The 71,446-nt window shown below is 37.4% G+C and overlaps 4 protein-coding genes across 6 annotated transcripts; 2 read left to right on the forward strand and 2 right to left on the reverse strand.

Moving 5' to 3' along the window:
* Positions 1 to 11,963: 11,963 nt before the first annotated feature.
* Positions 11,964 to 15,026, reverse strand: LOC109242730. The gene is made up of 5 exons (XM_019409579.1): positions 14,829 to 15,026; positions 14,652 to 14,744; positions 14,439 to 14,540; positions 13,255 to 13,578; positions 11,964 to 12,047 (listed from the first exon to the last, which is right to left on the reverse strand). The coding sequence occupies exons 1-5, from the start codon at positions 15,024 to 15,026 to the stop codon at positions 11,964 to 11,966; spliced, it is 801 nt and encodes a 266-aa protein (XP_019265124.1).
* Positions 15,027 to 31,656: 16,630 nt separating this feature from the next.
* Positions 31,657 to 44,314, forward strand: LOC109242733 (lysine-specific histone demethylase 1 homolog 3). 3 transcript variants are annotated; one of them, XM_019409584.1, is made up of 9 exons: positions 31,657 to 31,832; positions 32,096 to 34,451; positions 37,605 to 37,746; positions 37,917 to 40,283; positions 40,369 to 40,462; positions 40,849 to 41,255; positions 41,529 to 42,242; positions 42,374 to 42,448; positions 43,647 to 44,314. In XM_019409584.1, exons 2-9 carry the CDS (start codon positions 32,191 to 32,193, stop codon positions 43,710 to 43,712), a joined length of 6,126 nt encoding a protein of 2,041 aa, XP_019265129.1. In that variant the 5' UTR covers positions 31,657 to 31,832; positions 32,096 to 32,190; the 3' UTR covers positions 43,713 to 44,314. The 3 variants fall into 3 exon arrangements, with proteins under 3 accessions (XP_019265129.1, XP_019265130.1, XP_019265128.1); XM_019409585.1 differs by having other exon boundaries at positions 32,144 to 34,451; XM_019409583.1 differs by having other exon boundaries at positions 31,657 to 34,451.
* Positions 44,315 to 47,711: 3,397 nt separating this feature from the next.
* LOC109242734 (V-type proton ATPase subunit c2) lies at positions 47,712 to 51,323 on the forward strand. Its single transcript, XM_019409586.1, has 3 exons — positions 47,712 to 47,894; positions 47,997 to 48,282; positions 50,894 to 51,323. Exons 1-3 carry the CDS (start codon positions 47,816 to 47,818, stop codon positions 51,024 to 51,026), a joined length of 498 nt encoding a protein of 165 aa, XP_019265131.1. The 5' UTR covers positions 47,712 to 47,815; the 3' UTR covers positions 51,027 to 51,323.
* A 5,431-nt stretch (positions 51,324 to 56,754) lies between these two features.
* LOC109242735 (probable LRR receptor-like serine/threonine-protein kinase At4g36180) lies at positions 56,755 to 60,485 on the reverse strand. Its single transcript, XM_019409587.1, has one exon. The coding sequence runs from the start codon at positions 60,351 to 60,353 to the stop codon at positions 56,919 to 56,921; it is 3,435 nt and encodes a 1,144-aa protein (XP_019265132.1). The 5' UTR covers positions 60,354 to 60,485; the 3' UTR covers positions 56,755 to 56,918.
* Between the last annotated feature and the right edge of the window lie 10,961 nt (positions 60,486 to 71,446).

Raw genomic sequence — 71,446 nt, forward strand, 5'->3', positions numbered from 1 at the left:
ACATAAGAACAAGAAATCAGTTACAATTGAAGCCCATAATGCATGCTTAAACATAATTAGAAGTTGCAGGAAAATATTGTCAGAAGGGGTAGTGTGGACCGCACAATAGTGAGTGCGGCCGCAGACTGCCATTGCAGACCGCACAAAAATGAGTGCGGCCGCATATTGCCCATTGCGGACCGCACAAAAATGAGTGCGGCCACAGAGCCCTAAGTTCAGACTACTGGGGTCTCTGAAGTTCCATCACTGCGGACCGCACAAAAATGAGTGCGGCCGCACAAGTCCATTGTGGACTGCACAATTTTGATTGCGGCCGCACAAGTCAGGCACAAAATATTCCTAACTCTGAGGGCTGCTGACCGTACAAAAGTGAGTGCGGCTACACAGTCTCTACTGCGGACCACACAAAAATGTGTGCGGTCGCATAATTCGAACTTCACTGGCACTAACCTAGGGTTCATGCAGTTTTGTTCAAAAATGGTCATGGTTTTAGCAATCAAACATCCTTAGCTACTTACCCAGACCCTAATTAATGTTTAAGATGCTACCCAAATGATTCTAAGCAAAAACAACTAAGCATTGTCATTTTTAGGCATGTGATTAACCCTAAGTCAAAGAACAAAAGCAAACAAAAGATAAAGAATCTAATGAAGAAATTAACATACCGGCAATGAAGATACAGGTGATGAAAAGAGGGAACAATTTGAGAGCAAACGGGAAAGTTACTGTGCAAGCTTGGCTTTAGGGCTCAAAAGATCGAAAAGTTTTAAAAAAATGCAAGAAGCCCAATTTATACTTTTACCCGTGGGACCCAGCTTTTTGACGGAGTTCGGCCGCATAATTTTGATGCGGTCCGCACTCCTTACCTGCCTGTTGAGAAGTCTCGATGCAGACGACACAAAAATGAGTGTGGCCGCAACATTAGTGCGGACCACACAAAAATGTGTGCGGCCGCAATTCCTTAAGCAATTTTGACAGGCCAACATTAGAGACTATGCATTTTGACACTTAGCCAAATTTTTCATGCACGGTCCCTGCAATGCACACCCATTCCTGCATACACTTCAAAACTGGTTAGTACAAAACAATGTCTATCTAATCTAAAGAAGAAAAATAAAAGAAAGAAAAAGATACATGGGTTGCCTCCCAAGAAGCGCCTGATTTAACGTCGCGGCACGATGCAAATTACCAATCACTTGAAATGAAGAACTGCCACAATGTGACCATCATCAACCTTGCCAAGATAATGTTTAACCCGGTGCCCATTGACTCTAAAAATCTCATCATTCTTATTTTTCAAATCTAGAGCACCAAAGGGGATTACATTCACTACTTCAAAAGGCCCACTCCATTTTGATTTTAACTTGCCCGGAAACATCCTTAACCTAGAATTGAACAATAGCACCAGATCTCCTTCTTTGAACTCCTTGTTGTGGATATACTTGTCATGGAGGTACTTCATCTTCTCCTTGTAAAGAGAGGAACTTGTGTAGGCATGATACCGGAATTCATCAAGCTCATTCAAATGTGCCACTCTTAGGTTTGCAGTGACATCCCACTCAAGGTTCAGCTTTTTCAAAGCCCACATGGCCTTATGCTCAAGTTCTACTGGAAGATGACACGCCTTCCCAAACACCAATCGATATGGAGACATCCCAATCGGCATCTTGTAAGCCGTCCTATAAGCCCAAAGAGCATCATCAAGTTTTCTTGACCAATCCGTTTGGTTGGCATTCACAGTCTTTGACAAAATACTCATGATCTCCCGGTTGGAGACTTCAACCTGTCCGCTTGCTTGAGGATGGTAGGGGGTGGAGATTTTATGAGTGACACCATACTTGGTGAGTAATGTATCAAAAGCCCGGTTACAAAAATGCGAACTCCGATCACTAATAATGGTCCTCGGAGTACCAAACCTTATGAATATGTTCTTTTTCGAGAATGCCACCACACTTCGAGCTCCATTTTTGGGTAAAGCCACGACTTCAACCCATTTTGACACATAGTCCACAGCTACCAAAATGTAACTATTCCCATAAGAGCTTACGAACGGTCCCATGAAATCAATACCCCAAACATCAAAGATATCAATCTCTAGAATGGTGGTGAGGGGCATCTTGTTCTTCTTAGAAATCCTACCGGCCTTTTGGCACTCATCACAACGCTTGACAAGCCGACTAGCGTCCTTGTAGAGGGCAGGTCAATAGAATCCACAAGTCAAAACCTTTGTAGCCGTTCTAGCTCCACCATGGTGACCACCATATGGTGAAGAGTGGCAAGCCTCAAGAATACCCATTTGTTCTTCTTCCGGCACACATCGCCGGATCACACCATCAGTACATATCCGGAAAAGATACAACTCATACCAATAATAATCCAAGCCATCCCGTTTGAGCTTCTTCCTTTGGTTTGAAGAGACTCATTCGGTACAATGTCGCTCACAAGATAATTGGCTAAATTGGCGAACCATGGCATCACGGTCATTGAAACGGATAGGAGTTGCTCGTTGGGAAATGAATCATTGATCTCAAGGCCATCATTTGGCCTCCCCTCCTCCTCCAAGCGAGACAAGTGGTCCGCCACTTGATTCTCACTACCCTTGCGGTCTTAAATCTCTAGATCAAACTCTTGTGAAAGAGGCACCCACCGCATCAACCTTGCATTAGAATCTTTGTTGCTCATCAAATATCGAAGTGCCACATGGTCGGTGTGAATAATCACCTTAGTACACATCAAATACGGCCGGAACTTCTCCATGGCAAAAACGATAGCAAGTAGCTCCTTTTCGGTCACAGTGTAGTTGACTTAGGCATCATTCATGGTCTTGCTAGCATAGTAGACCAGGTGGAAGATTTTGTTGATTCTTTGCCCCAACACCACTCCAATCGCAACATCACTAGCTTCACACATGAGCTCAAAAGGTAAGCTCCAATCCGGTGCGGTGATAATAGGAGTAGTAGTCAAGTTGAACTTCAGCAACTCGAATGCCTTTATACAATCTTCATTGAAATGGAACTTGGCATCCTTCTCCAAAAGTTTGCACAATGGGTTCACCACCTTGGAAAAGTCCTTGATGAATCGGCGATAGAAACCCGCATGTCCAAGAAGCTCCTCACTCCCTTTACGGATGTAGGAGGAGGGAGTTTGGAGATCACCTCAATTTTGGCTTGGTCAACCTCAATACTATGTTTTGAAATTTTATGGCCGAGGACAATGCCTTCCTCAACCATGAAGTGGCACTTCTCCCAATTCAGCACCAACTTTGTCTCCTCACATCTAGCCAATACCCTATCCAAATTTTTCAAACAACATTCAAACGAATTCCCAACCACAGAAAAATTATCCATAAAGACCTCAGAATGTCCTCCACCATGTCGGTGAAAGTAACCATCATACACCGTTAAAAAGTCGCCGGTGCATTACACAACCCAAAAGGCATCCTTGAAAACGAGAAAGTACCATAAGGACATGTGAAAGTGGTCTTTTCTTGGTCCTCGGGAGCAATAAGAATTTGATTGTAGCCGGAGTATCCATCAAGGAAGTAATAAAAAACACGTCCGGCCAACCTATCAAGCATTTGGTCAAGAAATGGAAGCGGCAAATGATCTTTCCGAGTGCACTTATTGAGTTTCCTATAGTCCATGGACACTCTCCACCCGGTAATGGTCCTTGTCGGGATCAATTCATTCTTGTCATTTGTTACCACAGTCATTCCCCATTTCTTTGGGACACATTGCACCGGAGAGGCCCACGAGCTATAGGAAATGGGGTAGACAACCCTCGCATCTAACCACTTGATTATCTTCTTCTTCACCACCTCTTGCATTGCTTCATTTAATCTTCTTTAGATGTTCAACGGAGGGTTTGGCACCCTCCTCCAAAATAATCTTGTGCATGCAAAAGGCGGGGCTTATGCCCCGGATATCCGCCAAAGTCCAACCGATTGCTCTTTTCCTCCTTTGTAGCACCTCCTATGTGGACTCTACCTGCATGTTAGTTAAGCACGAAGAAAGAATAACCGGTAACGTAGAAGAAGAGCCAAGGAATTCATACCTGAGGTGCGGGGGCAATGGCTTTAGCTCCAAGGTAAGAGGCTCCTCGATTGAGGGCCTTGTTGGAGGAGTCTTTCGGTTTTCAAGATCCAAAGATAGCTTTTGGGGCTCATAAGTGTATGACCCCATGCCTCGCAATGCATTTACACACTCTACATAGCCATCACTCTCCTCATCATCATCTAGGTTGAGCAAAAGGGCTTCCAATTTTTCCTCAACATTCATTGTTGCACTAGTATCATCAAGTACCCCGTTGGTGACCAAATCCACAAATGAATAAACTTTATTACTATTCGGTTGCCTCATTGATTTGCATACATGGAAGACCACCTTTTCATCACCCACCCGAAAAGTGAGCTCACCGGCCTCCACATCAACAAGAGCCTTTCCCGTAGCAAGGAAAGGTCTACCCAAAATGATAGGCACCTCATAGTCCACCTCACAATCAAGGATAACGAAGTCTGCTAGGAGGATGAACTTGTCAACTCTAACCAATACATCATCAATAAGAAAGGCCTCTTCATTGTCCGATCCGCCATTTGGAACCTCATGGATGTTGGTCTTGGTTGCCCAATTCCCAAAGTTTTGAACACTGAGTAGGGCATCAAGTTAATACTTGCCCCGAGATCACATAACGCTTTGGCAAAATCAGCGCTCCCAATAGTGCAAGGGATTGTGAAATCGCCCGGATCTTCAAACTTTGGAGCTATTGAGTGCACAATAGCCCTCACTTGATGAGTCATCTTGATGGTCTCAGAATTCATTGATCTTTTCTTGGTTACCAAGTCCTTCATGAATTTTGCATATCCCAGCATTTGTTCCAATGCCTCAACAATGGCACATCTATGGACAAACTCTTCATCATATCAATAAACATTTTGAATTGGTTCTCACTGTTTTGCTTTGCAAGCCTTTGAGGGTATGGAGAAGGAGGCCTTGGCATTGGTGCCTTAGCCTTTGGCACTACCGGTTCCGGCATGTCAATCACGTGTTGCCTAGACGGGTTCACCTCTTCTTGTGTCTCCTCTACACTTTCATCTATATCAATTCTCACTTCTTCATTAGCTCGAACCATATTTCTTGGGATTTCATCCTCTTAAAGCACAACATCTTCATCCACAATCCTTCTTTGATTTGAGGTGGTTGCATCTCCACCTTTTCCACTTCTAGTAGTCACAGCCAAAGCATGTCCCGTATTATTCCCACCATTCGGGTTTATCCCCGTATCACTAGGTAGTTCCCCATTAGGACGAGTGTTCAACGCTTGTGAGATTTGGCCTAGTTTAACATCCAAATTCTGAATAGAAGTGTTGTGCGAGGCTATTTGAGCATCAGAGTCGGAATTCTTATCCATCATCTGTTTAAACATGTTTTCAATTCTACCCATCTCATTAGAAGAAGATCTCGGGCCTTGAGAAGGATAGGGAGGTGGATGTCTTGGTTGTTGGAACATCGGAGGCCTTTGAAAACTCGGCCCCCGGTTGTTGTTGATGTTCCACCCTCCTTGATTATTGCCTCCCCAATTCCCTTGATTACTCCAATTGCCTTGTTTCCTTGATTGTTCCAATTGCTTTGATTAGAATTGCCACCACTCCAATTTCCTTGATGGTTTTGGTTGTTCCAATTACCTTGGTTCCCTTATGACCTCCATTGTTGTTGATTTTGTCCTTGAGCATTGTTTCTTTGACCTTGATAATTTTTGACCTATTGAACTTCTTCGTTTTGCTCACTAAATGAATCACCTTGATCATAACCACTATCATCTTGATAAATTGTTTCGGACGGCTTTGCATTTGTTGACCTTGTTGTCGTCTTTTGTTTACCATCATATTCACACCTTCCATTGCATGCACTTGTTTGGCCCTTTAACTTGTTGAATAACATTAGGGTCACCTTGCGGTACATTGGCTCTACTTTGCCATGCCGAAGAGGTATCCGCCATCTTATCAAGAATTTCACAAGCTTCGGCATATGTCATGTTCATAAGTTCCCCCCGGCGAGTTGATTAACCACACATTGATTAGTTGTGTTGATCCCCTTGTAGAAGGTCTGTTGGATCATGGCCTCAGTCGTATCATTGTTCAGACGCTCTTTAACCATGGTATGATATCTTTCCCAAATCTTGTGCAATGGCTCATTGGTTCTTGCTAGAAAGCAAGAATCTAATCCCGAAGCGTTGTCATATATCCGGGAGAGAAGAATTTGGAAATGAATTTTTTTGCCAACTCATCCCAAGTGTGGATGGAATGGTTGGGAAACCTCTCTAACCAGTCCAAAGGTTTTACCCGTAGAGAAAACGGAAATAGCCTTAACCTCAGCACATCCTCAGAAACATTTGTTTGCTTGCTCCCCCAACAAGTATCGACGAACCCCTTGAGATGCTTGTAGCTATTTTGATTCGAAGCCCCGGTGAAGAAACCTTGTTGCTCCAGTAGTGTAAGCATCACATTGGTAATTTGGAAGTTGTCCGCCCTAATGCGGGGCGGGACTATAGCACTTGCACAACCCTCGTTTGGCAAATGTCAGTGGGTTGCCGCTCTTGGTGAAGGTGGGGGAGGGGCAGGCACATTATCGTTAGGCGGGTGGCCTCATCTATTAGCTTGAGGTTCAAGAGGAACCTCATCCATTGCATCATCGTCCACATCCTCCCCCAATGGCACATTTCCAATGGACTCGTTGTTGAGAGCCATTTTCGTACCTAAAATCAATTCAAACACAAAATTAGTAACTCGGAAGGAAAGAAAGACAAAAAACACAAAAACCTAGATATATAGCTAAATCCATTTAACTCCCTGGTAACAGAGCCATTGATCTCGCCCAAACGCATACCACAATTAGGTAGTGAGGCGGTCGAAGCAATAATAAATCCCAACACAGATCGGGGTCGATTCTTCAAGGAGTTAGATATGGGATTAGGTATATAACTAGAGTAGGTGTATGATGTGCCTCAATTTGTACTTCCACATATTCATTGGTTGTTTCTATTTCTACTTTTAACTAATGATTGCAAGTAATAAACTAGAAGACAATATTTTTGGTTTTAATTATTTTTCAAATGATAAAGGAATCTAGGGTTGTGACTTCCACCTAGGTGGCTACCTAACGTGTTGTAAACTATATGGCAAGTTTGATTTATCGGGGTCGTGGTATAGCAATCACACACAATTGCTCACTCTATACCTCTCGGTAGTTTGAGTAATTTTGCCCAATTTGGCTTTCTCAAGCCCAAATGGGTATTTCACAAATTAAGTGATATATGCTCAAATCGGGTCTTACTATCTCTAGATTTGACCCTTTCATTGAGGCTATCAATTTCTTGAGTTCACCCCAATTCCTTGTTAGCCAAGTTTTCCCAAACCTAGTTTCTCTTTCTCAAGCAAAGACTAGGTCAAAAGGCATGAACCAATGTTTGCAACCATTAATTCTATAATTTAAGCATAAACAAGGCTAAATATCACTAACCCAATCTCAAACAAGCCCTAAAATTAAATACCCAGTAAGTATCCACACTAGGGTTGAGCCACAACCCTAGCTAAAGATTAGCTACTCATGAAAAATAAAGAAATACAAGAAGAAATTAAGATAGAATGCATAATCATTGATTAAACAAAGAAAATCTAATGTTAAGAAGTCAATCTAATACAAAATTACTCAAAGAAGTAAAAAAAACCGCTCAGGTGCACCTCTGCAAACTAAACTTAACCTAAAAATGACAAAAAGTTCTATTTATAGTATGTTGAAAATATCTGACAAAAATGCCTCTGCGAAGGTTGTGCGGCCGCATAATTCTGGTGCGGCCCGCACAATGGCTTTCTGCGGCCGCACAAAAGTGCTGCGGCCCGTAGTTTTGTGAATATGGGCTTTGCACTTCAGGCTTCTGCTGTCCGCATAAAAGTGTGTGTGGCCGCACTTAGGATTATGCGGCCGTGCAAAAGTGCTGCGGTCCGCACTCCTTTACTTTCCAGCTCCCTGAATCTTCAATCTTGCGGACCGCATAATAATGCATGCGGCCGCACATATTTAGTGCGGTCTGCACTGCCAGCTATTTTGCCCTATTTTGGTTGTTGTTTACTTTAGACTCCTTTATGAGTTTGATTTGTACTACCAGTTCTTGGGTTAATATGTAAAAGTTCAGATAATTCTTTACTATTCTTCCTATAATTATATTTGGTTTGGTACTGTCTATTAGTTGACTTACCTAGCGTGTCGTGTTAGGTGCCATCACGACTAGTAAATATGGGCCGTGACAATTTTGGGGCAAACGACAGAGCCCTGCGGAAGTCCATGTTTGCACAAAGACAAAAGGAAGAAGAACTTAGTTTACCATGATTTTTGGCCTTCCACTCATATTTACGGGATATTTCCTTCCACTGGATGAATTCCAGTGTCGTGACTTTCAGAATTTTTTGAACCAATTGACTTGAACCCGTGGTGGTTCCCATTAGATAGCTGGAAGAAAAGAAACAAGAAGATCAACAACAATGGGAAAAAATATTTTCATAAAGGAAGGAAATAAATAATTGACAAACTTACGAAGGTGGTTCCACGACTTAAGAAAAGATGGAGTTTTGGTCAGAATGATGCCCCTGGTAGTGAGGACGAATCGCTCCATCCACCAGTATCGTTATCATCATCCACGCCGGTGAGAAGAGCGTGGTGGCCACTTTTGCTGAAGTTTATTACTCTCAATAGAGAACTTTGGGAGAGTAAAGATTCATCATGTGTGCAAGGGGTAGAGTTTCCTTGGTCTCCGTGCACAGCTGGCAAAGGCAAGTCAACGTCCGTCATATCGATGGGCTTACTTATGCTAAGTAGACCGGGTAATGGTGGCAAAACTCCAAAATTATGGGTCAAGCCCTACATTCAACCCCACGGAGAATGGACCCAAGTAAAGTGATACGTATAGACATACGTAAAACCCTCCTTGGTGAAGCTAATCCGCTCTATCAAATCCGGAGCAAGGATTTCAAGATTGGGCAGTTGCAGTCCTCCTTCACAGTTAAGAAACTAGAAGGGAGAATGGAAGAGCGATATCTACTAATAGGCTAAGTCCGCAAAGATGCAGAAGTGGCCTTCTCTTGAAAGTCGTTGGCAGTGCTAAGATGTTGCGGTACGATGGTGCTTACAATGGGAGATTTAGAATCAACATCGGCTTCTTTATCCTTATTTTTCTTCGGGTTTCCACTGGGGAAAGACCAGTGTTTCAAGGACAGTAAAAGTTTTGTTAAGGAAATTAAAGGAGATGAAAAAGTTTCTAAGCAAATGCAAGGAAGAAGAAAGACATATGAAAATTTTGAAAGTAAAGAAGTAAAAATAATGAATAGAAGGGGAGTTATAGATGGCAAAAATCGTGATCATGATTACCTCGAGAACCGGAGAAAATATTTGGTCATTCGTGGGGCAACACGTGTTCGGGGTATTAAATGCGAGAAGACGTGCGTTCTTTCATAAGTCAGAGACTGCTCAGGAACTTTCTCGCCAAGACAGAAATCTTCACCAACTTTTCAGTAACACTAAGATGTGGTAGCGGAAAGTAGGGGGACTATCTGTATGGGATAAGATTGGTTTATAACAGATGCTCAAATGGTAGCGTGACACGTGGAACTGAAGGTGAAAAAAAATGCAAGTCAAGCAAACGACCAATACCGTACACGACGAATGTAATCGACACCCGAAAAATCCCGAAGGAAGCATATTTAACAGGAGGAGATCAATGGTTTGCCATCAGATAGCATTCAATTAAGGAATATTCTCTAACATTAAATGACCGACCGTTGCAGAGAATATTTGGATTCATAGCCTGCCGTTACATATTCATCAATGACTCTTTTATTATCAGTTAAGAGGAGCTTGATCCTTGGATCTTGTTTTCCTAGGTAAAGCTATAAATAGCAGGCCCAGCAGCCATTGTAAGGACACGAAATTCTTTGCAAACATAAGCTGTATTTTATTTTTTCTCTCAATTAAACAACTTTACTTCTCTTTATCATTGCTTTCACTTTTGTCCTCGGAGGCATTGCTCTCGGAGCCAGGCTTGTCATTTTTTTCAATTTCAATTGCTAAATCTCATTTTTAATCTTATCTTGATCATTTTTGGATCAAATTATTTCGCTTGTCTATAAATCACATATCAAATTTAACTGTACTATTTTAGGGGCAAACACAAACTAGATGAACGTCCCATTTATGTATAAGTAAGTGAAGTACATAGGTCGCTTTATATAATCTTTGAAATATAGGAATATCAAGTAACTTCTAATAATATGAGCTCTAGTGGTAGTGGAATAATATGAGCTCTAGTGGTCATAGACCTTATTGTAGATGTTATAAACTGGGAGGGGAACTAAATAGACAATATATTGATGTTTTTTTTCTTTTTGCTTCCCAAAACTATGCTGGTTTGAATAAATTATGCTGAGTTTAGTTATGCTAGTGTTAATTATACTGGGATAAGTTATGCTTGAATTAGTTATCTCGTATTATTTTTTATTGACTATTTGCTATGTTGTATTAATTCTAGAATTGTCCATTTTCCTGCTTTTATCCTAGGATTACTGTTCCACCCTCTAACAAGTATAAGTTATCCCTGTACTATTTTTAATCCTGAGATAACTTATCCCACAATTAGTAACCAAACAAGGGATAATGCGGTACTAATTTTTATCCTAAAATTATTTTTGCTTATCCATCATACCAATTACCAAACGATCCTGAGGGACTACTCAGCGATTTTTTTCTTTCTTCTTTGTGCTGCGTGGAAATGAGATGTTGTACGCATTGGATAGGAATAATCTGCAGATCAAGAACAAAGAGCAAGCTAGATTTTTTCATCTGAGACCAAAATTTTTGTATATTTAGGGGGTCATGGTTCCGTAAAATGATCTAGAAGCTTACAAAAAACTAAAACAAATGACGTATGGATAAATATATAGATTCTAATTCTGTATGTTTTCCGCACCAAACCGATTCTTAAGTCTATTTAGTGTTGTGTTGGCAACAAATTACAATCACATGAAACAATCAATCAAGATTCTCTTAATACAAAAATAACCTGCCAATGATTTGCTTATTTTAATTGCAAAATATCAAGCTTGATTTGATCGACCAAAATTAATAAAATGGATAATGTTATATGTTGAATTGATATCCACATTTTTCTTCGTTGGTTACAATGCCGCATTAGCTCAAATTAAATAACTCCTAGAAAATAATTCAGTTGATATTTACAAGGCGTAATAGGTTGGAGAAATTTTATATATTTAAATTCAAACTATAAATTAGAAAAATGGAACCATATACTATGGGCACTACAAAAAAACGGGTAAATTGCGGAGGTTAAAATTGCAGTTTGCGGGGGTTAGGAACCTCCGCTATTTGCTGTCACGGCGGTTGAGCAAGCCCCCGCAGTATGCATCGCCGCTATTAATTTGCGGCAGACAAATGCGGGGGTTTCCCGAACCGCCGTGACAGCAAATAGCGGAGGTTTTTAACCTCTGCAAATTGTAATTTTTAACCTCCGCAATTTCATGCGCGAATATAAATTTTTATTTTTAAAATTTAATTTTTTTTTGTAGTGTGGGGGTTGTAAACCCCGGCAATTTCTTATGTGTACACATCAGGATATATTCAATTTCTCTTTTGGACTTCTAATTATCCCTATCTATTTTTAAATATATTGTAGAATTGATTTTTTATATCATCAATTTGCCATACCATTTCCCTAATATCAATTGAAATATTTATGGTTAAACCAAAATATTAAAATTAAGAAATATCAACATTTCATTAACCGTGAAAAACACTATGACAGAGTATATCATATGTCATCAAGCTAAATTAGAACATAGTTAACCGTCTATATTAGCTAGCTATTACATTGTTCTAATACATCCACGTCAGTTAAAATGAATTTCAATGGCTGTCACTGGGATTACTAGCGCCAGAAGACCTTCTTGCATCCGTCGGTGAAACGGGTCCACTAGCTGCATCACTTGGCTGCAGCAAAAAGTAAAAATAAAATAAAAATACAAGTATTAAGAGGAGTATCAGGAAACAAGTTATTGAGATAAAATAATGTTCAGCAGTGTTGTCTAAAAGGAAAAGGAGATTGCAATGATACTTTTTCTATTTTTGGATAACCGTGATGTTCGGGCCAGCTTGTGCACACCTCGACTAATTCTACGGGATACCTGCTAATCTACATTAAATTTATTTTCTTGAATTGCTTTGTCTACCATGTGCACTTCAACACCACAAGCTTGTCTTTTTCAGTTCTTTGCACTGTGCATAAGTCCATCTTACAAATTTCAAATATTGAAATACAGTTCTAGAATCATTCCATTAACTATCTTGAAATAAATTTTTGTAATAGGAAATCTTTCAATCCAATAAATGTAACCACTTTACCTCTCCCAAAAAGTTTCCTACTTAGCACCCCAATATGCAGCCTTGAGAATACAAATACACAACGAAATAGAAATCTGAGTTCATGCCCTAAATCATCACTGTAATGCTCATTCCCTCCGAGACGATTAGAAATCTGAATCAGTAGTAATTAGTTCCCCACTCAACCACTAAATTCTCTCATTTGACACCTATGATCACTAACCATACATCAGCAAGCGCACCCTGATATTGAGCAATAAATTTAAGATTAAACCACTAAACCAACAAAAAAGAATGAAACAGGACAAGGTACGAAGCCTCTAGTGATACAACACTTATGGCAGAATTCATGTATATATTACTTCTTCCTTTTGAATTATATCCTCTAATTTCGACCAGAATGTTCTGTTATACATAATTGTAAGAATGTTATACACTTATGATAGATTTTAGGTCATGATCTTGTTTGTCACTGGACTTAATCTTCATGAAAAGTTCAACTAATCCTAATAAGTCAGTGACGAATGTGGGAACTGGCATTTTAAATGTCTTAAAAGGAAAAGCACCACCAGTACATCAGAATAAAGATGCAATTAGTCCAACATTATTCGAGACTAAGAATTTAGCTATTGTTTCTACGAATTTAAGGCATTCAACATATCTTTTGAACAAAGAAATATGAATCATTTGGTTTTCTGCAGGTTTGGGGGCTGACTTGAAGTAAAATTGTGTAATACTAGCTGGTTTTAGAGCTGAAATTGACAAGTATAAAATATAAAATTGCACAATACACCAAAAAAAAGAACTTAGCATTTACCGTTGTAGGAGGAGATGCAAAGATCCCAGCAAATTGTTCTGGTATTGACCCTTCCTTCATTATCATGTATGCTTTGAGAGTATTCATCAATTGATTATACTTCTCTTGACATCCAGAAGAAGAACATCCAACATTATTACTCACAATTCTAATATTACCAAGACGAAGATTTGTCTCTTTGAAAGTATTGCTTGGAGTAGCTCCTAATCCCAAACATCTCACCCTTCCAGGATGCTCTTTGCCTAGCACCTTACCAACAGCATCATTTGGAGAAATTTCAGACTCATCCACCGTACTTTCACTCACTGCTAGCTCAATTTTTTCCTAAACACAATACACATCAAAAAAATCTGAGCCAACATTATACAGTTGAAAAAAATCTGAGCCAACATTATATAATCTTATTATAGTTGTACACGAGCTATGTCAAAAAAAAAAAGAAAAAGAAAAGAAAAAGGAATATGCCAAATCTACATTACAGTACACAGTATCAAAATGAAGCTCAAATTGGAAAAGAAAAAGTTAAACTCAGACTGTGGCAAATGATAAAACAGGAAATTATCATAGTATTCATCTCTGATTTATCTTTAGCTAGTATTTAACTAAGAACAAAACAAAATGGAAGGACTTCATTTTGTAAACTATCTGCTACATGTGAAAATACACTGATCAAGTGAAAATTCTCTACACCGTTAATGCTTAAAAGTTAAATCAACCCCTACCCCCCCCCCCCCCACACACACCCAATCCCCTCAACGGGGCAAATGGAGTATTGACGAAGATGCTTGAGACTAAACACATCCCCTTTATGCAGCATAACAGTCATAAATACAGTTAGTGAAGAGAAGAAAAGGAGGAATTTGCAAGCATGTGGCAGCAAAAATGCTTATTTTCCCCCTTAAACATTTTAATGTATCTGATACAAAATTCTCGCACCAACTGATGAGATGTGAGAGTTGGATTTGATGAGCTATCTGAACCATAACAACGACAACAACAACAACAACAAGACTAAAAATAAAAATAAAAATATGAAGGGCCTACTGATGATGGATATAGTTGAACCATAACTAAAAATAAAAAAATCACCCTTAGTGCAGAGAATGGATTTGAAGGGCCTACTGATGATGGATATAGTTGGAGAAAGTATGGAAAAAAAGATATTCTTGGTTATTGTAACTTACACATATTTCTTTTGCCTCCTCATTTACATATGATCCATCTTTTTTCGTATGTGTAGCAAGATAAAGTTGTGCTCGTCCAGGCTTACTTCCTGTCTCAGCCATCTATGCATGAAAACAAAAATAAGTCAGAATAGTTTAATTAAAGTAAAAGAAATAGATACAATATCTAAAATTTAAATAGTAAAGTAAGGTAAATAATGTGACATCTTTCACCATTTCAGCCCTTCTTCTAGAATTAGATTTGGAGCCACCGGTGTGTGGAACTGTTTGCTTCTTCCGATTTTCAGCATTTCTTTTACACATGTTCTAACAATAAGATACATTTCAGTCAATTATATAAATAAATACTCATATTTATATGCATTTCAATGTGACGTTTCAGAAAAATGCCTGAGTTTCTTCTTTACAACGGTAGTTCACAAAGGTAGTCCATTGATCCCGACTAATACCTATCGGAACATTATCCATAATCTCATCTTTGGTTTTAAGTGGGTCTTTAAACTCATCCCACAACTTCTGCCTACTTGAAGCCCACTTCTTTGAAATAGAGCTATAAACATATCCTCGTGCAACTTCCTCAATGGTCATAAAACAAAAATGAGACTTCAAAAATAAATTTTGGTTAGTTTATCTTTTATATACAAATATTAAAAAAAAAAGACAAAATAGAGATATAGTTATAAAGATCTAGAACTTATACCTTTATAAGTTAAAGCAGTCGTTAAAGTATGACTTAGGCATATCCGGTCATTTATCAAAACCAATTGGAAATATGGTACAGTCAGTTGCTAAAAGGCCACATACGCCTGCTAGAAGGCCTTGTGCTTCGCCAATCGGATACTTGCCATCAAACTCCACCACAACACATTCTCCCTAAAGTAAACTTAATGCTTCTCTAGTCTTCAATTTGAGCCTTTTGGTATTTCCATGTGAATCTTTAATAAATAAAAATAAAAGCAAAAAAGTAAAGGTAAGAGCCTTTTGGTATATATATATGGCGTAGCTGTTCTCTTCTTCTACTACTTCTACGCCTTCTTATTTGTAAGATGTATAGTATTTAATTTGCCTGGTGTGTATCAGAGTACAGCTAATGTGAATCCATTGTCATATATCAAGCACATCAATGGGTGAAGTTGCTTCAAAATATTTTAAAAAATCTCAAGAAAATTTGGACTAAGTCATCAACTAACATCTCAGTGACCTCATCATTTTCTCTGTAAAAAGGAAGTCATATTGTATGTATCCATCACTTTATTTCCATTTACTGTTTCACATTTTAGCATTTAAGATTCTTCGGATTGTTTCAAACCAGTGATTTCAAATAATGAATTTTCTAGGAGACCAAATAGGAATGTGTAATCTAAACTCTAGAAGATGGACAACCAAATATGGGGAGGCATCGTTTTTGGACCTCTAATTCCATACCATATTTGTTATTTTAGAGGTCCAATTCATAACAGCTAAAGAGTTTAGCTAACGAAACATCAATATTTCTCATGTTTAAGACATATACNTATCAGTCACACGATTGTCTTCATCTAAGTTATTTCAGCCTCAGTTGTTGCATTCATGGTCCCTCTGAAAAGGGACAAACTAAGCTCTTAACATAGATTACTGCCTCTAGAAATGGAGCAAAGTTAGTAATATCTAGAAATCTGATCGAATCATCCTTTGGACTGGAATTCATAAAACGTGGTCCAAATTTGAGCAAAATTTCACCTTCATTTGACATTAAAATAGGTCAACAAAATATCTTTCCCATGGAATCAACAGGAGACTTGACGATAAACATATTTGTCCAAATGGGTCTTAATAGATTCAGGGCCTACTGATGATGGATATAGTTGGAGAAAGTATGGACAAAAAGACATTCTTGGTTATTGTAACTTACACATATTTCTTTTGCCTCCTCATTTACATATGATCCATCTTTTTTCGTATGTGTAGCAAGATAAAGTTGTGCTCGTCCAGGCTTACTTCCTGTCTCAGCCATCTATGCATGAAAACAAAAATAAGTCAGAATAGTTTAATTAAAGTAAAAGAAATAGATACAATATCTAAAATTTAAATAGTAAAGTAAGGTAAATAATGTGACATCTTTCACCATTTCAGCCCTTCTTCTAGAATTAAGTTTGGAGCCACCGGTGTGTGGAACTGTTTGCTTCTTCCGATTTTCAGCATTTCTTTTACACATGTTCTAACAATAAGATACATTTCAGTCAATTATATAAATAAATACTCATATTTATATGCATTTCAATGTGACGTTTCAGAAAAATACATGAGTTTCTTCTTTACAACGGTAATTCACAAAGGTAGTCCATTGATCCCGACTAATACCTATCGAAACATTATCCATAATCTCATCTTTGGTTTTAAGTGGGTCTTTAAACTCATCCCACAACTTCTGCCTACTTGAAGCCCACTTCTTTGAAATAGAGCTATAAACATATCCTCGTGCAACTTCCTCAATGGTCATAAAACAAAAATGAGACTTCAAAAATAAATTTTGGTTAGTTTATCTTTTATATACAAATATAAAAAAAAAGACAAAATAGAGATATAGTTATAAAGATCTAGAACTTATACCTTTATAATGTTATTAAAGCAGTCGTTAAAGTATGACTTAGGCATATCCGGCCATTTATCAAAACCAATTGGAAATATGGTACAGTCAGTTGCTAAAAGGCCACATACGCCTGCTAGAAGGCCTTGTGCTTCGCCAATCGGATCCTTGCCATCAAACTCCACCACAACACGTTCTCCCTGAGGTAAACTTAATGCTTCTCTAGTCTTCAATTTGAGCCTTTTGGTATTTTCATGTGAATCTTTAATAAATAAAAATAAAAGCAAAAAAGTAAAGGTAAGAGCCTTTTGGTATGGCGTAGTTGTTCTCTTCTTCTACTACTTTTACACCTTCTTATTTGTAAGATGTATAGTATTTAATTTGCCTGGTGTGTATCAGAGTACAACTAATGTGAATGCATTGTCATATATCAAGCACATCAATGGGTGAAGTTGCTTCAAAATATTTTAAAGGAAGTCATATTGTATGTATCCATCACTTTATTTCCATTTACTATTTCACATTTTAGCATTTAAGATTCTTTGGATTGTTTCAAACCAGTGATTTCAAATAATGGATTTTCTAGGAGACCAAATAGGAATGTGTAATCTAAACTCTAGAAGATGGACAGCCAAATATGGGGAGGCATCGTTTTTGGACCTCTAATTCCATACCATATTTGTTATTTTAGAGGTCCAATTCATAACAGCTAAAGAGTTTAGCTAACGAAACATCAATATTTCTCATGTTTAAGACATATACTAGCCAGCTCTTATTAGCAAAACTTAACACTTCTTTAGCAAAACCAACAGGTTAACCATTCAAGAATATAAGGAGATGAAGGCAGCATCTTCAAGTTCAAATATAAACGACTTGATTGAAGACCTAGAAGAACTCCACATTCTCCGGATCATTTAGAAAGATTACCAGATAGGAAACATACAAGAAACATGAAGTAACCTAGTCCTAGCTTGAATCTAGCAAATAGTAACAGCCACACATAGTAGCAGATAGGTGAAGCAGCAACAGATGTACAAAAGTCCTATAGAAGATGCATTGGACAAGTGCAAATAGATCCACTCACACCCCATGGGCAAATAAATTCCCACAATTAGACTCTAAAGTCCCATACAACAACGAAAGGATAACGATTACCTATTCCATCGACAGTCCAATGATGTGAAGACTCACGTTTTGCACGCTTATTGGATGTTGCTTGTGCTAGTGTGGGATTAATTGGAGGTTGAAATGAAGGAGTTGTCTGTTCCGTGGCCTGAAATGAAGGAGTTGTCTGTCCCGTGGCCTGAAATGAAGGAGTTGGCAATGTTGTGGGTTGAAATGAAGTGGTTTGCTGTCTTATGAAGGAGTTGGTAGTGATGTCGCCTGAAAAGAAGGAGTCGGCTGAATGCAAAGAGTTGTTTTCCCCATGGCCTGAAATGAAAGAGCTTGCTGTCTTTACTGTGTTGTGGCCTGAAATGAAGTGGTTTGTTGTCTTGTGGGTTGAAATGAAGGAGTTGGTAGTGATGTCGCCTGAAAAGAAGGAGTCGGCTGAATGCAAGGAGTTGTCTGCCCCATGGCTTGAAATGAAAGAGCTTGCTGTCTTGGCTGTGTTGTGGCCTGAAATGAAGTGGTTTGCTGTCTTGTGGCTTGAAATGAAGGAGATGGTAGTGATGTTGCCTGACATGAAGGAGTTGGATGTGATGTAGTCGGGAATGAAGGAGCCAATAGTGATGTCATATCTGGTGCCGCATCAGTAGATTTTGAAGAAGACGCTGATTGATGACTTTTGTAAGTTCTGGAAACGTTTGGTCTTCGGCATATGTGCAATCAACAAAAAAAATAATGAGTAATTGAAAATAAAAAATACAAATACAAAATAAAGTACATATATATAAAAGAAAAAAAATAAACATACAAGGATACAAGAAAATTTACATGCCTATTTAGACATGTGCTCATCTATTGCAATTTGGATATTCTCATAAGCATCATCAAAAAATTGTTCAAGTTCTTGTTGTTGGTATGGTTGATTCTCATATATCTCATTTTCATCGACCTCTCCCATATCAAATAAATCTCTCGGCTTTAAATGTACAGCCACACTCCATTCTTTATCTGTTTCATCATCAACATAGTAAACCATATTTGCTTGAGATGCTTCAATGTAAGGATCATGATCCTCGCGATCACCAATATGAATCAATCTAGAAAAATTGACACAATTAAAATTCCAAGCATCTCTTTTGAACCCTCTATCCCGAGTAGTGTCGGCCCACTGGCATTTAAAGAGCACAACTGTGAATAGATAATATTAAAGCTCAATAATATCTTCTAACTTCCCATAGTATGGCAAGTCTGCTTGCCTTGCACTTCTATCAGCACTAGATGCAACACANGTTAAGTCTGTACTAATTACGCCAGAAGAACCACTAGTGTTATAGCATAAAACTTCTTATGTATATTTACACCAGACAAGACATGATACATTTCTCATCCAAGTGTCAAAGTGTAAAATACAACTACTGCTACAAAGAAGCACCTTTGTAGCACAAACTATTCATACTTTGGACATGTTAAGTTTTATCTAAAGCAAGCTTAAGCCAACTTAAAGCATTAAAATAAAATCCATTAAAAATAAAATCATTCTCCCGTAAATAACATGTTATTCTGTAGCATTAAAATGACCATTTTTACTTAGACGGGCATCATTGTGATGCTTACTTGGGATAAAGAAGTCGCAAAGTATTAGCAGAACGAGATTTCATCCAAAAAAAAAGTATTAGCAGAATGAGAACTATTCATGACTTTAAAAGAGACATCGCAGATATGGCTACGGGCTATCAATAGGAAGTCCACTCAACAGATTAAAAATAAAACCAATCTGCCATAAATAACATGTTATTCTAATAGATAAAAAAGGATCATCTTTACTTAAAGGCTGAACACATTGATGGCCCCTTGAACTTGCCAAGAAATTATATTTAGACACCTCAGTGTTCAAAAAAGCGACCGCTTTCTCGCTTTAATCGATTAAAGAAGTCAAAAAACAAAATAAAGTCAAGAGACATGTAAGAATGCATTTTGTACGTTTCAATTCATGTTTAAGTAATTTTTTGTTATTTCAAGTTGTTTCAATTTTGTACTATATGTGGAAGAAGTGAATATAGTACTGCAATGTATAAAAATAAATTTCTTACCTGCGATATCGACAGAATCCCAAAACCTTCAATTATATTTTCCGATAAATCAGTCTTCCTGTCCAATTTGATCAAAACAACAAAAATGATACTCGAAACAGAAAAATATTTGACAAATTGAACACTACCACTGTTAACCTCACGCCAATTTGAACCAAAATACTGGAAAATTTGAGTCCTCTCAATATACTAAATAGAAACCTCATTCCTAATGCACCCAAAGCTGATTTATCATATGTGCATGCATAAAATTGCATATAAATTTTCGAAATTAATCACAACTATTAAAAGAATACTTCAATTAACAATGAAGAAAGGAAAATCTGGTACAAATGTATAGATCTGTTCTTATAAGAATCCCTAATTTTGTATGAAAGATGCTTATTTTCCATAGATATGCTTACCTCTCAATATGCAACTTCTTTGCCACCCACAGTGCTTCTTTCCTCTTGTAGTCCAAAAAAATTCCAAGACCAAAACAAAATTCCACAGATCTGTATGAGCCGTGCCTTTTAGTTGTTTGGGAAAATTATATTCTTAAAACCCCAATTTTAAATCTTAACATTAAAATCTCATTAAGGAAAAATAAAATTACTTCATGAATCCCAAACGACATTCATGGGGCAAGCAGAAAGAAGAGAGCATGGAAGGCTCAAGTTTCTTTTTAATTAAGAGTGAAAATCAGAGAAAGAAGAGAGTAAAGATTGGGAAAGGCGGAAGTTTCTGAAAAGATTGGGAAAAGAAAGGAGGGAGTGTAAAATAAATTACCCGCTATTATTTTAGGGTTGCGGAAGTTTTAGAACCGCCGTAAATTGTGTAATTCTATGGGGGCTAGTATGCAAATTGTGGAGGTTACTTATACCCTCCGCAAATAAACCTCCGCAATTTACCCGTTTTTTTATAGTGTGTGGGTCCCGGCCAAACTCGAATTATATGAATTAGTTAGACAAACAAAGAAAGCAAGAAGTTTGGGAAGTTTTATTACACAAATAATTGATTTTAAAGACAGGATGTGAGGGGGGGTCGTAAATTTTTTAGCCTAAAGGATCACCCCGCGCAACATAAATAATACTTCATAACTCCCTCAAGATGGGGTGTTACTCGTATTATTCAGCGGGCACAGACTATCATCTCCTGCTACCCGATTACTATCTTTAAGTTGTTACCTAAAGCGCACTAGTTGATTCTAAACCGTGCCTTATGCGTGCACTACCCTTCCCATGCCTATGGCCCAGGAGGCGTTTGGACCTCGACTTAACTTAGTCCGCTGAAAAAAATGATAAAACTAGGCGACATACAAAACACGTTTGACTTCATGTAAAAGCAATTAAGGGTTCAAGTTAGCCTCCACGGTTAGACAACAAATGCACGTGAGCAGATTCTCACATTAAGCGTTAGACAGTTTAAGAATTGAGCCAAATTAAAGCCATTAAGCCCTATAGACATGGTTTCTATGTGACCCCATGCATGCAGTTTCAGATGCAAGGTGCCATCTTATAGACGAGATTACATAGTTGTTACATGTTGATTATTGATATTACATGTTTTTGGTTATTAAACCATAGGGACGCTGTGTCTAAGTGATTTATGCAGTAGAGGGAGCAATGAAATCTATTGGAAAAGCCCAGAATTACTCATTTTTTCTGACAGTGGTATGAATAAGCAGTAAACATCGTTTAAGAAATTCAACATTAACAATTTAGAGCGAGTAGTTATACCCTATAGGCAGGATCTTTAAAGATCAGTGTTTGGAGCCCATTTTATTTTGCTTAGCCCCTTATAAACATGCTTTCTAAGTGAGCATTATGATACAATAGCAAATGGGATAATTAAAATCTTATGGGTATGGTTTCTAGTGCATATGTGTAAGACAATGGTGAATGAAGTGATCAAAATCCTATAGGCATGATTGCCATTAAATATGTTGAGTCATTTATTGAAAGATAATTCATTGACATTTATTCCTATAGGCAGGTTTTCTAGCAACACATAGCAGTAAGAAGAGTTGCAGCATTTGAATTCGTGTTTGCTAACAGGAAGTGTACATGTGTGTGTTTCTCTTAATGACATGATTTTTATAGCGCACTGATCACGCCCAACCATGCCTTATAAAAAGGACTCTGCGGACGTTGCAAATATAACCCGAGTATTACGCCCAGGGTCGAATCCACAGAGAGTTAACCTATCAACCACTATCTTCAGACCCACTAATTCTTCAGAACCAGCTTCCCAAATATTCAAATCTCAGTTGAATGTTCTTTAACAACTACGCTTGCAAGTAACTAAATAGCTGTAAACTAAACTAATAAGGTTGTAAACAATTATGATAAAAAGCTAAGGCAATGATTTCCCCTATTGATGGAATCCCTTCTGTTTATGCTCATACAAATTTACCACCACATCTCTATCAATCATGAACGCTAATCTTACCGTAAATCTCTCCTGAGTAATCACAGTAATTTACTATTGCACTCTCCCGAGACACACTAGCTTACTTTATTTAGCACGATTCACTTTAGATTACACCCAAGGCTTCGTTATCCCTAATCCCGCCGTTAAACCCGCAATTATAGACTCCTCTAATAATCTAGGAGTGGTGTTGTTCAACAATACCCTAAATATGCACTCTTTTCCAAGTTATGCACACTAAATAGGCACAGCTAATTGAGGATCCTGTCAATTAACTACAACAAATACGAAGTTGAACAAATAGAGATTAAACTAGCAATTTGTATTCACATAAAAAAGAAGTTCATCACCCAATAGGTTCCATCAAAACCTTAGACAAGGAATTTAGCTACTCATGGCTATGGGAAAATAAACTAAGATAGAATTCATCATAAAAATCAAAAGTAAAGAAGAAAGATGTTTGGAGTATTCTCTCACAATGGTTTTCCTTGCTAAGAAACCCTGAGAATCAATAATCATTCTCTTGGGCGAAGTCTAATGTTTTAAATAGGGTTTAGGTCTAAAAATCCCGTATTTGATACTTTGACCCCTGAACTTTTCTGCGCCTGCCGCAGTTCTGCCGCGGTCGCGGTAGAACCGTAGCCAATCACCCTCTCTGAATCTCTAAAGTTCTGAAGCTGCCTTCCACCGCGGTTCTGCCGCGGTCACGGTAGAACCGCGGCCAAACCATTTTTCTGAATCCTAAGGGCTGGCAGGGCGTAGCTTCATTGGGAATTTACACATTTGGCCTCTTTTCTCCAATTTTGACCCCAAAACTGCTCCTTAGCCTTCCTTATACATATATCACCTGCAAATCATGAAAAGCACTAATAAGAGCATTTTGTTATCACTTTTAGCATTAAAACTACACAAGAAGGTGATTATTTAAGGTGTGATTATAGTCAAATTCACCTATTATCAACACCCCACACTTAAACCTTTGCTCGTCCTCGAGCAAACTAAACCACACTTTTAGGCCTAACTGTTCAATGCATTGCCCCAATTTATGTCACACCTGCTATTATCAATGATCGACCTAAGCAGTGCACAATCATATCTCAAATGCAGACTCTCATGCCAAGACACACTTGTGCTCACTCTAATTACTCTAACAGAAGTGAAGACTCACTTTTTCTTCCTGAGTCACATGCCCTCACATAAACAAAATCTGAGAGAAGTTCCACACACATAAAATTCAACAACAAGGAACCATATATAGAAAGAATTCACTCACTCTCAGCAAAGAGCATTCACATGCCACACAGACACACCATAAGCTTGCCCCTAGTGTAATACTCTACTAATCGAGCCATTCAGTCAAAGATCAAGAGGTCTTTATAGGTTGTAATGTAGGCTAAGGGACGGGTAGGATATATTTGGATATAGTGACTAACCTCCCTAAGCACTTTTAATACACACTTCCTTTTATTTCACCTTTATGTTCAACCCAATCATTATTCCACATTTTGTTTCACTTGTGACCCCCACTTTTCTTTAGGTACAACTGGCTTCTTCTTCTTCTTCTTTTTTTTTCCTGAGATTTATTGTACAATGCCAGTTCACCAATCAAAACCTTCATTCTTGATTCCCTTTTTTCACTAACTCTCTCCCACCCCACACTTTGACTTTTGTATATTCTTTAGTGATTCAAGTGCTTCTAGGAGGTAAAGGTTCAAACAATTAGCTTATTCAAACACAGCGATTTAGATCATTATAGGGTTATCAAAGAACAGGCTTCAGGCTCAAAGGGGTTAACTATGGTAATATGCACAGGTGGATTCTCAAGTATAAAGGGTTGCACAAAGAAATGCCTCAATCATCTCTAAAACCAAACGACTTCTATTTCGCTTTGCAAACACACAGGGCAAGTTCTAGGTATCATATGCAAGCATAGGATGCAAGTAACAACTCACACACACTTAGCATGTAACTCATTCTGAATCAGTTCATCAACACAATCATACGAGTGTTCAGGCAAGACAAGATGTGCAAAATTAAGGCATATATTATGAGCCCACAAACAAGCTTAGACGTCCACTCTCAAGTTCTTTTTGCAAGTGTGCACATTTGGGGTTACATTCTAACCTTCACCCATCTAATCCTAAAACTACCAAAAAAAAAACTACTANAATAAGTAGATTCAAAGACAAGTGAGTCTACAAACTATAAGTAAGAATGCAATGTGCAACATCCTTCTTGTTCACTTCTTGATCATATTATAGGAAATTACATTCAAGGAAATCTTAACACTATAATCTCTTCTGAAGCTTCAGCTATATTTGCTGATGCTGCTGCTAATAGTGATTTGTTCTATGGATCCCAATGCCAAATCAAGAATTGGAATTTCAAGAAGGGAATAGTAGAATTTTCTACCCTGATGCTTTGCCAAGGATATATAACTCTTTTGTTGAGCTTCAGGTATTGATTTTAGTTTTTAGTGAAACTTAGTTACACTTATTTACTGTAGCTTTTATTTAGTGATTTTTGTTAAAAATAAATTTTTTCCAATGAAGGCAATCAACAATGAGAGTGAGCATTTGGTTAGTGGTGTTGGTTGTTCTAACCCTTTGGCTGCAAAAGTTACAACCTTTGAAGATACTTCCTATAAAGTCATCTCAAACCACATCATGCCATAGAGAAAAAAATTAACGAAACCACTGATTCTGAAGAACCACTTGGGTTAAGTCTGTACTATTGACTGGGAACTGTCTGGAACATATAGGGGTAAGAAAAGCATTATGTTCTACTTCAATAAATAAGGAACTGTTTAATAAAATATAGGCCATAGAATAAAATGGTGTATCTGATCTATATGAAAAATAATGAGCAAATGAAGAAAATTTTATTTAAAGTCATGCACTCTAAAGTGCATCAAATCCACTAAAACTAATTACGCCAGAAGAACCACTAGTGTTATAGCATAAAACTTCTTATGTATATTTACACCAGACAAGACATGATACATTTCTCATCCAAGTGTCAACATGTAAAATACAACTACTGCTACAAAGAAGCACCTTTGTAGCACAAACTATTCATACTTTGGACATGTTAAGTTTTATCTAAAGCAAGCTTAAGCCAACTTAAAGCATTAAAAATAAAATCCATTAAAAATAAAATCATTCTCCCGTAAATAACATGTTATTCTGTAGCATTAAAATGACCATTTTTACTTAGACGGGCATCATTGTGATGCTTACTTGGGATAAAGAAGTCGCAAAGTATTAGCAGAACGAGATTTCATCCAAAAAAAAAAGTATTAGCAGAATGAGAACTATTCATGACTTTAAAAGAGACATCGCAGATATGGCTACGGGCTATCAATAGGAAGTCCACTCAACAGATTAAAAATAAAACCAATATGCCATAAATAACATGTTATTCTAATAGATAAAAAAGGATCATCTTTACTTAAAGACTGAACACATTGATGGCCCCTTGAACTTGCCAAGAAATTATATTTAGACACCTCAGTGTTCAAAAAAGCGACCGCTTTCTCGCTTTAATCGATTAAAGAAGTCAAAAAAAAAATAAAGTCAAGAGACATGTAAGAATGCATTTTGTACGTTTCAATTCATGTTTAAGTAATTTTTTGTTATTTCAAGTTGTTTCAATTTTGTACTATATGTGGAAGAAGTGAATATAGTACTGCAATGTATAAAAATAAATTTCTTACCTGCGATATCGACAGAATCCCAAAACCTTCAATTATATTTTCCGATAAATCAGTCTTCCTGTCCAATTTGATCAAAACAACAAAAATGATACTCGAAACAGAAAAATATTTGACAAATTGAACACTACCACTGTTAACCTCACGCCAATTGGAACCAAAATACTGGAAAATTTGAGTCCTCTCAATATACTAAATAGAAACCTCATTCCTAATGCACCCAAAGCTGATTTATCATACGTGCATGCATAAAATTGCATATAAATTTTCGAAATTAATCACAACTATTAAAAGAATACTTCAATTAACAATGAAGAAAGGAAAATCTGGTACAAATGTATAGATCTGTTCTTATAAGAATCCCTAATTTTGTATGAAAGATGCTTATTTTCCATAGATATGCTTACCTCTCAATATGCAACTTCTTTGCAAATTCTTTGCCACCCACATTGCTTCTTTCCTCTTGTAGTCCAAAAAAATTCCAAGACCAAAACAAAATTCCACAGATCTGTATGAGTCGTGCCTTTTAGTTGTTTGGGAAAATTATATTCTTAAAACCTCAATTTCAAATCTTAACATTAAAATCTCATTAAGGAAAAATGAAACTACTTCATGAATCCCAAACGACATTCATGGGGCAAGCAGAAAGAAGAGAGCATGGAAGGCTGAAGTTTCTTTTTAATTAAGAGTGAAAATCAGAGAAAGAAGAGAGTAAAGATTGGGAAAGGCGGAAGTTTCTGAAAAGATTGGGAAAAAAAAGGAGGGAGTGTAAAATAAATTACCCGCTATTATTTTAGGGTTGCGAAAGTTTTAGAACCGCCGTAAATTGTATAATTCTATGGGGGCTAGTATGCAAATTGCGGAGGTTACTTATACCCTCCGCAAATAAACCTCCGCAATTTACCCATTTTTTTGTAGTGATTTAGAATTTCCGGAGAATGGGTTCACCATTACTTTTAAAAAAAAAATTAAACAAATATCTATATTTATTTTTGTCAATTTATGCACATCATATCTATACTTTAACCCGAGGACCACGGTTCACGTGAACAATTTTTTAGACTGTAGATCCGCCCTGTGAGGAATAAATTGTTACACACGTTTAAGACATATAACCCATAGAAATGATGATCCATAAAATTGTGAACTCATGTTATATGTGAAAATAAAAATATTTTTTCTATCTTTTTGTTCTGCGATAATCTTATTGTCGGTCTTTTTCATCTTGAAATGATTTATTTTAATTTTTTAAAATAATTATAGATAAACATAAACACCTTGATCGGGGGGGGGGGGGGGAACACACCTAATGAGTGGTCACCCAAAACTTAACCATGCCAAAAAATATTATTCTCTACGTTCCAGTTTATGTGAACCTATATCTTTTTTGGTCCGTTCCAAAAAGAATGATCCCTTTCTATATTTGAAAACAATTTAGCTTAATCTTCCAATTCTATCCTTAATGAGAAACTTTTATAATCACACAAACACTCTGGCATGTTTACCACCATAAGTTTCAAAAGAATTATAGCCATACAAATAGTCTGACTTGTTTAATATCACAAATTCCAAAGTCTTCATTTTTTTTCTTATACTCTGCCCACTCAAATAGGTTCACACAAATTGAAACGGAGGGAGTACTATATTGTTATTGAAAAATAATAATCTGCAAGTCACTAAGCTAGTGTTTGGCCATATATTCCCAAATTTGTTTTGAAAAGACTGATTTGGCTGAAGTTTGATTTGAAGATGAAAATATGTTTGGACATAAGTTTTCAAAACATATTTCACTTTTTTTTTTTGTTGAAAAAATATGAAACATAACTTATACCCACAAGTTTTTGTCACACCTCCTTTTTCCAAGGGAATAGGGAGTTTTTCCAATTAAAGTGACATTAATCGAAATGAGATTATTTATTGAATTTCAAAGTCGCCACTTGGAATATTTATGGTGTCCCAAGTCACCAATTTATTTTAAATCCCAAATAGAGGAAATTTGACTCAGTCTTAAAAGTCCGCAAAACCAGAAGACCGGGCAATGAATTCTGTTAACCCGAGAGAAGGTCTTAGGCATTCCCGGGTTTCGAGGTTTTAGCACGATCGCTTTTAATCATACTTGGCTTAATAATTGCTTAATTACTTATATTTAGAACCTATGTACATTTATCCTTTTGTAACGACCCGACTGGTCGTTTTGAGCTTCTGCACTTTGATCGCCAGTTCTCGGGCATAACTTGCCCCGTGTTATGTATTGTGACTACTGTAGATCGTCGGTTTTGGTTTTCAGAAAAATTTGGAATGAATTTGAAAGAACAGTTTCAGTTGAAAGCTTTGAATTTGAAAGGTTTGACCAAGAGTTGACTTATTTATATATGAGCTCGGATCGGAGTTTTTATGATTTGGTTAGCTTCGTCAGGTGATTTGTGACTTAGGAGTGTGATCGGAAGTGATTTTGGAGGTCCGGTGTAGAATTAGGCTTGAATTGGCGAAGTTAGTATTTTGGTGATTTCCGGTTGATAGGTGTGATTTTGATCCGAGGGTCGGAATAGAATTGCGAGAGTTGCTGTAGCTTCGTTAGGTGATTTGGGATGTGTGTGCAAAATTTCAGGTCATTCGGAGGTGTTTTGGTTGGGTTTTTGATCAAATGCGTGTTTCAGAAGTTTTAGAAGAACTTAGGCTTGAATTCGATGTAATTTGGTGGTTTTGGTGTTGTTTGAGGTGTTTTGATGATTGGAGCAAGTTTGAATGATATTTTAGGATGCGTTGATACTTTTGGTTGAGGTCCCAGGGGCCTGGGTGATTTCGGATGGCCAACGGAAGGTTTTTTTGGGACTTTGGATGTTGCAGAAAATTGCAGGTCAGTGCTGCAGAGTGTTGCTCTATGCGATCGCAGGAGAGGCTTTGCGATCGCATAGAAGGATTTTTGGGGCTGGTCAGTTGCTCTATGCGATCGCAGTGTAGTGTTCGCGATCGCGTAGTGTCAAGAGTTCATGCAGTGCGATCGCAGGAGTGTTATTGCGATCGCATAGAGAAATCTTGGGAGTTTGGATTTTTGTTCATCGCGATCGCGTGGGTGCGTCTGCAATCGCGTAAGGTAAAGTGTTTGGTCATTGCGATCGCAGGGATGTTTGTGCGATCGCGTAGTGTTAAAAATGGAGCTGGAAATTTTGTTCAATGCGATCGCAAGCCTGGGGTTGCGATCGCGTAGAAGGAAGGGCAGCTGGACAGAAGGGTTTTTATTAACATTTCATCCGCGAACTAAGTATTTTCACCATTGTTGAGCATCCTTGAGAGCTTTTGGATGGGATTGAAGAGAGTTTCGACGGGATTGATTGGAGGTAAGTCCTATGAACTAAAAACACGTTTTTATTGTGAATTTAGATTGAAAAACTAAGGAATTAAGGAGTTAGAATGGAGGTTAGGGCTTGAACTTAAGAGAGTTAAGAATGGGGATTTGAGGGGTCATTTGGACTCCGATTTTGGTAATCTTTATATGTATAGACTCGTGGCGAGATAAGGAACCCATTGATGTAAAATTTTCTGATTTTCGAGATGTGGGCCCGAGGCTCGGGTTTTGCCAATTTCGAGATTTTTAATAATTTTCGATTGGGTATTGTTCCATTGGCATATTGTGACGTATTCGTTGTGGTTTTGGATAGATTCGACGCGCGTGGAGGCCGACTTGAGGGGCAAAGGCGTCGCGAGCTAGAGATTTCGCCGGTTCGAGGTGAGTAATGATTGTAAATGATATTTTCCTGAACCTGCAAGATCTGGTATTTTAAGCCTAAGGCATCCCGGAACCTACTCGAAACTCACCAGAGCCCTCGGGGCTCCAAACCAAACATACACACCACCTCAAAAACATCCTACGGACTTATCCGTGCGATCAAATCGCCAAAATAACATCATATACATCAAATCAAGCCTCAAAGCTCATGATTTCTTCCAAATTTTTCATAGAACATCAAATTCCCATTTTAAGTCTGAAATACGTCGAACGACGTCCGTTCTCAACCGAACTTTACAGAAAGTGCTTAAATCATATATAAGAATTGTACCGGGCGCCGGAACCACAATACGGTCCCGATACCATAGTCTTATAATCAATTTTCGTTTCCAATTTCATTAATTATTTCCAAAAATAATTTCACACAAAAAATTATTTCTCGGACTTGGGACCTCGGAATTTGATTCCGGGCGTACGCCCAAGTCCCGGGTCCGGATCCGTTTACCTAAAATGTTGACCGAAGTCAAACATAGTCAATTTAATATCAAAATTTAGTGTTTTTCTCACGGAATTCATATTTAAGTTTTTCGGCTACGCGCCCGGACTGCGTACGCAAATCGAGGCGACCCTAGATGAAGTTTTCAAGGCCTCAGAAGTACGGAATGGGTAAGAAAACAAGTGATGACCCCTTTGGGTCGTCACAATTTGGCCAAGCTTCTCAAGAGGCCAAAAGTGCTTTTTTCCCAAAAGCAGTTTTTTTCCCCTAACTTGAGGTGTTTGGCCAAGCATTCTTGAGGAAAAAAAGGTGCTTTTGGGAAGAAGCAGAAGCAATTTTTGAGAAGCAGAAAAAAGCAGCTTCTTCCCAAAAGCAGAAGCAGAAGCAGTTTTGACTTTTATTCTTACCAAAAATGCCCTTAACAAAATATAGTATATACCAAAATAACCGTTAAACCTAATACTTAGGATATTAATGTATAAATATTTCTTCTTATTTTTATGATTGCTTTCTAATATATAGTGACTTTTGCGGTGAATGCTTTTATATTTGTTGAATGATTTTTAATATATTTAACTTATATTAAAAGAATTAAGTACTTTTTAATTTTATTTTTATATTTTACTTAAATAAAATGAAAATATTTAATTATTGCATGTACTAACAAAATTTTGAGATTATTTATTTACTTATAATATTAACTATAAAGTAAATCTACTCATGTCCTTATTTGTAATTTGATATTTAAAAGCACTTTCTGAAAAGTTTGGCCAAACACAAATTATTGCTCAAAAGTGCTTTTCAGAGTAATTAGCCAAACACAAATTGTTTCTCTCAAAAAGTACTTTTTTCAAAAGCACTTTTAAAAAAAACACTTTTCAAAATAAGCTGATTTCTCCATTTTGGCTAAACATGCTATAAGTGTCTATTTATAGAACTAAATGACATGTTAATAATAGAAATTAAAAAATGATGTATCAATCTAGGTTGCATAATCCGATTTTCTCTAATCATTTACTTCCCTGGGTCAAGGTCAAACAAGGCTAATATTACACACACAAAAAAATAAGCGGGTCTATGTGTAAAGTCCCTAAAAATTTACCGTCATATCATATCAACGTCCCTCGACAGTAGGCGCAGTGTGCTTTAGGCCGTGGCCGAACTTCTCTTCCTTTAGCCGGTGAACGCTAACGTGCGCAAGGGCGTTTCCTCCCTTTTCTCACTCTCTCTCTCTAGAAGATTCCATTCACGCGACCTCAGACACTCACACACAGCTCCAACGTTCAGGTCCGATCCTTCCTTTTGCCCCCTCAAAAAACCCTAATTTTCTAACATTTCTTACTATTTCATCTCAATTTTGGGCTGTTCGTAGTTGTTAACAATTCATAGGCTCTAATTTTGAATGTACTTTTAGTTAACTGAAAAACTGAAATAGTATTATTAATTGTTTGCATTGGCTCTAATTTTCTGGAAAAGGAAGAAGATTTGTGTTTTTTTTGGATATGAATGTTGTTGTGTTTATGAACTCTGGATTTGTTTTGCTGATTCAGTACCCTGGAATGGTTGTATATTGAATGTGTTGATGGAATTTTGGCTAGGGTTTACATGTGGAGGAGGGGAGTGTATTGATTGATGCCCTAGAGGCATGGGGGAGGAAGAGAATATCAAATTAGGGTTGGAGATAGCACCTAAGAAGCGTGTCGAGATGGAGTTTGATTCAGGAGATGATGAGCCTATTGGGTCTTTACTGAAGCTAAAAAGCAAAAAGAACTTGAAAAAAGTCAAGGTGGAACTAGGTAGTAACAAGGCTGTGGTTCGAAAAGCAGCGGTTAAGGATGAAGATTTGGTTGGCATGGATGATACCTTAGCTAGTTTTAGGAAAAAGTTGAAGGGTCCTAAGAAGGATAGTGGATCTGTATCAACTATTGGGAAAAGTTCAAGTAATTTGACAGTGCAATCTCTAGATGGGTCTGTGAACGTAATGGCCAAGATTGTGGAAAAGGATCGGTCAGATGTGGATTGTCTATCTGAAGGGACAATCAATAAAGGTTTTGAGAAAGGAAATAAGAGAAAGAGTAAGAGGCCAAAGCTTGCTTTGGAGCCACAGAAAGTGGAGGTATCTGGGGATATCTCCTTGCTATGTGATAAAAAGAGTGGAAAAAGCTCTCCTAATTGCATTGATGGTGGCATTCTAGAAGATTCACTATCAGCTTTTCTGAAGAAAACACAATCTGGTTTGATTAAGAGATCCCACAGTCCTTTGCAGTTGAAAAGAGGGAAGGAAAGTGAAGCTTTATGTGATGTTTTGAACTCGAGCCCTATTGCAACAGAAACCGTTTCTTCCGTAAGTATGTGCCGGAAATTGGTTGAAGAAATTCCTGAATCCAATGAGAGTGTGCGCGTGGCACTTGATAGCGTTTCAGTAGATATGCAGTCAAAATCAGGTGAGTTAATGCCCATAAAGGAAGAATGTGTCCAACACCTTTCATGGCCAGAGCTTTCTTCTTCTGCATTGAACAATGATGAGTTGTTGAAATCAAGCAATGAGATAGATGATGCATCTTCCATTAAGGTCTCAGGTGTCCTAGATGGTGAGATCAAATGTCACATTAAACTTAGTGAAGAGGAAATTGCCAGTGTGAATGATATTGCGGGTGGAAATTGTAAGGATCTTCATGATGAGGGTCTCTTGAAGAACTGGCCTAATTGTCATGAAAAGTCTGCTTCCAAGGACGGTTTTAGTGATCATTCAATAACAGCAGGTCGTGATATTTCGTCTGTACATACCAGTACTCCTGAGAATATCGAGAAGCTTGAGTTTGAGCATCCTGTGTCAGAAACCAAGTTCAATGCTGATATGGATGTGAACTCAAATGCAATTTTAAGCAGCCAGGAAACTCATGTAGATGATCAAATTTGCTCTTCAAGCCAAGCAGATGATTCAGGTTCTTGTAGAAGCGTTCAGTTATTGAACAAACTTGATAAACCACTAGGAAGCATTGGAAATGTGTGTATTCAAACTTTGATGCCATCCACCTGCCTTTTAGAAGGCCCACCTGCAGCCAAGGAGGAGACAGGCGCGGAAGGTTGTGGGTATGCTCAAGTTTGTTTGACGCCTGATTTTGTTGCAGCAGATAAGCGTTCAAATGACATTTATGATGAGCAGCGAATTTCTGGTGATTCTGTTGATGACCAAGCTTGTGCTCCAGTTTCCTTGTCAAAGGAGGATGGTCAAGTGTTTGAGGGTGGGTTATCTCCAGTGGCTATAGAAAGGAATCAGCAAGTTAAAGTTGCCAGCCAGATGAAGCACGAGGACCAAAGCATGGAGAATGGTGATGACATCTATGGTTCTTCTAAACAAATGACTATTGATAATTCTGCCACCTCATTGCGCAAGTGCGCTTCAGCTTTCCATCCGAGTCAACTGGCTGATGAGAATTGTGAAGGTGCCAATCATCAAAGTCGTGAATTTGTTACTGGAGATGATGAGGCTGATGCCACATCTTCTCCATCAATTACACCAGAATGTGATGAAAACATTGCTGAAGAAACTGAGTCTCAACTGGCTACCGAGGGAAAAGGGCAGAGACTCTTTTCTGGTCAACGTGCTCCACGTAAGATCAAAAAGCGTAGGCACGGGGACATGGCCTATGAGGGTGATGTTGATTGGGAAATTCTGGTGCATGGGCAAGATTTTCTTCTCAGTCATCAGGATGGAGATGGTAGACATTCCTTCAGAACAAGAGAGAAGCTCGAGTCTATGTTGATAGGTATGGATACTAAAAATGGCGGGGCAGCAGCAGTATCTGTTGGGCTGAAAGCTCGTGAAGTTGGGCCAGTAGAAAGAATCAAGTTTAAGGAGGTGCTGAAGCGCAAAGGTGGACTCCTGGAATATCTAGAATGCAGGTAATGACAGATCTTGTACTCTGAATACCATATCCAGTCTTCTAGTAAATGTACTATTTAAGTTCCTTACAAGAGATTGTCCATGAGATAACTAAATTATGTTTATAATCTTTCCTTTATTTTTGTTGCTTTGGGGTCATTCTGATCTCTGCTCAATTCATTGTTGCCAAAAAAAAAAAAAAATGAACTAGTCCCTGGCTATTTGCATAGAAAAATAAATATGCTCCTGGCTCCTGCTTTCCTTGAAGAACCATTAGATAATAACCCTTCCTAAGAGTAAAAACTAGGGAGAAAGTTTTAGTTAATATTTTAATTTGTAACTAACAACATAATCCACAAGGGTTATCTCTGCCTAGTCTGGTGGGAAAGATATAAGAAATAATGATGCTTGGAAAATGGTCCTGTATCTTGTTAGTTTCAGTAAATACTGGGATGACATTGCAAAAAGTTCTTTTCTCTTTTGGACAGATGACATTGCAAACAATTCCTCTTCTCCTTGCTGACATTGAGTATGATTTGTTACATCTTACATGTGTTGGTTTTGATAGTTATGATGCTGAATTGAATGCATAGAGAAAACTGAAGTGTCTTTTTTGCTTTTTACTAGGAGAAGGCATCTAAGCCCAAGAAAGATGCTAGTTTTATGACTTGAAGGCTTAGTGTATATAAAGTATGCCTTGAAAGCATAGTATCTTTCCTCCCCTTTTTTATGATAACTGAGAAATCCCCGAGCACTAGTGGCGAATGGTTTGAGACTTGGTGGATAATAGGCCCGCCCCTCTACCTTTCTCTATTTAAATACCAGGCTTTTGTTCGTCGCAAGGTTCGAAGTTGTGGCGTGAGCCTAACCCACACATCACAAGCTGTGCTTTTACCACTAGACTAAAGCCTTTAGGGGCTAGTATCTTTCTTCCCCTTTTCTCTTGGATTTTGAACTTTATTCTTTCGTTTTGCTCTCTCTCTCTCTCTCTCTCAATGATATGGTGGGGGCTTTTTTTTGGATAACCGTGGTATCCGGGCCAGCTTGCGCGCACCTCGACTAATTCCATGAGATACCTGCTACCTCCCACTAGCAACAACTACCCGGTAACTCTGTCCATTAAGGCTTAGACAACTACCCGGTAACTCCATTGGGATTTGAACCTGAGACCTCATGGTTCTCATCCACTTCATTGACCGCTAGACCACACCCTGATTTTGCATGAAAATGTAACGCATCACATAACCTTCTAGTTACTTTGTAAAATTTTGTCAACTAAGAGTGATTGCAGTACAAATTAGTTTAATGCATTATCTTATTCATTGAAACAGGCATATATCTTTGCGAAAAATATCTATGCATGCATGGAATTATTTTGGTATTCCTGCCGTCTTAGTTCTTACAGATAAGTATGGCGGTTTTTGCCTTTTGAATGAAATGTATCGTTATCATCTTCTTACACTTGATGCTTTTTTTTAGTTAAACTTGCTTAACATGTACGCACTCCACACAATAGGTGTATATATTATCGTTGATTTTTGAAGTTCTAAATGCTGTTTCTATTGAAAAATTCGTCAGTTTAAATCTTGAAATGATCGACTGTCTTGCATAAATAGAAGATATATTATTGTTTATTTTTGAAGCTCTAAATGCTGTTTCTATTGAAAAATTCATCTATTTAAATCTTGAAATGATCGACTGTCTTGCATAAATACAAGTAAGGAACTTTTATCAGCATCCCACTTTATGGTTGATGAATGCATGTACTGATATACACAATATATGTCAATCTACTAACCCTTGATGTATTTTAAAGCTCAAATTGCTTAACATGCACACAGCACATGTCAATGTTGATTTTTGAAGCTCTAAATGTGTTTCTATTTGAAATATATACTTTGTTAGCAATAAAAAGGGGAAAAAGTTACTTAATATTTTTAGTGATATGGCGGGGGCTTTTGAACAGCACACTTTATCTGATTAGTTGGCTATATAATTGGAACAACTCATTGGTTTCTGTTGTGCATTGGTGTCCTCTCTTATGGTCTAACTACTGTGATAACCATTGATGAACCAAAGAGCTATTTGCTTTGTCCAATATTATGTTGTTTTACTTTGTTTAGTATTTTAGATCATTTTGAGCTAAATATACTTTCTAGTACAACAACAACAATAACATACCGAGTATTATCCCACACCATGGGATCTGGGGAGTCGAACCTGGGTCAATTTCTTGGAAGGCAATTATCATAACCGTTGGAGTACAAGGTGTTCCACCCTCGTTTGTGTGTCTTTTCGTTCATACTCTGGTGGTGCGTAAGAGAAGGGAGCAAGTAGTTTCATTTTTTGACGGGTTGTTAGATCCAGATGTATCTAAAGATTCAAAGTCCCAATCATTCCATGATGCATCCTGCGAGAATACTATTACATTATCTTTGGTTCCAAGAAGGGGAGGGGAGGATAAGACAGCGTTCATGAGCACTGCTATCCCCCATTACCATTTCCGCTCCTCCAATCCCCCTTTCTTCTCAACCAAACATAGCATTCATGAGTGCCGCAAACTTTTGAACTAGGAACATGAGAGGTGATGATTCATTTAGGAAGGTGATAATATAAGAGAAATTCTAGATGAAAAAGAAAATTTTGAACTAAAAAAATTTAAAATTTTCGTGTAATGCAGGTGGATGGGTCTTTAGGGTTCTCACCTTACCCTAACTGCAGCCTGTACTGGAATTTATACATGTCCACCTCACCTCTTCTGATATAATTTATTCTAAAGCCACTCTTAGGCAGGTAATTTATGTATGCACATGCATAGACAATTAGAATATTGTTCCGGGTATTCTTTTTAACAGGGTTTCTCTCTTAGAACAACGGTAGAGGGGAAGGCGGGTGCACCAACTGAGTCAGGCCAAAAACCGGGATTTCTGTAATATAAAAAAACTCTCTCTAGTAACTATTCCTGAAAGCTTCTTTGTTATCTCTATTATAAATCTGAGTTTTGTGACTTAAGGAATTTGGTTTTGGCACTTTCCATTGTTAACTTGCGTACAGTTCGGGATCAGGGAATTTACTGCATGTTAACTTTCCTTTATGATGCAGTTCAATCTTTGTTGTTTTTCATATTTTCATTATTGACTTCTGTTGGTTGGTGAATCTTTGTTGTGATGTAGGAATGAGATTTTGAGCCTTTGGAATAAAGACATCAGTCGTGTCTTACCTCTTTCAGAATGTGGAGTGTCTGAAACCCCTTTGGCGGATGAATCACCTCGGGCTTCTTTAATTAGGCAAATCTATTCATTTCTTGATCACTGTGTAAGTATTTTGCAATCCTCCAAGTTCACATTGGAGTTTTCTTATTCAAGCTGGAGATCTGCCCTTCTTTTTTAATATGATCCTTCTACGTTAAACTATTTTTGGTTCATGAAGTTCTCTTTGCTTGCTAGTTTATCATTAATTTTCACAGTTTAACCACTTTTAAACAGGGCTACATAAATTTTGGAATTGCTTCAGAAAAGGATAAAGCTGAAAATGGTGTCGACCACAACTTGAAAATTTTGAAAGAAGAAAAATTTGTAGAAAACACTGGAGCTCCTGTTACTGATACGGATGATGGAGTTTCTTTTATTCTTGGGAGGTCAAAGAGTTCTGAGATTGTCATGCCAGAGAAGAATGATGTTTCATCTGATGAAGGGAAAAAGATAGAAAACAGTGGAACTGATTGCCAGCTCATTGATAGGCCGGCCATAGAGTTATCTACTCTATCGGAGCAACGAGAATGTCCTGCTGATGATTTGCGGGTAAATGGTTATCTTGATATACAGTCACCCTGTCAACCATTTGATTTAGGTTCAGTTGGTCCAGTGCCTTCAGGTGAAGTTAAGGATAGTGAATTACAGAATATTGTACATCCAGATTTTTTGCCTCCTAACAATACAGAGATTGATGGTAGAACAGCCGATAAACATCTTGTGATTTCAGAAGATACTTGTGGGTTCCCACCTGACTCATTCGGGAGTCAGAGGCAAAACACATGTTGTGATGAAAAAGGGAAAAAAAGAATAATTGTTGTTGGTGCTGGTCCTGCTGGCCTAACCGCAGCACGGCACCTGAAACGCCAAGGATTCCATGTTACCGTGCTCGAGGCCAGAAGTAGAATAGGTGGTCGTGTTTTTACAGATCGCTCATCTCTCTCTGTCCCAGTTGACCTTGGTGCTAGCATTATTACCGGTATTGAGGCAGATGTGGCGACTGAAAGAAGACCGGATCCTTCTTCATTGATTTGTGCACAGTTGGGTCTTGAATTGACTGTGTTGAACAGTGATTGTCCACTGTACGATGTAGCTACTGGCCAGAAAGTACCAGCAGATCTAGATGAAGCATTGGAAGCAGAATTCAATAGCTTATTGGATGATATGGTACTGTTGGTTGCTCAAAAAGGGGAGCATGCGATGCGGATGTCTTTGGAGGATGGTTTAGAATATGCACTTAAGAGACGTCGCAAGGCTCGTTTTGCAAGAAATCATATGGGTAATGAACCACAAAAATCATCAGTAACAGCAGTGGAATCCATGACACTTCCTGATGGGGGAACTTCTCAAAATCTTAGTTCTAAGATAGAGATCTTGAGCCCTCTTGAGAGGAGGGTAATGGATTGGCATTTTGCCAACTTGGAGTATGGTTGTGCTGCATTACTTAAAGAAGTCTCTCTTCCTTATTGGAATCAGGATGATGCATATGGAGGTTTTGGTGGAGCTCATTGTATGATTAAAGGCGGCTACAGCTCCGTTGTTGAATCTCTGCGTGAGGGACTTTGCGTTCACTTAAACCACATTGTTACTGATATTTCATATTGCAAAGAAGACATTCCGACAAAAAATGACTTATTTAACAAGGTAAAAGTTTCTACGTCAAATGGACGAGAGTTTTCAGGAGATGCAGTCCTTATTACAGTTCCATTAGGGTGTCTTAAGGCAGAAACCATTAAATTTTCACCACCTTTACCCTACTGGAAAGATTTGTCTATCCAACGGCTCGGCTTTGGTGTTCTTAATAAAGTTGTGTTGGAGTTTCCTGAAGTATTTTGGGACGATTCTATTGATTACTTTGGTGCGACTGCAGAAGAAACAGACCAGAGGGGGAGATGCTTTATGTTCTGGAATGTCAAGAAAACTGTTGGGGCACCTGTTCTTATAGCGTTAGTGGTTGGAAAAGCTGCTATAGATGGCCAGGACATGAGCTCCTCTGACCATGTAAAGCATTCATTACTGGTTCTGCGCAAGCTTTATGGTGAGAACAGGGTACCTGATCCAGTTGCTTCTGTGGTCACCGACTGGGGAAAAGATCCTTATAGCTATGGGGCTTACTCTTATGTGGCTGTAGGGTCATCTGGAGAAGATTATGACATATTGGGCAGGCCTGTGGAGAACTGTATATTTTTTGCGGGTGAAGCTACTTGCAAGGAGCACCCTGACACAGTTGGTGGTGCAATGATGAGTGGGTTACGAGAAGCTGTGCGCATAATCGATATATTGACTACAGGCACTGATTACACAGCAGAAGTAGAGGCAATGGAGGATGCAAAGAGGCATTCGGATGTTGAAAGGAGTGAAATAAGGGACATTATGAAGAGACTTGAAGCAGTAGAGCTCTCAAGTGTATTGTGCAAGAACTCTTTGGATGGGGTGCAGATTTTGACCCGGGAAAATTTGTTAAGGGACTTGTTCTGTAATGCCAACACAACAGCAGGAAGATTGCATCTCGCGAAAGAACTGTTGAAACTTCCTGTAGAAGTGTTGAGATCTTTTGCTGGAACTAAAGAAGGCCTTAGCACACTTAATTTGTGGATGCTGGTATGATTCCTCACATATTTCAGTTTCATGCCATATCTGTCGACCACAGATTGCTTGTTGTCTGACTCATGTTTGTTGGTCACAGGACTCCTTGGGCAAAGATGGGACCCAACTCTTGCGTCATTGTGTTCGTATACTAGTAAAGGTTTCAACTGATTTGCTTGCAGTCCGACTGTCAGGTACCTTTGAGAAAAGGAACTACCCCCCATCCCTCCTATTCTGCTCTCCTTCTAGTCATCTATTATGTTAACCTTTTTTTGAGTATTTCGGGGGTTGGTGGTTGGAGATGCAGTTCTGCAATATTCTTTGAAACTGTTCGGCTTTTTCCCCATATTGTTGATATAAGCTAATTGTTACCTCCTAATTATTACTTGCATGTGCCACCGGGGCCATCTATATTCTCTATAACCATTTCTTGCATTTGAGTTTCTATGCGTTAAACCCAAAGTATTTGCGTTGTATATCCGTTAATTGCTAATGATCATTATAATCATCATATCACTGGTGCATTTGCTTCGTCTTTGTATTGATTTTATTGATCCTATTGTTGTCATCTTTTATTCAGGTATCGGGAAAACTGTAAAAGAAAAAGTCTGTGTGCATACTAGCCGTGACATACGTGCCATAGCAAGTCAGCTTGTCAATGTGTGGATAGAAATTTTTCGAAAGGAGAAGGCTGCTAATGGTGGTCTGAAATTATTAAGGCAATCCACTACTGCTGATACTTCAAAGAGTAAACACACTGGAGCACCTGGAAAACCACCAATTCGCAATGCCAACAACAAGAAGCTGAATGTCAAGCTAGCCACGTTAGAAACTATTCCAGATGTTGAACCATCAACCTCTCAAGCGTCAGTAGGAAGGCAAAATGATACCACTGAGGAAAGGCAAGATTTTCCCATGTCTGAGGATGAAAAGGCTGCATTCGCCGCTGCAGAAGCAGCTCGTGTTGCTGCTCTTGCAGCTGCTGAGGTTAGTTCCTTATAATGTATCATCCCCTAGATTTATTGATCGTATTGATTCATTGTTTCAATCTGGGAATATGCTACATTTTACTGGTTTTTGGGTTATTCCTCGAGTATGCGAATTATTAGAAAAAGGGGAAACACACAATGTCGGATTCTTTTGTTATGTTAATTTTGGGCTGCTCTACATTGCAAATTTTGTTATCTGTTTAATGTTTTTTTCCTCAAATAGATCTTGGCTCCTCTTAGGCTGCTGTACAATAATTACACTTCATTGCAGGCTTATGCTTCATCTGGTGCTAAGTGTAACATGCCTCTGCAGCTTCCTAAGATACCCTCATTTCACAAATTTGCTAGACGGGAACAATATGCAAATGATGAGTCTGACATCAGAAGGAATTGGCCTGGTGGTGCAGTAGGAAGGCAAGATTGCTTATCTGAAATAGACTCCCGCAACTGCCGAGTGAGGGATTGGTCTGTTGATTTTTCTGCTGCTGGTGTGAACCTTGACAGTTCAAGAATGTCTGTTGATAATCGCTCGCAGCGTAGCCTCTCAAATGACAATGCATGTCAGTTTAATTTTAGGGAGCACTCAGGAGAAAGTGCACCTGTAGATAGTAGTATATTCACCAAAGCTTGGGTTGATAGCTCAAGTAGTATAGGGATAAAGGATTACAATGCCATTGAAATGTGGCAATGTCAAGCAGCTGCTGCTAATTCTGATTTCTATGATCCAGTGATGCATGTCACTGATGAAGAGGATTCAAACATGAGTTCCAAAATGCTTATGAGAAAGCATGATGTGTTAGTGTGTGAGAGCTCTGCTTCACAAATTACTGTAAATAAAGAGATGTTGCATGATCAGCCGAGAGGAGCAGAAAGAATCAAGCAGGCTGTTGTAGATTATGTTGGATCTTTGCTGATGCCTCTTTATAAAGCACGGAAACTCGATAAGGAAGGGTATAAATCAATAATGAAGAAAACTGCTACAAAGGTCTGATTTCTGTCATGTCTCACCTCTAGTTATCTAGCCTATTGGATTCTTTAATCTTTTTTTCCCATAATTTGGGGTCTTTACTCTTTTTATATCTATCCTTTGTGAACTGATCTTGTTCCAAACTCAAGGTAATGGAACATGCCACGGATGCTGAAAAGTCAATGCTGGTGTACGAATTTCTTGATTTCAAACGTAAAAACAAGGTACAAACTGCTCTCAGTTGATGTCATCTTTTTACATCGTTTAATAGGTTCAGTTGAGTAGTTTTCTTATTTATGTCTTCCTCCATGCCTTCACCTTTCGATAACAGTAATTCACAAAACCATATCCTGAGTGTGCCGTCAGCCATGAATTTGTTCCTAGGTTGTTGTAACATAGTCCCAATCTTGATTAAACAGTAATCTCAAAACAGTACCCTAACCGTGCCCTCAGCCATGAATTTGTTCCTAATCGAGTTGTTATAACATAGTCGCGATCTTGATTTTAATTGGTCCATTTGTTTATCGCCAATGAAAACACGTGATTTCATGGCCTACCATGAGAGTAGTGTCAATTTAAGCCCAAATACCCAGAGCAACCAAAGTATTTACCAGTGGAAATCCATTGAATCAATATCAGCCCAATCATGTTGATCTGGATAAAACAGTAGGCTGGTTGGATTATCTCCCATTATTCAAAAGCACCGATCTAAATCCCATTTGAAACCCCTCAGTGAGAGTGTTTTGATGTAATTCAGGGCAAAATAGTTATTAGCAAAAGGTTCTGAAAACAAAAAAATTGAAAGAAAAGAAACATGCAAACTATGTTGCTCGGATTCTCCGAAAATGTGGCCGGATACGTGTCGGATTCTCCAAAAGTAGTGCATTTTTGAAGGATCCGACACGGGTGTGGCTACATTTTGGAGAGTCCGCGCAACATAGCATGCAAAAGGAAATGAAGGAAAAGGAGTTGCAGGTCCACCTCCACCACCCCACTCCCACCAGCAATATAGTCTTCTTCTTTCCCAGCAAATCCCATACCCTGCTTCTGGCCTCCCTTGTTTCTGACTCCCTCTATCACACTCTTAACAGTGCCACTGTCCCCTCTCTCCCACGCTGTAATCATATTGTACCCTCCATTGCCACTTAGGACAGCACCTCCCATTTGCCGGTAATGGGCAGATTGTCGCCTTTAAAAAAGAATGCGTGTAGGTCAAAGTGAGAACAATGGATACAGTTGGGATCAAAATACCAAGGATTATTATGATAAAATAAAAAAGACCAAGAATTATATGGATCTGTTTGGAGATTTACTCGAAAGAAATACTTGTATTTTTCATAGCACTTGCTCAATGTGCTTGATATTTGTTTTCTCTTTTCGTTGCTTCTCTGCCTTTGATTTGTTGTATTGGTAAATCTGCAGATTAGAGATTTCGTTGACAAGTTGATAGAAAGGTATATGCTGATGAAGCCGGGTGCAAAATCATAATGGACCACGGATGAATAATCATCCTTATTGATGCTTTGCCACAGCGTGATTGGTCTGATCAATTTGTTCACTAGTGGATACCACAATCATTGGCGAGTGAGGAATGTCTTCCTCATTAAAAAATGATCCTTGCTAAGCTAGTTGTCTATAGAGCTGCAGGCAAGAAAGACAAGACCGTTTTGTTGAGCATCTTGTGGATCTGTTAATAGTCAGAGACTGATCAATTGTCCTGCCATAAATTTGGCACTTTTGACATTTCTGTAGCAGTGTGCCTGCAAGAAAAACATTCTCAAGGTGGAAAAGTCGGTTGAAAAGATAAACATTTTTGCCATGTGAATGTTATACTTCTACTCCTGCTGATAGACGTGAATTCCTTCGGAGATAACAAGATTAGGTTTACAATTGGTAGTCAGATTTGAAGCTGTATTATTTAGGGAAAAAGTAGCCCTTTCTTTCTTTCTTTCTTTCTTTCAGTTCTGGGTTCTCTTTTGAATCACTTCTGACTTTTCTTTAGTTTTGGTATGTGTACAGCTTAGGATTGTTATTGTTGCAACAAATATACATAACATTTTGAGGCATCATATCCTTACTTCATTTTGAAATCTTCTGATTTTTTTCTCAGAATAAGTAAAACAAAACTCTCCATTTTCCCTTCCTTAAATAAATTTATTTACTGAAGATCATTATTATTATTATTTTTTTTGATAAGTCTGAAGGTGAAATCTCTTAGTGATCCTATATCAAATTTCTTGCTCTGATCTGTGGAACTGCTCCATGGAATCAAAAGAACATTTTGAGCTGTGTGCTTTTGGCAATTTTCTCCAAGTGGCTTGATCTTGGTTCATGATGTTTCCTAGTTCCTACGCATTATGCAGTGAAGAAGGCAAAAAGAAGAGGGAACAAACGGAGTACACAAGTGAGTTTTCTATATCCTGTTTCCGTTTCCTCTCCTTGCCCCCTAGTGGGATGATTGATCTTTATTCGCTCCAAAGGTTAGTGCTGGAACTTCGGGGATTTACATGCCATTTTGTTATTGAAAGTGAGGTGATTGTTTCCCCTTGTACTCTTTTTCTTTCAACGAAAATGTTATGTTATTTAAATGCACCTTATGTTATTCAAATGCACTTTCATTCTGCATTAGAAGTTTGCATTTGATGAAGAGATGAATGCATGCATTTTATGCATATTTGCGGTTGTAGTCTTTTGATTTCTCACATACGCCATCTGATCTTATACTTTTTCCTTTATTGTCAGGTTAAGCGTGTAGCTGAGAGAATACTTGACAGGAGGAGAGTCTTCTCTTTGGACTTGGCTTTTCCAGTCCTTATCTGTTGTTTTTTATTTATTTATTATTATTATTATTAAAATTATTATTTCTTCGAGTCTTTGGGTTCATTGGGATCATTATACGTTCCAGATCTATTATTTTTGAGGGCCTTCTACATTTTTGGTATTATCAATTAGAAATTGTGTTTATTTCTCCTCCTATTGTGTCACTCTCTGTCTCTCTGTAAGATTTCGAGGAGATTGCCTATCCATCAGGCAAAGAAGTATATCCTCGGATTGGGTTGGTGAATTTGATCATATACACTTTCGCAGAAGCATATCACTTATCATATTGAACATCTTGGAATGAAATACTGGCCGTAAATAAAGATGAAAATGTCAGCTCTACGCTGTTCACTGCAGAATGCTGTTGATTGTTCTATCATTGAGACGGATGAAGAGGTTCATAATTGGCTTGCTAGCATCCAATCTTTTTCCAAATGTCCAAGGCCCCCTTTTGAGATTACTTGGTATCAAGTCTTTGGATGTTCATGTGAGGCCAATGGTCATTGTTCATTATACGCGTTACTGCAAATTGTAGTGGACTATATGGTCTTTTAGTTGGCCAATCTATCTGTTATTTGCAGAGGTAACTCTTTCCACTTCCATCATTTACTGGCCAATTGTAGTGGACTTTATGGTCTTTTATTTTGCTGTTCTATCTGTTAATTGCAAAGGTAGCTATTTCTGCTTCCATAATTTAGTTCAAAGTCAGATTTTTCTTGTACTAGTGTGAAAGTCTAATCATTAAAGCTTTTCCATAATTTTCTGGGCATGTGGTAGCTTGTTTCTCAAATACTCCTGTATATGTCCGATGTATGGTTGTGTACTCATGCTTATTTTTGCCCAAGGGAACACTGCAGTTCATAACTTTGCCTCCTATATTTGTTGTCTTACTCAATTAACTGAGAAGTGCACATAAGATATTCTGGCAAATTGATTTCCTAGTTCCTTTCTCTAACTGTTGTTGATGATCACAAGCACATAATTGCTAGTTAAGATTTTTGTTACAAGATAATCGATGAGAAGAAATTTCATACTAATATTGTTTCAGTAGACTCTACTGGTTATATGGTATTATCTCCCTTCCTCCCTGAGATTTTTTTGCATCTGTGATGTCTGTTTATTCTTGATGCATTGATGCACTATAGAAATTTTATCTTATTTTGACAGCATGCACTAACCATGTGATAATGGGTATCGATGTTGAAGATCAGAGCAGAGGAAGAAATCGCTTCTGTTGAGGTTTAAACGTGGTTACTGAAGTTGAGGCGAGATTTCTTTTTGTAAATAGTTTTACTTCGATATTCAGATTTCTCTTTAAATTCTTCCGATAACTTCAGTTTTTTAATTTTGGTTCTTTCACCAGTGGTTTTGTTTTCAAGTTAGGTTAGCTCCATAGCATCCTGAATGTAGAGGGATGTTTTCTGTATGTTCTCTTGGATTTCAATTTGTTCTTCCTCCTTGAATCAGATTGCACGCTATTGTTTGATCATATAAGGCTATAAGTAGCGTGATTACTGAAGTTTATAAAATCAAAGTATCTAAGCTTTCTAAATTTAGATGTTACAAAGGTTAATGACTCCAAAGTCCAAGCCAAGCATGAAAAGAAACAAATGATCTTAATGGAACAGTAGTGGTATTTCAACTCAATTAAATGCCTTAGGACATTATTTTATTGGTATTCGATGCAGCCTGAAGAGCAGGGGAAAAAAAGAGCAGTGGTGATGCCATTTGAACCAACATCTAAAGTTAGATGTTTGAGACGTGAAAATCATTTGCAGCGCTTAAAAAGGAAAAGTTGGGGCAAGTGGAAATCATCTGCAGTAATCTAGTCACCTGCAGCTGGTTGCTCAATCTTTTCTCTAGTTCAATAACTCATGTCTGTTATAAGCACTTGACGATTTTTTTTATTAAGTGACATGACCATATAAATTTGTTTTACTCTATCGATAAATGAAATTTAAACTCATTTAATAATAATTAGTTCATTATAATAGCAAAAGAGAAAATAGAAAGCTAAAAAATTTGACAGAGGAGAGTGATAATTAAAAATTGCACTCAGTGTTCCAAACTAACCAAGATTTTTATACTGAAGAATAAAAATTTAAAGTAAAGATAATATAGAGAAATTAACTTATATAGCCGCTCGCCCAAAAAAAAAAAAAGAAAATTAGCAAACGTATAACATATGTATATTTTTTGGTGTATAAAATATCTAATTGGCTGGGGACTGTAAATATTTTGACAGAGCAATAATGGGTAACTTCCCTAAAAATAGGATTATTCATTTGTTTTGCTGGAAACACATATGCCGGTTTTTTACCTAGGATGGGCTTAGGAAATAATTGGACAAGTCTGGTAGCAGCCACTCTAAAGGGTTTGCTATTTAGGAATTAGTCAATGCACTTTGAATTTTATTTTTTTGACTTCTCGGGACAAAAGTATCCTGGATTCTTGAGATTCAGATTTTTAGTTAAAAATTTCAGGATAAATAAGTATTGACTAATCTTTAAATAGTATCTTTGAGAATGGCTATCCGTGCACACTTGCCCCACAAGTCTTCCTAGAATAGTCTTGGGCCAAAAGAGTAGTACGGGCCTAAGGCCCAATCCTCCAGACCCGATAGTTGACCATCGAAAATACTACGATTCTTTTTCAGACCAATATTAAGATCAATCGTAAAGTAAGGACCAGACATTCTCAGATTCCGATCAATAAACTTTTTTTTTTCCTCTCAGATCGCGAATCGCTTCAATTCCAATTCGAAGAAAAAAATGGCATCGACTTTTAGCGGCGATGAAACGGCACCGTTCTTCGGGTTCCTCGGCGCTGCAGCTGCCTTAGTTTTCTCCTGTACAGTACTCTTCGCCTCCAATTTCAATTTTCCAATAGATCTAGTGTTTAATTTGCTTAATTCTAATTCTAATTCTAATTCTATTTTTTGTTGTTATTTAGGTATGGGAGCAGCTTATGGAACAGCGAAAAGTGGGGTAGGGGTAGCATCGATGGGAGTAATGAGGCCGGAATTGGTGATGAAGTCAATTGTGCCAGTTGTTATGGCTGGAGTTTTGGGTATTTATGGGTTAATTATAGCTGTGATTATTAGTACTGGGATTAACCCGAAAACAAAGTCGTATTATTTATTTGATGGATATGCTCACCTTTCATCTGGACTTGCTTGTGGTCTCGCTGGCCTTTCTGCTGGTATGGCTATTGGAATCGTTGGCGATGCTGGTGTTAGGTATTTTTTCGTTCGTCTGCTAATTTTGAGCTATCATGTTTAATCGTCGTGTTATGTTAAAATTCAAATTTTATGATTGGAATGAAATATAGATAATGAGGAATTGGATATAGAAGATTCATAAAGATATGTAAATGATTCATTTAGCGGATCCAAACTAGTTTGATATTGCGTAGTTGGTTGGTTGATTGTGTAAAATTCGATGCTGCTACTAGAATAAATCTTATGAACATGCTGGCTGCTGCCTAAGCCTGGGTAGGCAGAATTACCAGGTATCTATGCTAGTGGGAGGTACCAGGTACCCGGTAGAATAGTCAACGTATGCGCAAGCTGTCCCAGAACCACCGTGTACAGGGGCGGATTTACGCTTACCAAAGCGGTGTCACGCGCGTGACACCGCTTCGTCGGAAACTTTTACTGAATATATGTATTTATACTGTACGGAAACAGACAAGTAGGAAAAAATGACACCACTTGACATAAATTGTGTCTTGGTGTGTTGGTAATGTGCTTGTTTTTTCTTTAAGAGGTCAAAAGTTCAAACCTCAAATAGCACATTTTTCTTTTGCAAAAATACTCGGGACCTTTTGTAACTTAAGACTCAACAAAATCAATAGACTAAGGTTATTTCTTGTCTAAAGGTATGATAATCAAAGTTATATTTCAATTCTTTTATAATTTCGACACCGCTTACAAAAATTTCTGCGTACGCACAGATTCAGATCTTTACTCAATTCTGTGTTATTTGGTTACTTTTTGGAATGTCAGTTATAATGATCTGCCTATTCTTATTAGCTAAGCTTCTATTTGTTTCTAGTTGTACTGTATTGAAAGTCTCCTCTCTCTTTTTTCTTCAAATTACCTTATGTTATCAAAATAAAGTTTCCTCTTTTTTAGGGATTTTTGTGATTGTCTTTAATGAGTAATGGTGAATTGTGTATTTGGCTGAGAGACACGAGTGGCAAAAGGGCGGGTTTAAAATGGGTGGAGCAAAAACGGGTTACAACCCAACCCGCCCATATTTCATGCGGGTCAAATACGGGTTGGGTCATAAACGGACGGGTTAAAAATGGGCTAACCCATATTTTATAGGTTAGAAAATAATGTCAGCTTTCACGATTAAAATATCTCATGTCCAAGTGCAATTTATTCATAGTCGAAATGTTGTTTAACTTCGTGACAAGCATTATCAACTATCCATTTAGAGTTAAACTTTCGTTTTCGTTAATGGGTAGCGTAAGAGAAAGAGATATTAAACAAATAAGCAAAGGCATTTAGAAAGGTACAATCATTACATTTTAAAATAATCTCTTTTGGCTTCAACATAAAAGTAATATAGTAGTATACTGTGGTAATGATATACAAATAGAATTATGAGTAATGTTTTAAAAAATCACTCAATATTGAATCCAATTTTCAGATTTTTCATAATCTTTTCTGTTGTGCAACAAAGCGTAATTACATATTCTACTACACTTAATAATATTGGGCATTAAGTGAGTATCCACCATTAATTTTGTGTATTTGCTATTTGGCTCCAACAGAAGAAACTCTAGTGTAATGTAAGCTGAAGAAATAATATATCTAATTAAGGCAATAATAAAAAGTCGCTTGAGATATTGGAGTTGTCAATTCAAATGGCTCAGTTACGATCAGTTTCATAGAATCAGGCAACATCCAAAAGGAGCGTAGCAGGTGGATGGTTTTTTGTTGCTCTTGATCACCCGTATTCAACCCATATAAAACCCTTATTTACCCATTTTATTACGGGTTGAATATGGGTTGAGCCCATATTATCCAAATATTAAATGGGCGGGTTGAATACGGGTTTACTGCAGCCGGGTTGGGCGGGTTGAGCATATTTGGGTAAAAATTGCCGGCACTACTGAGAGATGGGAGAATAACAATGTTTGTGGTTTGTTTCTCTCTCCTTTACAACTTAGGCCTCATTGAAAATTGCTTGATCTTAATTTGCATGTGATTGACCGTGTTTTTTTTTTTTTTTTTGGTGATAAAAGTAGTAGATAACCTTTTGTGAATATATAGACCCTGGAAGGATTGAAGTTCATCTATTGTTGTTCTGTTTAAGATATATACTGTTCTACATGGCTTGATTAGATAACATTACTCCGGTGGCAGATGTGGGATTAATTACGGGAATGGACATGGATGATTGTTGTAAATGGGTACGGTGCAAAGGGAGGACATTGGAGAAGGGTGGTTAGAACCTCGGCTATAGCTAATTCTGCATGCTTGGGTTCACCTTTAAAGATTGTACTTCTCTTTTTGTTTTCATAAAAAGGGGGCTCTAGTGTTGCTAAGTTATCAGACTTCTAGGCCTTGGTGGCTTTACTGAGTTGGTATTTAAAATGTTGCAGTCTCATGTTGTAGTCATGGTGTGGGTTTTGTTGGTTGACTAGTGTAGGGTTGAAAATCATGACCTCACTGCATTATAATTATGCCTCTTTTTGTAGTATGTTACCCTTTCTTATGTAGCGTTCAATGGTACTGCTGACTTCGTTTATCCTTCACTGTGGATGGAGCTTCCCTTGGACTTGAGGTGAGAGAGAAACCAATTAATTGCTGGTTGCTTCCCTTTTGTTATTTGCAGAGCTAATGCACAGCAGCCAAAGCTTTTCGTTGGGATGATTCTGATTCTTATTTTCGCTGAAGCCTTGGCTCTTTACGGCCTTATTGTCGGCATCATCCTCTCTTCTCGCGCTGGTCAATCTAGAGCAGAGTAGAGAAAGATCCTCTCTTGTTCCATATTTGTGTAGTATCTTTGTGTGCTTCCTCGTTGGACGAGTGAGTTTGGCTGTTAAATCACATTTTGTTTTGTTTTGGGCTCCAAGATTATGTATTTGTTTGCGTGGCTAGAAGAATTGGTTACGTGCAGATCAGCTGTAGATTAGATCTCTCAATAAAGATATCAGTTTTTCTGATGCTCCATTTTTCAGTGACAACAATGGATTTTTTGTAAAATGTTGCATGTATTATTTGATCTCAACTTTAATTTAAAGCATTTGTAATTGTTTCTGGTCCTTGCCTTCTCTATCTCTAGAATTTTCATTTCCATCCTTGCTGCATGCTTCATGTAAGTTTGGGGTGGTAGTTTACTCTGCTGCAGTCTGAATAACTCAGGTAACATAAAGAGCATTCATTTGCATCTTAATTTTAGGCGTCCAAAAGGTGAATGTATTACATTTATTGCAGCTCATTCTCTAGAATTGTGTTGAACGATGATGAGTTGAAATCTATGAACCTAGAGATCTTTAATTCATCCAACTAGGACGGTCTTGGCTAAAGTACAACAACCCAGTGGAATCCCACAAGTGGAGTTTGGAAAAAAGGGATGTAACACGAGGACTTCCCATGGGGTCACCCATCCTAGTACTATTCTTGCCCAATCACGCTTAACTTCGGAGTTCTGATCCGGTGCGTTCGTGCTGGTATGATCGGATCCAAATATAATGCTCTTGTTGAGAGTTGAACTCAAAACTTCCGCGAGTAAGCGGGCGGTCCGGCTAAAGTGTCTTGCAAAAATAAAGAAAGATTCAGAAACTTGAAAAATGGAGAAGAAATGGAAGGTAAACTCAAATTGTAATAATAGACATTTGAGTTTCAGTAACCTCCTGTGACTTTAATGCTTCATTACTGGAATACTTCCCTATACGCTATCTGCAGAGAATAGAAAGAAACTAAATTTGGAAAAAGAAAAATTCTGTTGGAAAATATAAAAGAAAATTGGCAACCACATACGTGTTGCGGTTGGACTTGTTTCTACCCATGTTAGTTATCATTGAGTCAAACAGTTTCAACGACGGCCAGAGGCTTACTTATTATTGAATTAAAATAGTAAAATTGTAAACAAACCCCAACCAAGACTTAAAAAAAGAAATGTTAGTATCATATAAAATGGAATAGATAGTAGTTCTATTACGAGGAAGCTTATAAAACAACTAATAACTGCATCATCTCAGAACAGATGAGTAAAGGGCCATAAAGAGTTAAGTACGATTTCTCAATCTTGTAGACTGCTCAATCTGTATTTGTAAACTAGACCCATATAATAATATATTTTCATCAATATGCTTGTAGACTGCTCAATCTGTATTTGTAAAAATCTGTCTAAAAGAGAGGGACATTGCTGTTAGTTTCATTAGCGTGCATTGTGTATGATATACTAGTAGATATAGTATCATAGAGTCATTTTAAAAAATAAAAAAGTTACACCGTTACACTAATGTAGTATTTACTTCCAGGGTGGACGGAGAACTCGAGCTACACCGTTACAAGAATGTAATATTTATTCAAATAGTGTATTTGTGTTGAGAAATTTTTGATACATATGCAAATACTAGATTCAAAACTAAGTCATTAGTACTTGAAATCGTTGTTCTAAAATTTTGAATCCATAAATTTAAAATCCTAGTTTAGTCTGTGTTTACTTCAACTCTTCAAGTTTGTTTAGTTAACAAAAGAATTAGATTTCTTTTTTCCATTTTCCTTTCCTTGAACATGAATCATTGTTATTTTTTAAATTCTAATATTTGAAATTTGTTTCTTTTCATGTTTTACAATGGTACGTGATGCCACTGTATTCACATGGTATATGAGTAAACTTTAAGAGATTTAACTTTTTAGATTTTAATTTAATATCACGAGCAAATCACATCCAATTTATCATAGTTAAGTATTGAAAGTTTAATAATACTAAAAAATTTATGTTATATATTTATTACTGGTTTGCTGTAAACTCAGATTGTATTTCTTATTTATATATATGTATCTGGACACTTTTCACAAATCACAAGTACGCAATCCTCCAAACGCATAATTCCAGTATGCCATTTTGACCGTTAGCTGCTTCTACGCGATCATTTTCTTAAAAATTTAATGTAACTTTTAATATTAAAAGTTGGTAATTACAAAAGCAGTAAAAATAACGTACGTAGATGGTTAGTCTAGGTAACAATCTGAATATCTTGTCGACTTGGGTAAAGAATCTAACTCAAAAGGACAAAGAAGGGTAGCTTTTTTCAAAAGTAGTGAATCAGAATTTAAATACACTACGCAATAAAGATTCACCATAGGTTAAATATTACAGCGATATAAATATATTTGACAGAGACCCATCACCTCAGTCAAAGTACTTACTGCTGCTCTAGCCTCTGTTCTGATGACAGTAATAATTTACGCGGAGTCAGAAATTCACAAGACTCGGTTTTGGTTCAGCATTTTTCTATCCATATTCTAGGGTCTATCGGAAATAGATTCTATGCGCTCCTAGGATAAGGATAACGTTTGCGTACCAGAGGCGGACCCAGAATTTGGAGGTTGCGGCGATATTATGACATTCAATATAAATTTATTACTGTTCATATAGATTGGTACGGGGGTTTATGCTAATATCTGACTATTTTTTAAAGAGATTTGCAAGTATATTTGGAGTTTTTCCGAAGTTTTCGAGTGCCCATGACCCCTTACCTATAGTGTAGGTCTCCCTCTGTTGCGTATACATAACCCTCCCCACATCTCACTTGTAAGAATTCACTGAATTTGTTGTTGTTGTCGTATTTTTCTATTTATATTTCTGCTTCTATTTCATTTACCGTTGTCCCTTTTGTAGAAGTATTGTAGAGAGGGAAATGAGTGGGGAATCTAAAAGGCCAGAAATAAATACAGTATAGATTATTTATGTAGTGAAAAGTAATGTGACAATTGTTATTGGTAGAAATTGCTATACATTGATTGCTTGTGTTAAGTGTATTTTTTTATTTTATTTTAATCTAATCTTATCCATGTATTAGTAAATACAGTAATAAGAGAAAGATGATTTCTTATTATACTACACTAGAGATCGATATTGAGCCTGTAATTTTAGTCGGCATGAGCAGGGCACAGTTGAGGTGAGACTAGACAAGATTCTGGATAAGCTTGTCTTTTCAAGAAAATGGAATGATAAATAAGAATTGCTTATATAATTAAAACAAGATGATTAAAATGAAAAATACGATTGAAATGTAATTTTATCTTCTTAAAACAAAAGTGTCATATTAGAAATATTACAAAATACCACGAATAACATTTTATTGCAAATTCAATTATCTAAAAGATTGTTACGAGTAAGACAATTATTTAATCCTTCGAACAATAATAGTCATTCTTTTGTTTTATTTTATATGATTCTTTTTTAATCTTTTCGAAGAAGAATGACACACCTTATATCTAAGAATTCTATAACGTTATTTGTAATGACATACTCTTATAACTATAGAAATATTATAATATATTTTAAGATTTAAAGTTCTAAGAGTACTTTTAATACGTATAAAAAGTCTTTTTTTCTCTCTTATGTTTTGTACTCAATCATTGCGTCATACAAAAATGAATCTAAGGGAGTTTTAAAAGAAAGAGTTGCGTCAATATTAGTATCTCCGTTTACTTTTACTTGACACGTTTTGACTTTTTATACCCTTTAAGAAATAATAAATGAAGTGCATAGTTTACCATAATACCCATATTGATTGATGCATATTTTACTAAATTTGAGAAAATAATTTGAAATGAGTAATAAATACTTTGGGTATAACAAGAATTTTTTTTTGTCTTATCTTGACATGCGTAAAGTGACAAGTGAAAATGCAAATCTATTTTTAATATATATGCCAAGTAAAAGTGAACGGAGGGAGTAGTATATAATAGTAACCCAATCGGTTTAAAAACAAGTACTAATATATCTAAAATAAATTTACTCCCACCGGTTCACAATAAGTGTCCAATTTACTTTTTTATTTTGGTTCAAAATAAGTGTCCAGTTATGTAATCTAAAAAGAATTCAATTTGTTTTTACAAAATAACCACTATGTACATATCCCTAAAAAGTTTTCTTACTCCTCACATTAAATATTTAATTAAGAGTAATTTAGTCATAGTAGATATTTTTGTATAGAATTTAATATTTTTTTAATGAGCATACCAAAAGTAAATTAAACACTTATTGTGAACCGACGGAAGTATCACAATAAGACGGGATAGAGGACCACATAACTGGTCAAAGCCGTAGCTTATTTCGCATTACTCACCAAATAAATAAAGTAATAATAGTATTACTCCCCAAAATAATAACGACAAATACACGGATCGTAACGCCTGGGACTCTGTGACCCCACTCCTACAAAATTTCCTTTTCCCATAAAAATAAAAGACGACTGGTTTCAGTTTTCACTGTCACATTAACGGCTACTTTCTTATTTTCCCTCTTTCAATATTTGCCCACTTGTACTTTATTCTCTCTCTAATTTCTATTCATTAAATCCCTCTCTCTTTTGGCGGGAATTCATTATTGGTCCTACCATATTCCCCCAAATCCGTAATACTATCTAAAAAGTACACTACATAATTAGGAGTACAATTAATTATTTTTTCTTCTTAAATATTGCACTAATAATTTGGTACAACAAACAACAATACTCTCTCCGATCCATAACAAGTAACCAATTTGTTTTGGGCACACTCATTAAAAAAAATACTAAATTTTAGATGAAAATAGTTAGTGTGACTAACTACCCTTCATTAAATGTTACTCCATAATTATAGTAGCACTTACTTCTCTTCTCAAATGAAAGGAGTAAATGACTTTTTAGGAATACGTACATAAGGGTAATTTTGGAAAAACAAATTGAATTTTTTCTTGATTATATAAATGGACACTTATTTTGGACCAAAATAAAAAATCAAATTGGTCATTTATTGTGGAACGGAGGGAGTAACAACATACCATGTATAATCCCACGAGTGAGGTTTGGGAAGGATAGTGTATACACAGACCTTACCCCTACCTCGTGGAGGTAGAGAGGCTGTTTTCGAAGACCCTCGGCTCATGGACGCACTAATAATTTGGTGTAAAATAAAAATAAAAGTCGAGCAAGTTTGAAAGAGATAAAACAACATGACCTTAGACAAACCTTAGGATTATTGATAGAGGTGGAGCCATGATTTGAACTTTATGGGTTCTGAACTTGCTTAATCGTAGCTCGTTTTAGTTACTGCATTCGCAATTAAATAATTATATGTTTTAATGGATTTTCTAATACAAATACTAATTCATTTGAAATCGTAGCTAATATTGCAGCTCCACCGACTACTAATGGTTGGTGATATTTATAAAAATTCAATTAAGAAGATTATTATATTTTCGTGCTAAACGCTCTCACAAAAGTTACTCACTAAGATTTTAATTACGTTGGTCAATAACATTATCCATTATCTTTTGATATGATTCACACATTTTATTATCAATTTCAACAGAACAATGTGCCTAATGAATTATACATTTGCTCCTGCTTAAGTATAATCTGTTGAGGTTTTTATTTGTAAACACAAAAGGGTCAAACAATTGCAAAACCCTCTGAGGAACTGAAGTTTAATTAATACATGCACATGAATAATTAATCACTCTAGAATAAACAATGTACAAACTTTTGTTTTTCTTAAAAGAAACAAACTTAATGACAATGAATGACAATTGAAGAGATACATGAACATTGAACTAAGCAAATGAAGGAAATTTTCTTGAATTTGATTCATTGGATCTTGAAGTTTCCTTTAGTGGGAAAAAAGAATTTGAATTTTCATCACATTGGTGAAGGAAGAGTTGTAGGATCAGCTGAAGAAGGAATATCAGGACCAACTCTGCAACCTTCAAGCATGAATACAACATCAGTCATTGATGGTCTTTCTAAAGGATCAGGCATTGTGCAAAGCAAACCAACTTTAACTCCTAACAAAAACTCTTCCCATTCTGATGATTCAGGGTCCAATTCAAGCAACCCCGGCTCGAGCAATTCTGAAATTTGACCTCTTTGTAGTTGTCTCTTTACCCACTTGACAATGTCCTCGTCCCCGTTGAACATTACTGGTTTCCTTCCTGTTAGTATCTCTAACAGTACGATTCCGTAACTGTATACATCAGCTTCTTTTGTAGGTATTCCAGTTAATGTTACTTCAGGTGCTATGTAGCCTAGAGTTCCGACTGGGGTGGATGATGTTGAAGCCTCTACTGGTGTTGCTACTAGGCTTAGTTTATCTAAACCAAAATCAGAAAGATGGGCTTCAAAATCAGCATCAAACAATACATTTTGTGGCTTTACATCCCCATGAACCACTGTAACTGAATGAAGGTAAGCTAAGCCACGAGCAATGCCAAGAGCGATCAGGTGGCGCATTGGCCAATTGAGGACATGGCCATCCTGATGAGATGCTTCTTGTAAAAGTGTGGCAAGATTTCCATTAGGCATGTAATCGTATACAACAAGCCGGACATCAGGTGGCGGTCCTGCGTAATATCCACGGACGACAGTCAGATTCCTATGTTTCACCTTGCCAAGGGATTCAGCTTCTTTGCGGAATGTGTTCACTTCAATTGACGCATCAGGAAGGCGACGGACAGCCAAGACCATTCCATCTGCGTAAGTGGCTTTGAATACCAGGCCATATTTTCCACGGCTCAACACATTTTCCTCATCAAATTGCCTTGTTGCTTCTAAGGTCTCTGCATAAGTGATCTTGTTGTTGAACATAACAAGCTTTGGACCACCATTCTCCCCACTTCCACGACCCCCTTCTCCTCCTGAGCTTGCACGGCCTGGGCTTCGCTTCTTCCCTTCAGATGCACCTCCTCTTGACCTCTTGTGCCAAAGTATAAGGCCATAGATGTACCCACAGCAACATACGGCCACTAGAAAAGCCCCTACTGCAGCCAATACAACAAACAAAATCAACTTCTTTCTTCTCCTCTTGCCTTTATTGCACTCTGTCAATGGCTTTCCACACAAATCTTTATTGGCAGCAAATAAAGAAGGATCCTTGAACCGAGAACCCAACGCCTCTGGAATCTCACCCTCAAGATGATTATGGGAAACATTTAAGTATTTCAGGCTGGAAATTAGAGACAGATTTGAAGGAATTGATCCATTCAAATTATTTGAAGAAAGATCCAGCATTTCCAAGTTTGATAATCTTGACAATGACTCTGGTATGTGGCCTGAGATGTGGTTCGAATCCAACAAGAGAATATCCAAAGACAAGCAATTAGAAATGTTTTCGGGGATTTCCCCCCTTAAACCATTCTCACCCAAATCAAGCTTTGTTAGACGAGATAAACGTGAGAAATCCTCCGGAATTTGACCTTTTAAATGGTTCCTTCGAAGCTCAAGCACTCGAAGGCCAGAACAGTTGCCCAATTCAGCTGGAATCGAGCCATTAATACCACTATTCGACATAGAAAGCACTTCCAAGGATGTAAGGAACCCATATGTCTTAGGAATCTGCCCAGAAAAGGCATTAGATGACAGATTCAAATATTCCAAACCAGATAAACTGCTAAAACCCTCAAGAACATCTCCAGTTAACATGTTCTCTTGTAATGCAACAACTCTTAGACTTGGCAACCCAAAAATCTCAAAGGGCAATTCACCAGATATGTTTTGCTTGCTCATATCAAGAGTTGTCAGCCTCAACAAACTCCCAATACTACCCGGAATGTTCCCTGAAAACCCACAATTACTCACATTTAAAACCTCTAACCCATGCATGCTACCAATTTCCCTAGGAATTTCACCAGAAAACCTGTTACTAGACAAATTCAAAGTAGTCAAATTGCTAAGCAGCACAAGGTTTTGAGACAAACTACCATTCAACTTATTCATGCTTAAATCCAAAAACTCAAGCTGATAAAGACTCCCCAAACTGGCTGGAATCAGCCCAGAGAAATTATTCCTACTAACAGATAACATCCTCAAACTAGTTAAATTACCCAAGAACTGTGGAATCAAACCAGAAAACCTATTCCCACCAAGGTCAAGTACCCCCAATGAAGCAAGATTCATTATACTCTCAGGAACTTCACCAGTTAAGGTATTGTTAGCCAATCTAAGCTCCTCAAGAGACTTCAGATTCCCTATAGTATTAGGCAAAGTTCCAGTAACTGCATTCCCAGACAAATCAAGAACCTTCAATGACAAAAAACTCATCAACCAGTCAGGAAAAACACCATTAATGTGATTCCCGTGAAGACTCAAGACCTCTAAAGCACTTAAACACGTTGCGTTTGCAGGTTTAGTTAAACCCGTGAGTGCATTAAAATCCAACTCAATGATCCTAATAGCATGAGGAGCATTGACTGATGACCCATTACAGAAAAATGAAGCAGGGACCACCCCAGATAGCTGATTTCGCGACAGCGAAATTACTTGTAAACTCGAAAGTGAACCGATTGTAGCGGGGATTAATCCCTGCAGATTATTATCACCAGTGCTCAAGTGTATTAATGAGGATACGTTGGCTATTGCTGAAGGTATAGTCCCGTAGAGTTGATTAGAATCAAGCCAGAGATACTCTAACTTCTGTAAAGCTCCAATACTCGCCGGTATCTCACCGGAGAACCGGTTAAACGACAAATTTAAGAGTTCGAGCTGAGAACCGGCGGAGAAGTTAGCTGGAATGCCGCCGGAGAAGAGATTAGAAGAAAGGTCGAGGAACCGGAGACTCGCAGGGACATTACCGGAGATATGGCCGGAGAGAAAATTGTGAGCTAGGTTTAAGACTTGAAGATTAGTGAGGTTAGAAATCGCCGGCGGAAGTTCGCCGGAGAAAGAGTTGTAATGTAAGTAAACGGCGCGTAGCAAAGCACATTGAGCTAAAGAGCGTGGGATAGAGCTATTAAGATTGTTAGAGTGAAGACTTAACCTACGCAACTGGCGTAAGTTAGCAAGCTGGTCAGTTAACCGGCCACTGAGTTGTAGTCCAGGTAAGCGGAGTTCACGAACTCTACCTCCGTCACAAAGAATACCACGCCAATCACATGGCGCTAACGGCGTTGAAATATCCCAACCGTCTAATGCACCAAGTGGGTCTTCTAAATTCCTTTTGAATGACATTAACGCTGCCATTTCCGTTTCCGTTACATTATCGGCTAACGCCATGGAAAAATGGCTAACACAAAGCAATGTAAATGTAAATGCTGCTGCCACCATTAACGGCGGAGAGAGAAGAAAAGTAGCCGTTGACATGAGAGAAGAATGAAGGTGGCTGCTGCTGCTAATGGAGTATGTTTTGGCAGTGGGGAAGAGAGGAGCGTAAATATTGTTGTTTCAGAACAAAGAGAAGAAGAAGCAATACTGACAAGACTAACGCCATGTGTTACGCTGTGCACTGTGGCTTTGTGGGTGCCTATTGGTAATTTTATTTTTTTATTTTATATTTCTTTTTTCTTTTCTGTTGGTCCGTTTCTACCTTTTCCTTCTTCCCAGGAAAGTTGTTTTTATTAGCACCAGTAGGAAATTGATGAGAATTGAGATGATTTATATTTACCTACCATGAATAAGATTCATAATCAAAAACAACAATAACATTTTTATTTTTATAATTTCACGAGTGGGACGAAGCCAAATTTTTTATCAAGGGTGTTCTAACTTTAAAGAATTAAAAATAATTCTTCGATAAAGTATGTTTCATATATGTTACATATATCTCTAAAATTTTATATTTCACTTATATATATCGTATATTTTTTCAATAAAAGTTGGTCAATTGACTATGTAGCTTCGCTCTTGAGCCTGTTATAAGGTAGACAAATAATTTTTGATAGACCATTGACTAAAAAAACATATAGCCACAATATTTTTTTTAAAGAAACTACGAAAGTATAAAAAGTCATGAAAGAAAGACACATTAACAACAACAAAATAATAATAAGATAACTGAAGCCTTCTATACATAATTAGAGGCTTCGAATTTCAATCTTTTGAAACGAGAATGTTCCGGTTATAAATGGAGTCTTAATCAACAACTACACAATAACAACATATTTAGTATAATCTCACAAGTGGGGGATGGAGTCTTAATTATAAGAAATATTTGTATAAATTACTTTTATCCCTCTTAAAACGATAACCACTAAATTAATATCCCACTAATTAGATTAGTAATCGGTGAATGAGAAAAAAAAAAGTAATAAATTATTTCATGTTATTTTTAAAACATTAAATATTTTGAAACAAACTTAAACAACTGATATTTAAGAGTTTCGTTAATATCCATTTATGTAATTATTGGATTTTTTAGACGATATTGTTGGGCTAAACCAGCCACAAGATACTTTTATACGGTATGATATTGGCTTCTTCGTATTCAGCTCGTACTGTTTTTTTCCAAAAGGCCTCACGCCATTAAAATATTTTTACACCTCAATTTCTCCAGCTATCAATATGAAACTTTGTTCCTACGCTCAACAATCTTCCCTTAGAACTAAGTTTCACATGTCCCACTACCATGATCCACGGGTCTCTCGATACCCTTATATAGTGTGATGTTGTGCTTTGGGCCAAGCTCGCACGATTTTTCCCGAAACACCTCACACATTAAGAGATCCCTACACCTTATATGCAAACTCTCAGTCTATTCTGCTAACAATATTAAACTTTGTTTGCACACCCAACATATATCATTTGCTCACGCTATTTTATTTTATTTTATTTCATAATATTTTCTTTTTAATCTGTTTTGAACAAGAATGATAAATTTATATATTTAAAATGCTTTCAATTTCATATTTAATAATATGGTATTATAACCCCGCAAACTTTGTGAAATATTGTAAGAGGTGTTTGGTACGATGGATAAGTAAAAATAATTCTGAGATAATAATTTATTACTGTCTTATCCCTTATCTGTTTACTAATCCTGGGATAAATTATCCCAAGATTAAAAATAGTATCGAGATAACTTATATCTACCAGAGGATGGAATAATAATTTCAGAATAAAATAATAAAATTAACAATCTTAGGATTAATATAACATACCAAACCGTCAATAAAAGGTAATATCAAAACAACTAATTCTAACATAATTAATCTCAGTATAACTAATTGCAAGATAACTAAATGGAGTGATTATTATCATAGAGAAGTGGAGTGTTCAAGGGTCTGAAAAGAAGGTCACGCCTTTCTGCGGCTTTTGACAAAACTGGGTAATTCTTTTATCCATTGACAATATGGGGATGAGGTAAAAGGGGCATAGGCAATGATTAAATGCGAGTGGATTCTTTGTGTTTTTCTTGTTGAATGTCACGTAAGGAAAAACAACTCAACAAATGTAGTCCCATTAAAGCCGAAGTTCACTCCTTTAGCCTGATTGCTTATTATTGTTCTTTAAAGTTGGGATTGATTGATTAATTAATAAATAAAAAAGGTATTTTTCTTTTCATTTTAGTAATCAATATCGTGAATAGGAAGGGGATGTCTTTGGTGTCCAATTACTCTTTAGTCATTGCATTTTTCATCTCCATCACCTTTAAGTTGTGAGGATGTTCAATGCAACAAACAAATTTTTTGGACCACTCTTCACTAGCATGCACTAGTAAAAAAAAATATTAGCGACAAACAAATTTTGTTGCTAAACAGAAAAATTTATTGGTAATCCTATTTTGCGACACATTAACGACATATTATTAAGAAGTTTTGTTAGCTACGAGCTATTCAGCAATAAATTAACGACGAAGTTTGTAGTTAAGTCTGATTTTTTTTTTTTTTGTAGCGTCATCACCCACTCGATTCATATGGTTGGGATATGAGATGTTTAGTTGGTTTAATGTAGATATGGGATGAAGTAGTATACATAGATGTAGTTACTAGTACAAACTACAAAGATATAAATTGATGTCATATCTACTTCTCCCGACGAACCAACCAAATCGCAATAGTAATAATATTTTCCGTTCTCTCTAGTACAGATCTTACTTGTGAAATTATGTTGGATATGTTGTTGTTGTCTCTTTTCTCTCTAGTTAATTGGGGTCGTTTGGTTTGACACACTAACAAAAATGATGCCCACATAGAATTTTCTGTAAGTAATACCATGTTTAGTTGGATGCACAAGAAAAAATAATCATTGCATAACTTAGTGCAGTGTTTGGTTTGTCTTATTGAACTCATATTGATAATATTTGTATAAGTTATGTATTGATGTAATATTTTATGCATGATAAAGTATGAAATCAGAATACGCGGCTAGTAATTCATGTAGGAGTAACTAAACACAAAATAACGCTATTAGTAATTAATCTCCACATAACAATTTATTATTATTCACCACATAACTATTCGTACATTAATTAGCACCATATAAACACGCTCTACATCATAACCCGTGCATAATTAGTCCTTAAACCAAATTACTATCTTCGTTCACTTTTACTTGTCTACTATACTATATATTTTTATGTTTATTTGTCCATTCTAACAAATTAAGAGAAAGACAATTTTTATCTTGTTTATACTTATGATTAAATCTATTCTCAGATCATTTCCTAATTTTTTTGAAATGCTATTATTGTTATTATTATGGGTACTATGGTAAAATATTGGGACTGAATTAATGGGATATATAGCCCAATAATAAGGAAAATTAGCAATAAAATAAAATTGCAATCTGTAATGATTCTGTGAACACTTGTTACTTGTCCATTTCTGTATTAATGATTTCATTATTTATATAAAAGAAAATTTGACCGAAAACAAAACACAAATTAAAACATTTAGAGAAGGTGCGCAAAATTGGGCACGGCATAATAATTAAGCAATGCAAAAACATTATGATAAAAGTACGGTGAGATTTTCCTTCATAAAAGGAATTTAAGTTTGTCGTTTTTCTTCTTGTACTTGGAGAATGTTAGATTGAAATTGCCTTCAAATTTTGTCAATAGCGATATGTTTAATGCCATCTGGTTTTTTGTGTTTGTCAAATGGAGTTGTAGAATTGGTCCGACATTGCAAGTAACTTATAAAGCTCTATTCTGACCTTTTTTTGAAAGCAAACAATAGTAAATTGAAGAGGAATTCTTTTTATGGAAGTCAAATTTTAATAGGTTAATAATGGCGCGTGAGTTGTTCGTGCGATCGTTTTGAGCTTTAAGGTTTCGTTCAGTAATTCGAGGTCTTCAGTAACTTTCTATTGTGTATTATGACTTGCGTGCATGGTCTAATTTAAATTTCGAATGTGTCGGAATAAATTTGAATGAGTGGTTCTCACATTATATAGGTAACAACGTAACTAACACGAAAAAGTGAATTCCTAACAAGAAACATGGATGGGTGATAATCCACTGAAAAAGCCTCAGACAACCGACCAAGAAAATACTAAAGTTACTGCCTCTATCACCTATCCTCCCTTGTGAAATATGTTCCTATAATTAATTCTTCGGCAAAGGGTCAAATATACCCTTCTACTATGAGAAAATATTTAAATATACCTTTCGTTATATTTTGGGTCCAAATATATCCCTGACATAATACTATTGGTTAAAATTTACCCCTCTTCTGTTAAGCTTGTCCAAGGTGGACATCCAATCCTACGTGGCACTGATATTTGATGAGGTGGGTGACACATGGCATCCCACTTCTACCCCCTAATCAATATATAAAAGACTAAAATTTGAAATACAATAGTTTTTATGTTGGCGGTAATGGTGGCAATAGTGGTGGGAGCAAGGAAATTTTAGTGGTGGAAAAAAAAATAGGAGGGATAAAATGGGTTAGGGGCACTGAGGTGGCAAGCCATGTGCCATCCGCCTCATCAAATGTCAGTGCCACGTAAGATTGGATGTTCACTTAAGACAAACTTAACGGAAAAATTGTGTATTTTAACCAATAGTATAAAGATAGGGGTACATTTGGATTCAAAGTATAGCGGCACAAAATTTGATCACGCCCAACAATGCCTTATAAAAAGGACAATGCGGACGTTGCAAATATAACCTGAGTATTATGCCCAGAGTCGAATCCACAGAGAATTAACCTATCAATCACTATCTTTAGACCTACTAAACTCTTTAGAGTCAATTTCCCAAACGTTGAGAATCACAGTTGATGGTGTTTTTAATAACTAAGATTAACAGTAACTAATAGCTGTAAATTAAAGATGCTAAGCTGTAAACAATAATGAGAAAGTGCTAAGGTAATGATTTCCCCTATTGATGGAACTCCTTCTGTTTATGCTTCATACAAATTTACCAACACATCTCTATCAATCATGAACGCTCTTCTTACCGTAAATCTCTCCCGAGTAATCACAGTAATTTACTAGTTGCACTCTCCCGAGATACACTAGCTTGCTTTATTTAACACAATTCACTTTAGATTACACCCAAAGCTTCGTTATCCCTAATCCCGCCTTTAAACCCTCGGTTATTGATCCCTCATATACTTTGGGAGTGGTGTTGTTCAACAATTACCTAAATATGCACTCTCTCCCGAGTTATGCACACTAAATAGGCACAGTTAATTGAGGATCCTGTCAATTAACTATAACAAACACATAGTTGAACAAATAGAGATTGGAATTAGCAATTTGTATTCACATAAACAAGAAGTTCATCCCCCAATAGGTTCCATCAAAACCTTATACAAAGGATTTAGCTACTCATGACTATGGGTAAACTAACTAAAACAATATTCATCATAAAACTTGCAAGAAAAATCAAAGAAAAGAAGAAAGATGTTTTGGGTGATCTCTCACAATTGTTTTCCTTGCTAAAATATTCTCCAATACAATCCTTGCCTCCTTTGGGCGAAGTCTAGTATTTAAAATAGGATTTTGGACTAAAAATTCCGTGTTTTGCACTTAAGTCCCTGAACTTTTCCGCCTCTGCCGCGGTTCTGCCGCGGTCGCGATCAAACCGCGGCCACACACCTTCTCTGAATCTCAACTTATCCGCGACCGTCTTCTGCCGCGGTTCTGCCGCGGTCGCGGTGGAACCGCGGCAGTCCTTCTTCAGGCCTGGCTTGAGCTGCTTTGCTTGGCAAAATTTTACGATTGGCCTCTTTTTCTCCACATCTGATCCCAAAAGTACTCCATAGCCTTCTCTTATCATATATCACCTGCAAAGCATGAAAAGCACTAATCAGAGCATTTTGTTATCACTTTTATCATCAAAACTATACAAGAAGGTGGTTCTTTAGGGCCTAATTATAGTTAAATTCACCTATTATCAGCGGCAGGGGTATATTTGGACTCAAAGTATAACGAGGGGTACATTTAAACCTTTTCTCAAGATATATTTGACCCTTTTCAAGTTTATTCTTTGCTAAACATTGCTCCGCCAAAAAAAATGAAACTTCGGCATGTTCAAGGAATCAAGCATATTGTTCAATACATGTAATCCAAAGCTAAGTGCATTACATCAAACTAGAATTTGACTAACAAGGGAAAAGATAATGAAAACATACTACCAAATTTTTAGCAGATATATTACCCCTTCTAGGATTTTTTTCATTCCTATACTCTATTTGAAACCTTATTACGAAAAATGTCCATGTTTTGGTATTTATCCGACCTAAACACATTTTTATTACAAAATATATACAATCCACCTTAAAAAGCTCCCAATCCATTATCAAGGAATTTAATTACACCCTTTTCCTTTTTTCTATCCTCTCTCCCCTATTCTCTCTTTCTTATAATACAAGATTGGCCATTTCCATAATTTAAAATTAGAGCGAGAAGGGGCAAGTTGTGAACAGGACTGTCATTTTAAAATTGGGGAAAAGACAGGACTATATATAAAAGTGAAACTATTTACCCTGCCCTACCCATTAAAGAATTCTACCTACTAAATAATTACAAGTCCTACCCATTTAATAAATAAACGGCAATAATAAAATAACTACCCACGCTTTTAATGCCCTACGTATAAAAACGCAGAAGCTGCTCAAAATTTCAGAAAATTTGCGCACAAACGTAGAAAAACGCAGAAGCTCCTCAAAATTTCAGAGAATTAGCGCACAAAATTGAGATTTCCACCGATCGAAGAGCAGTAAGTGTGAAAAAACAGATCGAAGATGCTGATTCGGATTTTAATTTCGCTGTTCTCTTTAGATTTTGATTTCGCTGTTGATTTGATTTTGATTTCGGAGCTAAACTTCTGAATTTTAGCTGAAAATTCTAATCTAGGTTTGGAGATCTGGAGATCTAGAGGTTTGATTTCACTGTTGTTTTGTTGAAATTTCGAACACTGTTGAAATTTCCATTGTTGAGATTCAATTTTGGACATAAAAGTGATTATAACTTTAGAATCATGGAAAATATTCCAATTCTGCTGCAACATAGTGGAGAATAGGATGATAACAATAATTTCATAAATTTTCATGTTGATGCAATTCTAATAAAGACCTATTGGAAATTTGAACAACTTCTCAGAGAAATTGCAAACCAACTGCAAAAGGACAGTAAAACAATAGTTATTCAGTATGCTATTGCTCAAGGATATCCACCAATTACAATTTGCAGCGATATGAGTGTTAGTGTTTACATGGAATTGAAAAAATCAAGTGCAGGGATGACAACATTTCCCCTGTGTGTGTCGTTTGCTAAAAACACTATAGCTGCAAGCACCTCCAGTTTCGACGTTGCTCCAATTTCATCAGAAATTGCAGAATTTGGAAACACTGATATGATTACTACGTTTGATGTGCAAGAAGGAGATGACGCCATTTTAGAACTTGATGATGCAAACATAATAACTGATCAATTTCATCAAAATGTTGAAAAAGGACAAATTTACAAAGACAAGAACCTGCTGGCTCTCGTTATGAAACAGTATGCCGTAAGGGAAAAATGCCAATATCGGGTTCATAAATCATGCCCAAGAAGGTTCGTCTGCATGTTTTCAAGTAAAAAACTATGTGATACCTATATAGTATATAAGTATGCTAAATCAGTATACTATGCGAGTATGGAATTGTATTGGTTTGTGTGTGTTTTTTATCAGTGATACTGCTATAGTATATAAGTATAATATATCAGTATACTATGCGAGTATATAACTGTATTGGTTTGTCTTTTTTATTATCAGTAAAACATAATACCAATATAGTATATATGAATGCTAAATCAGTATACTATGTGAGTATAGAATCATTTTAGTTATCAGAAACGTACATTGAAAGAAGAATGGCACAACATGGATGTGGAGTGCTTAAACAAAAGTATCATCTTTAAATGGTTAGATGTTTTTTCTTTTGTCTGGGATGAGTGGAACTTATATGTTTCACTTTTACATTTAAGTTACTGACATATGTTCTGCTAAAGATAGAGAAGGGTCTTTCTAGCCTGGAGCAGTTAAAACCGAATCAAGAGCTTGGTGACTGAGGAGTTGAAACCGAATCGAAAGATACACAGGGAATAAAGATAAAAATAAGCACAAGTGCAAGTACGACCAACACTTACTTCTTTCATTTATTTATAACTGAGACCACGATGCAAACAAGGGTAGCTTAAATGGAAATAATTTTATAATACTAGGCTTAACTAGAAAAATACAGTACATTGTCATTAAGTTATTTGTTGGAACCTGGTCCCCCAAAAAAGACCGTATGCACAAAAGCATTATTGGTAATTGGTTCATCATCAACCCCGTAAAGTGCGTGGGCATCTTCAAACTCTGATACTAGAGCCCCGGGATCCTCACTTTTTCCATCAATCAGAATTGAAGTTTTGTATGGATATAAGTATACCAACAGAGTATATAAGTATACCAACAGAGTATACCTTGTGAGTATATNTCCTCCAAAGTGTCCACCGTACGCCGATGCGTGACAAGCCTGCAAAACAGAAAATTGCTCTATCTCGGGGACGCATCTCCGGATCATATTATCAAGGCATATTTTAAACAGATAAGGCTTGTCCCAGTAATACTGGCGGCTTTCACGATAAAACCTTTTCCTTTGGACCGATGAGAGGTTGTGAGGAACTATACCACTGGCCAGGTAATTAGCAAAGTCTGCATACCATGGCGCTTCCTGATGAGTGGTGGCGAGCAGCTGCTCGTCTGGAAAAGTTTCCAGGATTTCCTCAACCTCTACTACATTTTCAGCTCCTTCAAGTCGTAATAGATGATCAGCGACTTGATTCTCAGTGCCCTTACGGTCACGAATCTCAAGATCGAACTCTTGCAATAGCAACACCCAACGAATCAGGCGCGTCTTAGATTCTTTCTTTTCTATTAAGTACCTGAGAGCTGCATGGTCAGTATATACAATTACCTTGGACCCTATCAGGTAGGATCGGAACTTGTCAAACGCGAACACTACAGCCAACATCTCCTTTTCAGTCACAGTATAGTTCAACTGGGCTCCACTCAGCGTTCTACTAGCATAGTAGATTGGGTGCATCAGTTTGTCCTTCCACTGGCCCAGCACTGCCCCCACTGCATAGTCACTGGCATCACACATTAGTTCGAATGGTTGCTCCCAGTTGGGGCAACAATGATGGGTGCTGTGACCAGTCTCTTTTTTAAATCCTCGAATGCTACCCTGCAATCATCAGAAAACAAAAACGGGTGATCTTTTTCTAACAACTTACAGAGAGGGTTGGCAATTTTGGAGAAGTCTTTTATGAACCTCCGGTAAAAACTGGCATGCCCAAGGAAGCTTCTGATTGCTTTGACTGAGGTTGGGGGAGGCAGCTTTGCTATTACATCCACTTTCGCACGATCCACCTCAATTCCCTTGCTTGACACCCGGTGCCCCAAGACTATACCTTCTTGTACCATGAAGTGGAACTTCTCCCAATTCAGAACCAAGTTAGTCTCGATGCACCATTTCAGCACTCGCGTCAGATTTATCAGACACTCATCAAATGAATTCCCACCACTGAGAAGTCATCCATGAACACCTCCATTATGTCCTCTACCATGTCAGTGAATATGGCCATCATGCACCGTTGGAATGTTGCAGGTGCATTGCATAGGCCAAAGGGCATCCGTCTAAAGGCATAATTGCCATAAGGGCAGGTGAAGGAGGTCTTCTCTGTCTTCCGGTGCAATGGAGATCTGATTGTAACCGGAGTACCCTTCCAGGAAACAGAAGTGTGACCTCCCTGCCAGTCTGTCCAACATCTGATCAATGAAGGGAAGTGGGAATGGTCTTTCCGGGTGGCAAGATTTAACTTCCAATAGTCCATGCAAATTCTCCAACCTGTGACGGTTCTTGTAGATATCAATTCATTTTTGTCATTTTTCACAACCGTCATGCCACCCTTTTTAGGAACACATTGAACTGGGCTCACCCAGCTGCTGTCAGAGATTGGAAAAATAATTCCCGCATCTAACCATTTTATTACCTCCTTCTTTACCACTTCCTTCATGTTGGGGTTCATCCTCCTCTGGTGTTCCCTGGAAGGTTTGTGACCCTCTTCCAGCAGAATCTTGTGCATGCAGTAGGTGGGGCTGATCCCCTTGATGTCTGCCATGGTCCACCCAATGGCAGTTTTGCACTCCTTTAGTACCTGTAAAAGTTGTTGAGCCTGCACATCTAACAAGCTAGATGAGATAATAACAGGTAATGTGGAGTCAGGCCCCAGAAATTCATACCTGAGGTGGGCGGGCAAAGGCTTTAACTCCAGCTTTGGTGGTTCTTCAATAGATGGCTTGGCTGGAGGAGTTTCCCTTTTTTCTATCCCAGAACCCTCTACCCTTCTAATGCCAACACCCATTCCGCTAGATCCTCCCCATTCACTTCATCTAAGTTCATCAAACATGCAGACAGGGGGTCCTCAATAGTCAACACCTCATCATCAGACTCTACTATTACATCCACGGCATCAATAAGAGAGCAATTGGCGAACTCGCTTGGTCGCCTCATAGACTTCTACACATTGAATGTTATTTCTTCATCATTGAGTCTCATCTTAAGCTCCCCAGTCTCACATCAATCAGAGCTCTTCCCGTGGCCAAGAATGGTCTTCCTAAGATTATAGGAATCTCTTCATCCACTTTGCAATCCAAGATCACAAAATCTGCAGGGAACACGAATTTCCCTACCTGAATCAGCACATCATCAAGGATACCAAATGGACGCTTCACAGTCCTGTCGGCCAATTGCAACAAAATGGAGGTGGGTCTAGCTATCCCAATGCCCAGCCTCTTATAAATAGCCAGAGGCATAAGATTAATGCTGGCCCCTAAATCACAGAGCGCCTTAGCAAAGGCGAAATTTCCAATAGTGCACGGAATTGTAAAGCTCCCTGGGTCAGACAGCTTTTCTGCAATTGGCCTAGTCACCACTACACTACAGGTCTGAGTAAGTGTAACTGTGGCCAAGTCCTGA

This window comes from Nicotiana attenuata, unplaced genomic scaffold (genome assembly GCF_001879085.1).
Source record: "Nicotiana attenuata strain UT unplaced genomic scaffold, NIATTr2, whole genome shotgun sequence".
Classification (NCBI taxonomy): Eukaryota; Viridiplantae; Streptophyta; class Magnoliopsida; order Solanales; family Solanaceae; genus Nicotiana; species Nicotiana attenuata.

What these genes read in the sequence shown, in the direction of transcription:
- LOC109242730 (XM_019409579.1), bottom strand. Translation starts at nt 15,026, where the DNA reads ATGACCATTGAGGAAGTTGCACGAGGATATGTTTATAGCTCTATTTCA. An exon ending in AGGAGGCAAAAGAAATATGT is followed by an intron (nt 13,579 to 14,438) that starts GTAAGTTACAAT and finishes TATTGTGTTTAG; the next exon opens with GAAAAAATTGAGCTAGCAGT. An exon ending in TTGCATCTCCTCCTACAACG is followed by an intron (nt 12,048 to 13,254) that starts GTAAATGCTAAG and finishes TTTTTGCTGCAG; the next exon opens with CCAAGTGATGCAGCTAGTGG.
- LOC109242734 (XM_019409586.1), top strand. Translation starts at nt 47,816, where the DNA reads ATGGCATCGACTTTTAGCGGCGATGAAACGGCACCGTTCTTCGGGTTC. An exon ending in AGCTGCCTTAGTTTTCTCCT is followed by an intron (nt 47,895 to 47,996) that starts GTACAGTACTCT and finishes GTTGTTATTTAG; the next exon opens with GTATGGGAGCAGCTTATGGA. An exon ending in GTTGGCGATGCTGGTGTTAG is followed by an intron (nt 48,283 to 50,893) that starts GTATTTTTTCGT and finishes TGTTATTTGCAG; the next exon opens with AGCTAATGCACAGCAGCCAA.
- LOC109242733 (XM_019409583.1), top strand. Translation starts at nt 32,191, where the DNA reads ATGGGGGAGGAAGAGAATATCAAATTAGGGTTGGAGATAGCACCTAAG. An exon ending in CTGGAATATCTAGAATGCAG is followed by an intron (nt 34,452 to 37,604) that starts GTAATGACAGAT and finishes GTTGTGATGTAG; the next exon opens with GAATGAGATTTTGAGCCTTT. An exon ending in ATTCATTTCTTGATCACTGT is followed by an intron (nt 37,747 to 37,916) that starts GTAAGTATTTTG and finishes ACTTTTAAACAG; the next exon opens with GGCTACATAAATTTTGGAAT.
- LOC109242735 (XM_019409587.1), bottom strand. Translation starts at nt 60,353, where the DNA reads ATGTCAACGGCTACTTTTCTTCTCTCTCCGCCGTTAATGGTGGCAGCA.